Source organism: Rosa rugosa, chromosome 2, assembly GCF_958449725.1.
Source record: "Rosa rugosa chromosome 2, drRosRugo1.1, whole genome shotgun sequence".
Taxonomy (NCBI): Eukaryota; Viridiplantae; Streptophyta; class Magnoliopsida; order Rosales; family Rosaceae; genus Rosa; species Rosa rugosa.
In genome coordinates this window covers 45848219-45919088 of record NC_084821.1, presented here as the reverse complement: position 1 = coordinate 45919088, position 70870 = coordinate 45848219, and the positions used below count along the sequence as shown (strand labels likewise).

Here is a 70870-nt window from a genome sequence, read left to right as displayed (position 1 = left end):
GCAGGTGACACGTGGGGGCTGCTGATATGAATGGCGTGTGCAGCAACGTCGCTGCGCAGCCGTTGTCGCTTCATCATAAATGTTGCATTTATGATTGCGTCATTTCTACCGAGGTGTCGTCTCGGTTAGTGGGGGTACGTGGCGTGATCTTGGCGGACGGTTACTTTTCGGAGACGGCCGAGATTTTCCGCCAGAGTTTGTATTTAAGGGGGAAACGAAATCAAGTTCCCCCACTCTGCCCTATTCTGTTCCATTGCCTTCTTTTTTGAGTGAGAGAATCAGAGAGAGGATCTGCAAACTCTGCGAGAAGAGAAGGGTTTGAAGGAGAGAAAAGAAAGTGGTTGAATTCCTATTGCGGTTGGTTTGTTTCGTCGCTCGTCGGCGTTTGCTCCAGCGAATTTGAGGTATGTTCTGATTTTGGGGTTTATTTTTTTTATTTTTTTGGGTTCTTGTTTTGGTCTGGTTTGTGTGAATGTCTGTACTCTGTACGAGTTTTTTATTTTGTATCTAAGGGTTTGGGAGTTTCTGGCTTTTCTGGGATCTTTTCGGTTTGTTCTGGGATTTTGAGGTGACTGTTCAATAATGAGTTCTTGTTGTTCATGACCTGGGGTAGGTTTAGATCTGACTTGACTGTCGACTTCTAGGTTTAGGTTGTTTTCGTGGTATGTCGGACGTTATCGATATCTCAAGTGGTGAAGAATCGAACGTGTCATCGCTTAATTTGTCGGAGAAGGGTTTTATTGATTCGTTGCGTCGTCCTTCCTTTGTAGGGGATAGCTCTGAAGAACCGCTGGATCTTGTCCCCCTCCAGACCATTTGGCCGTCATCTATGGCAGCGCTTCAGATTGAGGAGCATGAAGTTGTTCGTCGTACCAGGGAGGAGGAGGTATCCGACAGTAGCGAAGAGAGTGTCGGCGCTTCTGGACAAAGTGACGATGGGGTTGAGATTGGGGATGAAGGTCAGAGTTTTGGGCCTACCGGCTTTTCGTGGGTTCTTAGTGATGGTGTTGGAGTAGACGAACCTCCTTCCCTTATGTCGTGGCGAAAGATACAGAAAATGAAAGATAGGTTTCGGTTGCCCCAGATTGTGAAGTTGCCGCCGCTAGAGAAAGGTGAGAGGGCCACTGACTTGTTGGAGGGTTATGCCGCTATTCATGAGGCCATACTGAATCATGGAGTGAGGCTGCCGTTACTTCCAAGCCTTCAGTATCTGCTTCATGAACTGAATGTTGCGGTGGGTCAAGTGTTGATAAACATGTGGAAGATGTTATTGGCTTTGACCGCTTTGTGGGATTTATTGGGGCGTGAATTTCAGACAGTGGCTAAAGTACTATTCTTCTACGAGTTGACCTATAACGAGAGGAAAAAATGTGGCGGGACCGTTAGGTTAACTCGTCGACCTGGAGCCCCGAAACTCTTGGAACATACGCCCGATTCTTCCACAACATGGCGGGCCGTTTTGTCGAGGTTGACGCTGGCGATGTTTGTTGTGGCGTTATGTCCGTCAATCCTAGCCGTAGGTTGGGTTACCTCAATGGGGAGGACTGCTTCTGTGCCAAACATCATGCAGAATGGAGTTTCGCCGTTGGCGGTCGTTGGTGTTGTCCGGATGGCCCAAAGCACTTCCGGGAGTTTCTCAACCCATAAGCCTTTCTTGTCTTCCAGTTTCTTCTTTAGCAGCTTTTTTATAATTTTGTTGGCCGATTCTACCTGGCCATTGGTCTGGGGGTGTGCTACTGAAGCGAAACACATCTTGGTGCCTAGTTTTGCGGTGAAGCTGATGAGTTCTTCGTTGTTGAATTGTGTTCCGTTATCGGTAATGATTGTGTCGGGTACTCCATAACAACAGTAAATATTCTTGAACAAGAAGTGCTGGACTTTAGCGGTTGTGATGGCCGTTAATGGTTCAACCTCGATTCATTTACTATCGTAATCGATGGCTACGATTATGTACTTGAACTGACCTTTGGCGGTTGGGACTTGGGAGTTTTCCGACAATGTCCAGCCCCCACATGGAATGAATCCAGGGCGCGATGATGATGGACAATGGTTCTGCTGGTGCATGCGGAAGGTCTACATATTGCTGACATTTGTGACAAGATCTTGATGTCTCTTTGGCGTCATCTCCCAATGTCGGCCAAAAATATCCTTGGCGCATGGTGCGGTTAGCTAACGATCTAGCTCCAGAATGATTACCGCACTCTCCCGCGTGTATTTTTGCTAGGACTTGTTTTCCCTCCTCTGGCGTTAAACATTTTAAGTTGGGATGTGTGAACCCTTGGCGGTAGACTTTGCCATTTTGGATGTTGTATCGTGTTGCCCTTCTTATCAGTCTGCGTGCCTCGACCTTGTCGGATGGCAATGTGCCGTCACGCTTGTAATTCAATATCTCATCCATCCAATTTGGGCTTATCTCGATGGTGTAGATTTCTACCAGAGTTTTTGTGATGCTGGCCTTTTCAAGGGTTTCCACCTTAGTGTCGGCGAGACTTTGATGTGGTTGGGCTGTTGCCAGGCGTGCCAGGGAATCGGCTTTAGCATTCTTTTCGCGAGGTATTTGCGTGATGTTGAAGAAACTGAACTTGCTGAGCAGTGTCTTGGCGTACCCTAGGTATGCCGCCAGTTGTTTGTCTTTGACTTGAAAAGTGTCGTTGACCTGGTTGACCACTAACTGTGAATCACTGAAGATGTTGACACTTTCTGCTCCACAATCGATGGCTAATAACAACCCTGCGATAAGTGCCTCGTATTCCTCCATATTGTTCGAGGCCTTGAAATTGAACTTTAGAGCGTACTCTGCGTTAAGTCCTCCTAGCCCTGTGAGGATTATACCGGCACCGCAAGCCTTGGAACATGCGGAACCGTCGACATAGAGATCCCACTGTGATTGTTTCTGTGCCATTGTGTCTTTGGAGTGTTGAATGGTGTCCTCCGATACTACGCTGGCAGTATCTTCCGGCTGTAGTTCCGTTAACTCTGCTATGAAATCAGCCACCGCCTGTCCTCTGATGGCAGTTCTGGGCTTGTAATCGATGTCAAATTCACTGAGTTCTATTGCCCATTTGCTAAGGCAACCTGAGTGTTATGGACTTTGGAGAACTTGCTTTAGCTGTTAGTTTGTGAGAACATGGATTGTATGTGCCTGGAAATATTGGCGCAACCTCCGGGCGGCCATTATGAGTGTCAATGCCAGTTGCTCAAGTGGCGGGTACCTTGTTTCTGCTCCGTTCATTCCTCTGCCTGCATAGAATACCATCAATTCTTCTGTTGCCTCCCTGCGGACGATTGCGCAGCTGATGGCGGTCTTGGATACCGCTAGGTAGATGTATAGCGTTTCACTTGGTACCGGGGTTGAGAGTAATGGGACAGAAGCCAAATACTCCTTCAGACTTTGGAAGGCCACCTCGCAATCAGGCGTCCAATCTACCACTTTACAGTGAGACCGCTTCATTGCCTTAAAGAAAGGTAGGCATTTATCGGTTAACCTAGAGATGAACCGTGAAAGAGCAGTTAACTTTCCCTGCAGACTCTGTACTTCAACTTTTTTCTCTGGATATTTCATGTTTATGACTGCCTGCACCTTGTCGGGGTTAGCTTCTATTCCTCATTCGCTAACTATATATCCCAGGAATTTGCTGGCGGTTACGCCAAAGAAACATTTTTCCGGATTTAGGCGCATCCCGTATGCTAGCAAAATAGCGAAGATGATGCGGAGGTTGGCCACATGACCGCTGGCCCTTACGCTTTTTACGAGCATGTCGTCGACATAGACCTCAATGATTTTGCCCAAGTGTTCCGCAAACATTGCGTTCATCAACTGTTGGTATGTGGCTCCGGCGTTCTTGAGGCCGAAAGGCATGACATTGTAGCAATATAGCCCTTTGTCAGTGGTGAATGTTGTGCATTCCTAGTCGTTGGAGTGCATCTTTATCTGGTTGTAGCCAGAAAAGGCATCCATCATGCTGAGGAGTTCGTGCCCTGCGGTTGCGTCAACCAGCTGGTCGATGCGAGGTAGCGGGAAGTTATCCTTGGGACATGCCTTATTCAAAGGTTTGAAGTCGACACACATCCGCCATTTTCCGTTGGGTTTCTTTACCATCACCACGTTGGAGATCCATTGTGGATAATGCACCTGTCGAATGAAATCTATGTCGCGCAACTTGGTGACTTCTTCCCTGATGGCTCGATATCTCTCCTCGTCGAATGCCCGTCGCTTCTGCTTGACGGGGTAAAAGGATGGCTTGAGGCCAAGTGTATGCTGAATTATATCGGGAGAGATCCCTGGCATGTCGGAGTACGACCATGCGAAGACGGCGGCATTTTCTTTGAGGAACTGGGTGAGTTCAGCCGCTATCTCTAGGGAGAGTTGGGCTCCGATACGAACAGTCCTCTCTGGGTGTTCATCAGAGATACTTATGGTGCAGAGTGATGTCTCTGGATTGACGGGCTCTTTTTTGTAATACTTCTTATCTTCTTTATCCCTGGGGGTCGTCGATTTTGTCTGTCAACTGCGGTGTGTTGGCTACCGTTAAAATTTCATGGCGACCTCTTGACCTTGCCACTGTTGTAGAATAGCATTCTTGTGCAATTGACTGACTTCCCCTGACAGATCCGGTTCCGTTTGGTGTCGGGAACTTCATCAGTAGCATGTATCCGGCTATGATGCACTTGAGTTTGTTGAGAGCTGGGCGACCGATAATGGCGTTGTACGAACTGAAGCAGTCTACCACAATGAATTCAATATGTATTTCTGTCGTGCAGGGGATTGCCCGATCGATAAACGCATATAATCCGACCCCAGAGGTTGGGTCACGTCGCCGGAGAAACTGAGTAGCGGCTCGTGGTCTTGCAGAAGTTTGTTGTTGCGCTGTAGTTGCTTGTAACAACCATTGAATATGACGTTTACCGCAGACCCGCTATCCACCAATACCCTTCCTACAGACGATCTGTTGAGGACGGCATCTATCAGAAATGGGTCATCATGAGGTGAATGAATACCTCGCTCCTCCTCCTAGGAAAAAGTGATTGGTCCCCAACCTGTTTTGGCCATTTTGGCTGACCGGTCATAGCGGATGTTGAATACCTCTTTTGGGTGGTTAGCGCGCTCATAACACTTTCTAGCTCTGTGTGATAGGCTGTCTATAAAAGCACCGCCCTCAATGGTGTTGATCCGCCGCATTGGTTCGATTGTGGCGACAACAGGAGGTGGTTGTCGGACCTTGTACTGCTCCAGCCTTCCGTCACGGGATAACGACTCAATTGCTGTCTTGAGAGCGTTGCAGTCGTTGGTGTTGTGACCGCTATCCTCATGGTGCTTGCACCACTTGCCGGTATTTCTGGGTTTTCCTACTCTGGGGTATTTTCTTGGGGGTGGTGGTGGTATTTGATCTTTGCACTGGTCATATATTTCCTCATATGACGCCATCAAGACTGTAAAAACCTCAAATTTTTGAGTATTTGTGGCGGGCTTATTGTGGCGGTTGTCTCGATTGTCGCGGCGATCATTGTGAAAAGATCTGTTGCCCCTATTATGATGCTGTTGATCCTTTTGCCGCTTGTCTTGATAATTACTCTGCTGCCATTCCCTTTTCTTGTCATTGGGTGGTGTGGTTACGTTTGGAATGGTGGTGGTGTTTCCTGGTTGGGATGTGGCGGGTTGGGGGTTTTTTAGTAGAGTTTGCGGTGGTGGTGGTGTGGCGTCATAAGTGCTGTACTCGGCTTGGGCATGCAGGACTGCCTCATTCATGACGTAGTCATATGTGGCATTTGGGCAATTACAATTTAGGTGGTACAAAAAACTTGCCTTGTGGAGTCCTTGCTTGAAGGCCGCCAGCGCCATTGTTTTGTCAAGATCCAGGCATCTTGATGTGGCGGTCCTCCACCTTGTGACAAATGACTTTAACGACTCATCAATGCCTTGGTTGATGCTGAATAGTTGGCTGGAGTTGTGGTATCCGTCTGTCATGAGGATGAATCTTGACAGAAATGCATTTGACAGAGCTGAGAATGAGTCCATGGAACCTGGTGGGCATTCGAAAAACCAACTCATTGCCTCGCCATCCAACGTTTCGCTGAACAGGTGGCAAAGCGTTGCGTCATCGAATCCCTTGTTACCTGTTACCTTCTTGAATGTGTCCATGTGTACGAATGGATCCGTTAAGCCGCCAAATTGGGCTATCTTGGGTGTTTTGGCATATGTGGGTCTGACGGTTTGCAAAATTCTGGCGGTAAATGGACCAGGTCGTGCCGCAAAGAGTGGATTCTGCGCCAATGGTGGGGTGCCAGCTTCAGCTCTGAGCAACCTTTCCTCTAATTCCCGCATTTTTTCCAATATCAAGACGGTGGCGTCCACAGTTGGTCTGGGTATGTGTTGGGTTGGTGTCGCGATCTGTTGTCGTGGTGCCAGCATGTTTCCAATTCCCCTTTGTTGACCGGCACTGAATGAATTATCATATTGCGACTGTGAATCCGCTACCTGCTCTTGTGCTACTTGTATCGGGGGTGTTGGTCCTAATCCCGCTAGTTCAACCGGGTTTAGGGCGACACCCATTGGGATTACTGGTAGCGGTGCTGCTCTTGTCCTTATACTTGGACTGGGCCTTGCGCTTTGAGAGTGTTCACTTTGGCTTGGTCGCGCACTTGTTCCTAGCTAGCGCTTTTTCAGCTCGTCAAATTTTGACAGTAGCGTCGCTACTTGATTTTGAGCTTCCGCCTTCTCCTTTCGTTCCTTTTCTCGCTATCTGTTTGCGTTGTGCAAGTCTGCTAAGGCTATTTCTAACATAGCGGCCAGGTCCCGGCCTTGCGCTTGGTGGCTTGTGCTGGTTTGATTTTCCACGACATATTGTGTTTGGAATGCTTCGGGGGTGTTGAGATTTTGGCCGTCCACGTTAATTGGTATGGTGAACAATTCACGGTTGACGGTTGGTGAGTTGGTAGGGTTGGGCTGAGGGTTGGCGGTTTGATCTGCTTGGTTTCCAGTGCCCTCGCCGCTTCCTCTAGCCATGGTAGGTTGAATGGGAAATGACTCTTAATTCAGTTTCCCACAGACGGCGCCAATGTTAATGTTCAGAATATCGCTGTATGGGGTTGGCTTCCGATAACGTGGACAGGGGTCCAGTCTTCCGATATATGTATGTTTCTGAAACTCTCGCTAATCTGTCAAGAGAAATACAACGGCGTCAACAGGGGAGACCGCGGTTGGCGGTCTTTGCTCCTCCGATGCTAAAGTTAAGCAATGTACTTGTATTGACAAATGTAGCGGTGAATAGCTATTGAATGTATAATTAATGAAGAGAGAGAAGTGGACCTTTTATAGGTGAACTAGTGAGTTACTTCACTTTTGTTTTCGATGTGGGACTGATATACCTCAGTTTTCTGAGTTTCGGTTCTTTCTGCAGAGCCAACTTTGGGTGGCGCGTGTCGGCGCGTCGAAGGATGTTTCGGCCTGGAGTTGGCTTGTCGGTGGAGGTTGTCTTGCTGTGTTTCCGGGGGTTACATCATACAAGTTATTCCGACAGTTTGACATGGTCAAGTCTACTGCTGATTATGGCCGGCAGATGCTATGCATGTACACTCTTGAAACTCATCTATTGCAGAGAAAAAAATGATTAATTAAATGAAGTCTTTGACAAATCATGATAAATTTGATTGATTTTTTGTAATGACCTTAATTTTCGTTATTAATTTCTTGGAATTAATAAAGGAGCGGTTTGTACAATTTATTGTTCTTGTGCCTTGTTCTTATTTTATTTGTGAAAAATATTTTGAACGAATAATTACTCGAACTGTCTCGTTTTCGAGAGCTCAAAGGTTGACTTTTTATTCGTTATGTTTTTCTAAAAACTTTCTTCACGAAAGTCGTCAACCACATTGATACGATTTTGTAGACATGTGGCACGCTAATTTCTGAGATCGTATAAAAGTGCTATGATTAGCAGAAGATTAACTATTTTGGAAAAAATTTCTATAAGTTGAAAACTTTCTTCACAAAAAAATTAGAAAAATCAAAAGCTTCCAAAACCGAAAAGATTTCTCTTCCCATAAACCCTAACCCGACCCAATCTAGATGTATCTTCGTTGTTCAGCGTTGAACGACAGCGCTACCACTGCCTCTCTCTCTCCCTGACACCCTCCCCAACCAATCTCACTGTGGACGGCGCAGCAAGGCTTGAAACTCCGATTGTTTTGGTGACTTTAGGGCACAAAATCGATTGGGTTTTGTAGCTCTCCTCTTCCTCTTTCTATCCATACTAGTCTTAAAGATCGATTCGACCTGTGGAGCTCAGATTTTGGATTTGAAATTCCGGCCACCACAAGCTGCCAAGGGAGATCTAGATCTATCTAAGTCAAACCGACCTTAGTGCTAGGTATAAAAGTTTCTCCTCCTTCTGTCTTCTTCATTTTGAACGGTCGGATCTTGCTAGTTTTGAAGTTCATTGGGTGGCTCGTTTGACCTCTTTTTGGAGTTGTTGGTTGCTTCGTTATCCTCTACTCGTCGATACAAGAATATAGATTTTTTTTGTTTTGTCATAATACAATCGTTTGACCATGTTAGGTTAAACATAGCTTCAGTTTGTTCGGTTTTCTATTCGTGAGGATCTGACCATTAGATCTTTTTTTTTTTGTTAAATCAAATTGACCCTAGAAATGTTTTGGAGACCTTAGTTGTCTCAGATGAAGTTTTGTCTTGATTGGCGTAATCTTTGATTTTTGGTTCAAGTGCACGATTCAAACTTTAAAAGCTTTCACTCTTCGTTGTGTACTAAGTTGAGACCTTAATTGCCTTTAGGTGCTTGATGGAGTTGTGTTCTGTGCTTTATCTCGTTCTGTGTGTGAAGACGCATCAAGATATTGAGGTGAGTAAATCTCACGATGTTCTTTTTCTAAACGGAATTACTTTATTGTTTATTAAAATTAATTGCTAAATTGTGAAATTAGTTATCAAAATAAATATTTGTTTTAAAATATATGAACTTAATCGACTACAGTTCATAGGTAGGTAATATTTAGGTTTTGACTTAAAATGTTTTCGGTTTATATATACTGTCAACTATAGTTGGTATTAGTGGCATTCCTAAGAGGATGACAATGTGTGTGTGTGTGTGTGTGTGTACTTACATAAAATATATATCTTGGTGGAATTGTATTGTGGTGAAAATAATTTGTGTGATGTGGATCATATTATTGTTATGAGACTCGACTTTTTTAGGAAAACAATATATTGTGAAAAAGATTACTTATATTGTTTTGAAACTATTTTGAGTTGTGGAAACAATAGTTGTGAAGAGTACAATAGTGATATTGTTTTTAGGGCTAAATACAAATTACTACCCTGTGGTTTAGGTCCAAAATCAATTCAGTCCTTGAACTTCTAATTTCATCAAAAACACCCCTGCACTTTCAATTTTGATCTAATATGTCCAATTTGTTAGTTTTCCGACAATTGAGTTATTTAACTTGTTAATGTGGCTCATATATAGCCTATGTTTTATGATGTGGTGTCGAGGTGGCCTGCATAGTCAATTTAGGAGTGAGTCCTACTATTAAAAATAAATAGTTTTTCAACAAATAATCCAACTATAACTTGAACCCATAACATAATATTAATGAATTGGACCTATTAGATCAAAATTGAAAGTGCATGGGTGTTTTTGATGAAATTAGAAGTCCAGGGACTGAATTGATTTTGGACCTAAACCACAGGGTACTAACTAGTATTTAGCCCTTGTTTTAATGAGTTGTGTAAAACATTTTTGGGTCTAATGTGACCTCTTTAAATATTTTGGTCTTTGTACAGAGGGTCACAGGTGAAATGCCCGATCTGATTAGAGCTCTAGTCTGTGTGCCATATATTGTATTCATGGGGGTACCTGCGGTTATTACGACTCATGAATACTGTTTTTAAAGAAAGTCTCAAGAGTATTCTTTCTTTTATTGTTCAAGAGGGACATTTTTTTCATATTTAAATTGTTGAGTTAACAAATTATTTGAAATGTCACTGTGGTGACTTGTGCAGTCCTTAAAAGAAAAGGATGTTGAGTTTTTGAAAAGAATCATTGTGTTGTGTTTTCCTTGAGTTGAAAGGGTGATTTTGTTGTGATAGGTGATGTTGCTTTAATTTAATCTTGAGTTGAGATTTTATAAGCATTTGTTTAATTTGGCGATTGTGATTGAGTTTACTCATACAAGCTTAAAAAGTGTACCAGGTTTGTTGTTACATACCGCTGCACTATTCGATGGTCTAGGGGTTAATACTGCAGGTCAGGGTAACCAGGGTTGAAGATGAGGCTTTGTTGTTGTTGTTGTTGCAGTTTTAGGTTTAGAAACCTATTTTGTCATTCAGTACTTGTTAGACTTCAGTTGTGTATTATGCTCTCTGTAAGCATTCACTTATTATTTTGATGTTTCAATTTAATGTGTAAACTCTGTATACTGTAATATGTGACTCTAAAGAATGAGTCAGTATTGACATTAGTGGGCTTGGTGTGTTGTGTTTGCTTAGATTAAAAGAAAAAAAATTCTAAGTGTTTTGGGCGAGTTGCTTGAGCCATCGCATTCCGGATTTGTTCTTTTTATTAATAACTTGTTGGTTATTTTATACTTGAAATTCAGGGCGTGACATTTTCAATATCTTCTCTACCTCTTTCCTCGTCAAGATTCATCACTGTTAGTGCATTTTCTTATTTAAATTTTCATTCATTAGGTGAAGAAGTTCATCAGTATATGTGATTATGAAAAAAGAATAGATAATCGAGGGAATGATTTGATATTTTAAAATGGGGTAGTTATCAAGGATTTTTTTTTTTTGAAAGAATTTAGATGAGAGAGAGAAAATAAAAATATTAATGCATGATTAGCTTATTTGATATTATATACTACATTTATTCAAAAATAAATAATAAATTTTCTAAGAAAATAAAAAAAGGATGGGAACTCGTTTGTTAAAGTTTTGCTTAGCAGTTGTAACCAAAAAAAAAAAAAAGTTTTGCTTAGCAGTCGCTTTCTTTTTCACCGAAGACGACGGCCTCAGGCACAGTTCTTCTCCCTCGTCGCGTTTGTCCCTACTTGGTTCGCACACTTAAGACTCGTTTGGCTATTCCACTGGCAACAAGTTCTCTTTATAGTCAACGGTGTCGTTGGCTCTTAATGTTTCTTGGTTGGGTAGGGATAGATCCTCGTCTCTGCTCGTGGATTTCAACTATGATGGTGTCAGTGGTTTACTGCTCGGGGGCAAGGGTTGGTGGTGATGTTGCTCTAACTGCTCTCCTTGGATTAATGGGTGGGAATTTTCTTGTCTAGTTCCAAATAGTCCCGAAGATCCTCTTCAAAGTGGAATCACATTCCATCGTCAATGTTGGTTTGCAGGATCTGAGTGGTTTTTTTTTTTTGGAATTAATGAAAACTTCATTAATAATACCAAAGGGAGTAAACCCAATGGGAGGAGCCTAAAGCAAGGCCCAATTACAAATAAAGCCAATAAGGAAAATTACACTCAACCATAATCCACATGGATAGGGCAAAACAGTGTAACCCTAAAAATTTAATAAAACATCATCTCCTACAATAATAACACACCCGTCGCCGCCGCCCAAGCTATCTTGCACAGCCGCCGCTGCCGCCGCCGCCACCAGGAGCCAAGAGGAAACAAGAAGTGCCATATCGAAGGGATGAGAACCGATAAGCCGCTACCAATAAAATCCCAAAACACAGATCCATACAAAACCAAAGTTTAAGGGGATGAGAGAATATAACCAATACCAAACATTAACTATCTCTACTCCACCAGAGAGACTCAAACCAGAGAGGAAACGAAACCACCGAAATGGGACAGAAGCCAATAGCAAAGAAAAAATCCAATGGTGAATGGGGGGTGAAACACCCATGCGTGAGCACCCATACTCCTCTAGGTAAGTGTTTCTCACTTTCAAGAGGTAGTCACGACAACCTTCATGGGGCAGGTCTTTGGTAGAAGGAGGGGAGCTGATGTGAGGTACTGGATGGGGGGAATCATATAGGTTCATGGATCTAAAAATGTTTTGAGATGGTCGGCAGAGAAAACAGGAACCAGGTCCTCTTGAACTGAACATATGTCAGCAAAATCACCACAAAATGGGTGTAAATCACCACAAAGGGTGTGAGAGAAGCAAGGGAAAACAATTAAGAACAGGGAAAATAAGAAAAATAGAGGCCAAAGAGAAACCACCCCCAACTCTCAAGCCATCGATCTAGATCTGAAGGGATCAAGATCTGGGCAAGAGAGAAGGGGGAGGGGGAATGGTGTTTTCAGATCTGTTTTCTCTCTCTAGATTTTAGAGAGAGAGGCTCTCAAAGTTTCCCTCTGATAATACCCAGGATCTGAGTGGTTTGCTAATCTAATTTGTGTGATTCCTTGGTTCAAGAAAGGTTGGTGGAGCATATCACTGGAGGATGGCTTTGTTTCTCTCATGCTAGAGTTTCGTGGTTGCTTAGGACTTTGGATCTACTACTTTGCCTTGAGCCTGGGATTGGATATTTCTGGAGCCTGCCTCTACATATCTCTCAAAATCTCCTAGCTTTAGTCCAAAGGGTAAGTAGAAGCTTAATATTTAATTTTCCAAGTTTTTCTGCTTACATACTATGAAGTGTTTGTACACTAAATTGAGAATATTTTAGGAGCACCACAATTGAGTGCATTAGCTAAGGAAACCTTACCTAAAGTTTGATTTTGTGTTCAACTATTTCACATAGTATTGTAAGCTTACTTAAATTAGTGATCTTCAATGTACAATGAGGGGTATTGAGTTTCTTACTTGCTTTGACAAATTATGGGTAGAGGAAACATTTGTAAGTGACATTCTGGCTTCATTGAATGATATGAAAATTTTCCTATTAGACCCTTTTAGTTATTATTTGCATAATTTTTTTTTCTTCTTTCTTATAAAAGAGGATCAAAGGATTTCACTCATACCCCCATGGTGACTCGAACCCAGGACCTAGATCTTAGGTAGTGGGTGCTCTAACCACTGAGCTAACACCACATTGTCAAGCATCATTATTCTCTCTTAAAGCATCTTTAGCATACTCTTTTTTTTTTTAAGAAAGACGACAAACTATATTAAGAGAAATTGAGGAGTACATGGAGTGATGCATAAACCATCAAAAGAAAGCAATAAAACATAACGAGATGCACAAACGCATCTGTAATGAAGAAAAAACAATAAAGCATAATTAGATGCACAATCGCATTGAGAATAAAAGGGAACCAGGTAACCATGTGACTTGATGCCGTAAGGCATCGCTGCCTTGCATATTTCACTGAAGTAGTGTAAATAGAAGAGTAACCGTAACTGTAACCGATGATATTACCACCTAGGAGAGGCGATTCGCTCACCAAGAGATCGAAAGCAACCGAACTCGGATTTAGGCAGACGAACTCTTAAGAACCAGAACCAATACCAGATCAATATGAGCAGCTGTCTCGGATCCAAGATCCGAATTTGTAAGCGACCCAGATCCCAAATACGGATCCAAAACTGGCCGGCCTGAGACCCAAATCAAATCTGCCAAAGCAGACAAAGCAGACTTGACAAGAGCCCAAGCCCATTTGAATCTGATTTGGGCACCCAAGCACATGGGCACCCTAGCATCAATTCCTCTCTGGACACCCGAACGTCTGTGCACCCCAGCCTGCAGCCGGCGAATGTCACCGGTGGAAGAACCCACGGCGCCACCCTTACCAACCACAACCAGCCCCAGCGCTCCTCGTCCAGTTGTGTCGCCACGCCACAGAGAGGAAAACCCCTCGCTGGGAGGACCTCGCACCACCGCCAGCCGTAGCACCCTGATCCTCGACACAACCTGAACCCAAAACGGGATCTGCGGTCCAAACGCGCGGCGCGCCGCAACCTTCAACCACCAAGCAGTAGATCCGGGATCCCAGATTTGGTTCGGGTCCCCCAAACCATAGTGCCACCACCGATCCGACTGCAGCCTTGCCGGAGCCACTCCTAATCCGAATTCTGACCTCCAAGACGACATCGGAGTCCCTAGATCCCTAACCTTCCAGTCGCCCGCAGCCACCAATCTTGGGCGCCGATCCGAAAACAATTCCAAAACCCAGTGCGAAGCAGTCTGGGTAGAAGAGAAAACCATCGCCTCAAGATGGGTCAAGGACCTCGACTTCTGGGAGAAAAATGGAAAAAAGGAAGAGGCGGCAAGGGCCGTGCTCGACAACTGCGACACCAAAGGAGGCGCCGGAAATTTACTCTATCGGAGATGGAGGAAGGTGCAGAATCGCCTACCCATGGGAGGCGTTCTCTATCTTTCGTTTGACTCCTATAAATTAAGTTAGTTTATGCTATCTTTAGCATACTCTTTATCTTGGTTCCTTAGCTATTTTGGAGAGCATATTTGGTTTTTTATCAATTTAAACAGCTGCACTAGACTTCTAAGTGATTCTTAATTTTAAGTTTTAGCTATCTCGCTCCTAAATATAAAGAACGAGATGAGATTCTTTATTATTTTTATTAATTTAAAATATTTCTTTTAATTTGTTGTATGTAATTTATAAATAAACTTAAACTATTTTTTATTCATTAAAAAAATAATATATATATATATATATATATATATATATATATATATATATATATATAATTTAAAACTAGTTAAAATAAAGAGAATTGATGCATACGTATTTTAAAAGCGACTAGCTAAGATACAATTTAACTAAAAAATAACTAAGTTCTTACATCGATATAAAAAGATGTTACATCAATATGAATTGGAAAAGAACTGATTTTGAAGTAATCACTACTACGCCTTGTTAAACCATCTACCATGGTACCCCATAACCCCATATATAGCCTACAAACACCTCCCATGGTAAGGAATTCCACATTTTCCAAAAAAATTTTTTGCTGTATGGCTATCAATAAGTCATATCAATTCAATTTTTATTATTTACTTTTTTGTTCCTCCTGTGCCCCTCTACATTTAACTGACTTTATTTTTATTCCATTCATGTCCTTTATCGGTTTTAGTTATAATTCTTTTTTGTCTTGAAATTTTATGGCTATGAATTTTTTTAATAATAAAAATTATACCATTGCGAAGATCACACTGAGATCTTTCATTTGAGCCTAATATTGAATATATTTGGGTTAAATTATTTTAAGGTCCCTTTATTTTAATACATAATAATGAATTATGTTTTCATAATTATTTTCAATTATGCCTTACCGTGGGAAACCTCTTGTATGAAGGTTAAAGATTTCATAGCATATTCCTTCAACATAAGCTAAATATGGCTATATGTGACAGAGATATTTGTCTCTTACCGTGGCTGATGCTCTTGGCCCATGGAGAGAGGGTCGGGGGGTCCTCACTGTCAAACACATAGTTCATCACTGCCGGAAGTTAGGGACGCAATTCCAAGACAGAAATTGAGGATAAACTTACAGTTGGTCACATCAACAATCCCACGCGGCACATTCACCCGGGCCATGCATCTATGTCTGTGGATAAGTAGGTCTCTCCCATGAATGGAAACTTGTGTTTCACAAGTTTGAACCAATACTTGGTCTCCCAGTAATATCCCCTATCTAAATTTCTGAGATGCTTTCAGTGCAATCATAGTCTTTTTGACTGCCCACCTTACATGAATGATAGAAGATATTTTTTTTCATAGATAATAGGACTTGATGTGAGGTTGGGTTAATGGAAGATATTTTTTTGGATAACCTTAGAGCAAGTCCACCGGTGTTGGATTGCCCGGGCAAAACCATGGAATGATGATGTGGTGACCAGTCAAATGTCAAATCTCCCTTCCACCGGTGTAAATTCAACCAGGCAAACTCTGCCTTTCTTTGACCAAGGGCAAGAATAATTCCATGCCGTTGCCTTTTTTCTTGCCCAGGCTTGGGCTGCTGCAAGGTTGGAGAGAAGCAGCTCGTGGCTGACGTAAGAGGTACTGCGCAGAGACAGACGCGGTGGATTGAGGGCGTGTTCTCCACGGACGAATGGGGGAGCGCAGTTGTTTCTTGCGTGTGAATCAGTTTTTGGTCCTTTGAAATAAAATATAATTTTTTTTTCTCTTTATAGAAAATTTTCAGATTTCAAAAATTCATAATAAATTCATACAAACTCCGATTTTTGCATTCCACATATGTACGAACTCATATCGACGATCTCTATAACTTTCATGAAGGAAGTTTTCCCAAATTATATGTGTAAAAAGTCGATTTTCGAGACCCCCCCTAAAATTATATAATAATGAACAGTGTTGACCGGGCAAGAAAAACAACGGGTGTAAACCCATGTCCAGTGGCAGTGAATAGTAACTTGACCGGTCGAATTCTTGACTTCTCGACTTTGCCTTTTCTTGACTACGGGTGCACTTGCTCTTAGTTTCAAACTTTACTTTGGATCTCATGTATTCCTTAAGATATGATTATCTTCCACACAAAAATAAATATTTATGCATTATTGCATCAACTACTACGTCACTAGTGATTTCATAAAAGTGAAAGCTCAACTACAAGGATTGATAGGTTGATAACTTAGTTTGATTACAAATGTAACCGCCAAAAGTTAGTTGGTAGGACAATTGTAGGATGAGTTGTAAACATCAAATATACATAAATCGGTCAAACTCTAGCCAGCTCTGCAAGTCTTGAATGACAAGCGACATTTGCAGGTGGAGCTGATGCATATGAGTTGTGAGGCCAGTTCGTATGACCAAGGTTTGCCTTCTTTTCTCCAATTTTTTGTATTGTACACCAACTTCATAATTGCGTTGGCGGTGCAAGTGCAGGCTTTGGAGCGATTTATCTTTTTTTTTTCTTTTTTTCTTTTTCAATATTTCATACAGTAAAAATTTTCCTAAATAATTAGGATTAATTTTAGTTTACCCTCCTGAGGTTTGGGGGTGTCATCACTTCACACCCCCCCCCCCCCCCCCCGACTCTCAATTTCACTTTTTTACCCCCTAAGCTTTCCAATTTTTGTCTTCCGTGCCCAATCTCTGATGCTGTTAAATCCGATAATGGGGCCCACTTTGAGGGCTAAAAGGGTCATTTCAAGAAAAAGAAAAAAAAAACTCAACGACAAAAAGAAAATTCATCTTCTTCCTCCTCCTCTGATCCTCCTCACCAAAACCACTCTCCTATACCAACCGGTCCCTAGCTACACATCGCAACTCACCTCTACCATCACCATGCTCGCCAGTCTCTGAAAAATCCTGTCCGGCCTTCTCGTCTTCCGGTGACGCCTGAAACCAGCTCACGCGCCGATCTCATCAATACCCAAAAATGCTCTGGGCACCCATTATTCTGCCATAGCAGCACCTCCTCCGCCGCTGTCGTGGCCCGACACCTCCCCACCCCCAAACTACCGCCCCATCCAAGCCCCCGCCATCAATCTCCCTCCAAAGCAACAAGCCATAATCCTCACCCCCGTCCCTCAAGCCAAGCATGTCCCTCCAATCTCACCCCCCTTCCATTTCCAAACCCCATTCCATTTCCAAACCCCCTGTTTGGCTCCAAAACCAGTTGGCTTGCAAACTGTCTCTTTTGAGCGTGTGATTGCGTAGGCGTGCCAGCACCGTGGGGTGCAGTCGTCGGGGTAGTCCCTTGACCTGACTTCTTCTTCAAGCGACCGTGGACGAGGAGAGCACCAACCTCGTCACGGGGTTCTTCTCTAGCCTTCCGGAGAAGGACTTCTTGCCTTACTGGGTAAGGGCTTTGGTTGTGGTCTCTTGCGTTCACCAAATCGATACTTAGTGTTGTAGACTAAGCAGAGCAATCACTGGGAAGTTGGGAGAAGCACGGGGTTGCGCTAAAGCGTGACTCTAGCTTCGCTGGGTGCGAGGGCGTTACCCTTGCTTCGCTGGAAGTAACAGTGGCGGTTGCGCTTACAGTCGGCTCGCTGGGAGACTGGGACTGGAAGTATGGTCGCCGGGTTGATCTGGTGATGCTAGCAGTCGGCTCGCTGGGAGACTGGGACTGTATCGCGGTCACCGGGGTTCAACGAGGTTGAAGGTTTGCTCCTGGGAGGCTTTGTAATCGCTAGGATTGATTGATATGAGAGAGGTCCTTTATCTGTCCTTGAAACCTGGTATATATACCTAGGGTTTCGACCATTCCTTGTCGTAGAAGGATTATTGACTGGAGTTTCCTAGTCAATCTCTATTACTTGATTCCAATAGGACTTCGCTCTCCTCATGGATTCCGGAATAGGCGGAGTTGTAACCCAAAACCAAGTATGTTTATTTTTGGGCCGCAGGTGTCGGCCCGCTGCGCTAGATCCACTGAAGGATATTGCCAAAATTACTTTTGGGCTCAAACATTGCCCCCCAGGCCTCGAAATCAGGCCCATGAAAGTGTAACTGATTGAAGGGGACTAAAACGACGCGTTCGATGCTCGAAACGATGTCATTAATGAGGGTTGCGTCTTTTCACTCGCGAAACGCCTTTCTGTCGCATCGTTTCCCTCACAAAATCTCTTATTTAAATCCGCAGCCACTTCAGACCTGTCACATCAGAAACTCTCTTAGTCTCCTAAACCCAGAAACCCTCTTTTGCACATATCCTTCTCACAAAAACCCAGAAATGGCTCCCCCGAAAAAGATGGTTATCGACCAAGAAGAAGAACTGAATGAACAGGCTGCACGCTCTTGGGGAACCGGGATTGGCGCCAGCCTGATTCTCCAGACCACCATCCAAAGACCTCTGCTCCTCCGACTTTCGAACCACCATGCCGGACTAGGCCCAACACCGCGAGATGCTTTCCCGGCCGACGCCGTCGCTTTTTATGGTCTACCTGTTCGTCGCCCCATCCCCGTCCTCCGAAGGACTCCTGGGGATTTTACCAGTTGGAGTGCCCCTAACCATCGATCGAAAATAGGGCATTGGCCATCCTCCATCAGTGCGGAAGAGCTTTCTTGGTACCGGGAAGCACACGCTCGAGATCTAGCCCGCTGGAACGCAGCAGGTATCACCCATACTATTGATCTTTGTTTTCGTCTTCCGCGCGGTGGCAATCGTTCGCCACTCGCTGCCTTTCTTTGTTTCTGGAACACTGCTACCAACACCTTTGATTTTCGATTTGGCCAAATGAGTGTCACTTTATTGGATATTCTCACCATTACTGGCCTACCCATTGATGGTGAACCCTATCTGCATGGCCAATTCGACTCTGATACTTTCACCTCCACCATGGCCCAACATGGTCGCGGCGCCCACAGCGGCTCCTATCCGCGGTGGCTGGCCTATTACCGCCAGGAGCACAATGCGACTGGCGGGATTGCATTCTTGGAGTACTGGCTCTGTAAATTTATTTTCTGTACCTCCTCCTGTAAGCCCACTGGTGCCTGGACTTCCCTGGCGACGGCCCTCTACAACGGCCACCGTGTGGGGCTAGGACAACCAGTATTAGGTGCCCTCTACCGTACTTTGTATCAAGCCACAATGCATCCCTTTGAGACTAGCATTTCTGGCCCCTTTTGGATCCTTGACTTCTGGATTCAAATTTACTTTCCATACTTTCGTCGCGACGACATCCCATTACTTCCGCCTACTGACCAACTATTGGGTCGATGGCTCAGTCGCGGCGAAAGGTACACATCTCCTCCTTATTTTGAGTGCTTCACATACTTGTACTTACTGCACGAGATGTCGTACTGCGACTTAGTGCTGAGTAGAGGATTCCCAGCCCCGCTTGAACATGGATTCCTCCCTGGCGCCTCTCGCTACAGTGATCGCGCGCGCTTGGCTTTTCGCCGCGCGATCTCCTGTTCCGACATCAGGATTGCCGCTGACGAACTCAGTTATGAGCTCTACGCTCCCAACCATTTCGCTCGTCAATTTGGTCTTGTTCAATTAGTGCCATTCCCTCTACATGATGCTTGGAACTACAACACTTCTTGGCGTAGAATTGGGCCCCTTTCTGGGCCTCCGCCAGCACAAAGCACGCTCGCGCTGGTTGATCTTCCTGACTGGGCCAAAGAGATTAACTCTGTGGACGCGACTGAGGAAGGATATGATGCATGGTGGGCAGAAGTCTCTGTTAACTGCTGGCGGCAACAACACGATGAGGTATTCGCTGCCATCTTCGGGGAACTGCGATATCCCTACGCCACCGACGTTGATCAACTTGCTCGCATCCCTGAAGACGCTGCACAAGTTCCTCCTCCTGCTGCTGAACCGGCTCCGTGACCCGCGCGAGCCCCACGTCAGGCCCAAGCTGGTATCGTAATCAGCGAACCCCTTCAAGAGGTAACTAATCTTGACTCATGTTTTGTCCCCTTTGTTCTTTTATCCCTTCCCCTTTAAATTCAAACTTTGTTTTTCCAGGGGAGCGCGCCACTCTCTGGTAGTCGCGCAGCCGACGCTTCCCAAGCCGCTGGCCAGTCTGGGAAGCAAAAAGCAGTAATGATAGAGCCTGGGGACAAAGAGTCCTCCTCTGATGATGATGACATGCAAACGGTAAGAGCCCTCTGTTTGTACAAGTCATGCTTTCTTTACGAGTCATACCTAATCCCCTGCCTCTAACAGATCGCTGCTCTCTCGGCTCGGAAGCGCGCTCGTTCTGATCCTCGAACTGACCTGTGGGCAGAAGATGAACCAATCGCTGACCGACTGGTAAGACACAAGCACACTAAGCACTTGTTAGAAATTTCTTTTCATTCTGTGCGACTCTGTAACAATCCTCATTTGCAGGTTCGCCACAGGTCTTCGAGACATGCTGAAGAAGGATCTTCAACTGTTGGTGAAGGCACATCTGCTTCCCAAGCTCCAACGCCAACTGTTGTGAACCACTCTCCAACTCCTGCGGGCGCTGTAGATAACGCACAATTGGCCTTGATACCAGTGCAGATCATAGATGACAGCTCGCCGGAGGCTGAAAATAGAGTACTGCCACCGGACGCCCCTCACGAGAAACCAAGCGACGTTCCTGTCCTGGAACAGATAGCGCCTGACTCGATTCCTGCTCCCAGCGAAGCTAACCCAGAGACAATGCTCGCGATCATTGTGTATGAGCCCCCAATCGACGAGGTATTCCCCCTAAACAACTATCTCATCATTATCTCCTGGTTCAAGTATTCTGATAATGTCTTCTTCCAGGTTCCGAACGTCGTTGGAACTGGGGACGATGTAATCGGAGCAGCAGAAGAAGAAGCTGCTGAGCCTGTTCCTAACGTGGTTGATCGGGAACTTCCTCCACCTGCCCCCAAGTCGCTGAAGCTGAAGAATTGGAAGACCTTCCTGAACCAGCGCCGGAGGTACCTGAACCAGTGCCAGAAGTACCTATCGCTGAACCTCCTGAGGTCCCTGTCGCTGAGCCTCCTACTCCTTCTACTTTGGAAAGGTTAGCTCGTGTTCTTGAAGTGACCCCCCCTGGGGTCGTAGATGAAGTCAGCGAAAGCCTTCGCCGCCTCCTGGGCCCTGATATCTTGATTCCTGGTGCACCTGTGAGGGTCTTAGAATACTTGAGGGTGCTCCTCCGCGAGGGAGCCATCACTGAGGAACAATTCCATGAAATCGATCAACTGTTGCAGGATCTTCCTCAAGGGCTCAACGAGCGGGCAGTCGCGAATGCGCAAGCCAGGCAGACCGAAATGCATTATCGAAACCTTAATCAGCAAACGGAGACCGCGCGCGACGTCTTGGGTGACCAAGCTAACCTCATCAGGGACCTGACGCTTGAGAGGAACCACTTGAGGTCCCAAATTCAGGCCTTTCAAGCCCGGTTAACCGATGTTACTGCTATGCTCGTTCATGCAGAGCCTCAGTTGGAACAACCCCTCGCTGCTCTCGAGACGCTATCCCAAGAACTGGCTCAGGCACGCGTGGCAGCTCAACAAGCCGCACAAGCTGCTGCAGATGCCAGTTTTCGTTTGGATGAACTCTTCCTTCGCCTGACTCATGCAGGCCGAAGACTTTTGGGCCCCTAGAGTTAGGCCCATATTTTGTATGAACAATATTATTATTATTATCTTACTATTTAGCCCACTTTGCTTGGCCCAACCAATAACTTATTCTCTCAAACGGTTCAACGCTTTAGATTGCCTTTATTGCTTTAAAACCGTTTGAAAAGATTGAAAAGATAATCTCGAAATGGAGCAGTTACCTCCTTGGAGACCGCCCCGTCTCCCACGCGTTTTCAATTACCTTCATTTCCGAGATCTTCGCATTTAACCTTGTTGATACGCTCATTGATGACAGTGAGAATATCACAACTGCCCATCGTACGGCTGAGGCTGCTGAGATTGGCGCTATAAATACCTGCATTCTGGGGAGATGGTAGACATAAACGCAACATGGCTTTCCTAGAAATAGTATCGCAATCTCTACTTCTCTTTCTCCAGTTTCTAAAATCTTCTCCTCACGATATCAGCCTTAGCCTCAAACCCCTAGGTCTTATGGCTTAACCTCAATACCTGGGTAGGTCTTATGGCCTAACCTCAGGTCCAACCTCATGTCTTTGGTCTCTGGAAGTCGCGGTGAAACCCACCGGTTTCATTTAGACCAAAGAACATGTGATGCTCCCGTAGCGGCGGAACAAGATTCTGAGGGGTCTCCTCTCTCAAATTGCCCGCGTGGAGCAGGAGGAAGAAGGGCGGAAGACCAATATGGGTCGCCTGTTCTTGCTCCGTCGCCTGCCTCCAGGGTCTGACTACCTGGTTTATGTTTTTCCCCTAGAGGTAGATGTGGTTGTGAGTTGCGCTTCTCTGTGAGGACCATCTCCATCCCGGAGGATAATCCTTCCCAAAAGGTTGCGATGGATTATTTCCTTCCTTTTGGTCCGGTACAGACGGTAGCGGCTGCAACTCAAAGCAGAGGAGGCATGTGGGTGAAGAGAGGGAGAGTAGGAATGCCCGAGCACAGCCCCTTTGCTGCCACAAGATCCAGAAACTCTCAGCAGATCTGTAACTTTATGGTTTTTACTCTAAGCCACTTCTGGCCTTGTAAACCGCAAATGTGATTATTTTGATTTGCACTTTGTAATGCTTTTGGCCGCAAAGCCATTTTATGAATGAAAGTTTTTAACACTTTTCTGCAAATCAAAGTATAAAATAAGGCCTCAGGTATAGGCCGTTACATGCATTCTTAACACCATAATGTCAAAGAAAAGAACATTGAAATTTAAAAAGTATTGAAAATTTTTGAACGAAAAGCCTCAAAAAAGCCTCAAATAAGGCCTGAAATAAGGCCTGAATTGAACCAAAAGCCTCAAATAAGGCCTGAATGTATAGAGTGGTGCCCCCCTAGTAGGCGTAGGTGAAGCAAGTACAGGATACTAAGGCCACAGGAAAGGCCGGAATATGGATGAAGCGAACCTGGGGAGACTAAGGTTGCCCCCCTGTCGGAGAAGAAGGTTGATCCGGTGGATCGTCAAACTCCCAAACACTAGGGTAGTATTTCTTCAGGAAACGCCCGTTAATGGGATTGCGGTGGAGGTCGCCATCCAAATCTTGGAGGTGAAAGGCCCCGCGCTCCAGAATGCGATGAACAACGAAGGGTCCTTCCCATCGCGGAGTCCATTTACCGCGACCGGTCAACTTCTCGCCAAAAGGCAGAACAGCCTTCCAAACCAAATCACCCTCTTTGTAACTACGGCCACGTGTCCTCTTGTCATAGGCGCGAGCAATCCGTTGTTTTTCCATGACTAGGTTATCCAAAGCTGCCAAGCGCTGCTCGCTGAGATCTTCGTGTTCTTGCCACATTGCCTGAACATAATCTTCCCCGATCAAGTGATGCTGATCTTGGACGCGCAAAGATTGGACGTTGAGCTCCAAAGGTAAGACTGCATCATGGCCGAACATTAGCGCATAGGGGGTTGTAGCAGTGGGATTCCTCTTGGAGGTACGATACGCCCATAAGGTTTCATACAACGTATCGTGCCACTGTCTAGGGTTTTCAACAAGCATCTTCTTGAGCAAGGTGATAATGATCTTGTTACTGGCCTCTGCTTGACCATTGGATTGGGCATAATAAGGTGTACTGTGGACGAACTGGATGCCCAAGTCCGCGACAAGTTTCTCTACCTCACCACCCATAAATGCTGCCCCCCTGTCGGAGACCAACACCTCTGGAATGCCGAACCTGCAAATAATATTCTGAAAAATAAACTGGCGAATGGTAGCGCCGGAAGCTTCCTTCAAAGGTTCAGCCTCGACCCACTTCGTGAAGAAGTCAGTGGCTACAATGATGAACTTATGCTGGAGTGAGGAATGAGGGTGAATCATCCCAATCAAGTCCAAAGCCCAGCCTCTGGCAGGCCAAGGTTTAATAATAGGTTGCATGGGAATATTGGGAATGTGCTGCACCGGACCATGCGCCTGGCAGTCTTGGCAACCTTTCGCGAACGCGATACAGTCCTTCAAAATGCTGGGCCAATAATACCCATGTCTTCTGATAAGCCAACGCATCTTGGGGCCGGCCTGATGGGCTCCACAGACTCCTGTGTGCGCTTCGCTCATCAACCTCTTGGCTTCGCGGCCATAGATACAGCGAAAGTCTACGCCATCTTCCCCACGTCGTCGCAGCTCGTCACCCCTGAGAAAATAATTCAAGGAGAGAAAACGAGTCTTCCTGTCTGCTGTAGGGTCTGGGTTCTTTAGGTAGTCAATCAATGGTATGCGCCAATCGACGTCAATAGGCTCGAGAACCGCGACAACTGGATCATCCGGTGGGTCAGGCCGCGCGAGCCACGAAGGCAGTGTGCGGCGCTCGACCTTCAGGATGCGCTCGCGAACTCCATACTTCAGTGTAATGCCTGTAGCCAATTGAGCGAGCTCATTGGCCGCAAAGTTGCGCTCGCGGGGTATGTGCTCCAAATCCGCCTCATCGAATTGATCCAGAAGCTCAATGGCGCGATGTAAATAGGGTGTAAGCAAAAGGCTTTCACACTTATACTTTCCTTGGAGCTGATTGATTATAAGCAAAGAGTCACCGTGTACCTGAACGTCCCTGACTCCCAACTCTAGCAGAACCTCTAGGCCAATGATCAGGGCCTCATACTCGGCTTGATTGTTTGTACATCTGAACTCCAACTGGAAAGAATAAGAAAAACGATCGCCGGCGGGATTCTCCAAGACAATCCCTGCCCCTGCTAACGTTTCTGTTCTTGAACCATCAAAGTACAGTATCCAGGGCTACAAGGAGACTGTGGCTTGACACCGAATAGCGTATTCTGGGATGCGCGCTAAATCTGGCCGAGTTATGGTGACAGCTGCTATTTCTAACTCCTTCACTATAGGGATGTCTAAGGTAGGGTGGTGGGCGAGGAAATCTGCGATAGCCTGTCCCTTTACTGCCCTTTGTGGCACATACTGTAGTGAGAATTCAGATAAAGCTAACACCCATTTGCCAATGCGACGTCTCAAAATAGGTCGCGATAGCATGTACTTGACTAAGTCAGTCTGGGCGATGATGCAAGTGGTAAAGGACAACATGTAGTGGCGCAGCTTGCATGCGGAGAAGTACAATGTGAGACACAATTTTTCCATTGGAGTGTACCTTGTCTCGCAGTCTGTGAGTGTCCTACTAAGATAGAATATAGCATGTTCGACACCAACCTCATCATCTTGGGCGAGCAGGCTGCCAATGGAAGCCTCAGCTGCTGATATATATAGTTTTAATGGGAATCCAGCCCTAGGAGGAACGAGCACTGGTGGGCTCGCCAGGAAGGCCTTGATTTTATCAAAAGCCTCTTGGTGTTTATGCTCCAAGACGAACTCGCTCTGGCCCTGCAGCTTCAGCAGAGGAGAGAAAGGCTGGATCTTACCTGCAGAGTTAGAGATGAAGCGTCTCAGGAAGTTGATTTTACCAAGCAAGCGCTGTAGCTCTTTCTTCATGCGTGGCGGAGATGCGTTGATAACTGCGCTCGCTTTGTCTTCAGGGACCTCAATTCCCCTCTGATGGACAATGAACCCCAGAAAGTCGCCTGCTTGAACTCCAAAAACGCACTTAGCAGGATTCATTTTAAGTTTGTGTTGTCGCATGCGTTCGAACACTTTCCTGAGGTCTGTGATATGATCCCCTCTTTTCTGAGATTTGACAACCACATCATCAATGTAAACCTCCAAAATCTTTCCAAAGATGTCATGGAAGATCAGGTTCATGGCTCGTTGGTAAGTCGCGCCAGCGTTCTTCAGTCCGAAAGGCATAACCACATATTCAAAAACGCCCGCGAACCCAGGGCAGCGGAATGCGGTTTTGTGTCTGTCTTCTTCTGCAAGGGGAATCTGGTGATATCCTGCAGTGCCATCCATGAAGGACAATAGTTCATGTCGCGCAACGGCGTCGACCAACATATCCGCGACCGGCATGGGGTAGACATCCTTAGGCGTAGCAGTATTAAGGTCTCTATAGTCCACGCAGACCCTCATCTTGCCATTTTTCTTGCGGACAGGCACTATGTTAGATAGCCACTGATTGTACTTGGCTACCCTGATAATGCCTGATTTATGCATTTTTTCAACCTCCTCCTTGACGAGGATTTGAGTCTCTGAATTCATTCTTCGCGGCTCTTGTTTCACAGGCCTCTTGTCACGGAGTGTTGGTAGCTGATGGCAGACCAAGTCCGGTGACAGGCCAGGCATATCCTCATACTTTTCCGCAAAGCAGTCCTTGAATTCTAGTAATAAGTCAATAAGCCTCTGTTTCTCGCTAGGCTCTAAGTAAGCGCTGATAGCCACTTCCATAGGCTCATCTGCTGTTCCGAGATTGACTTTCTCGGTAGGATCTCTGACCTTAGGAGGCGTGTCGTCCAACGCTGCCGGAGCGAGCTGGACTTCTACCTCATCCTCATGTTCCTGATCAGAGAGTCCCTCTTCAACGATTTCCAAAGTCGCGATTTGCTCGTAGGCCTCTTTCTCCACTAGATATGATGATAATCTTTCATGCAGCGAGTGGAGGGCCTCTATCCCTTCCTCTGGAAGGTCGTAATCCATTAATCGTTCAAGGGTTTAGGCACAGCGTGGCCAGGCCTTTCTAAGCCTTCTTTTGCGAGCGTAAGCCCCCACTGTGCCAGTTCAGAGGCCGTCACCCCTGTGGGGCGGCCTTTGTTATCGATGCCACTGACTTGCAATGGAGCGATAGGCTCCAAGTAGTACCTGGCATCTACATAGTTTGCGGATACTGGGAAAGGACGAGGGTCCGCTTTGATCACCTCAGCTTTGTCTGTTTCCCTGTTCCACATAATAAGTTCCTGATGGAGGGTTGACGGAACACAGTAGCTCCGGTGAATCCAATCTCGCCCAGGATAGCGCTGTAGGCCGCATAGCAGTCTGTCACAAAGAAAGCATAAGCTCCCTCTGCTGGACCTACCTTGATGCGCAAGAAAAGCAATCCCAAGGTCTTTGTTACAGTCCCCGCGAAGTTCTTGAGAGTGAGGGACGTGGACTGGATTTTCTCCTTCTTGATCCCTAGCAGGTGCATGGTCCTGGTAGTAATGACATTAACGGCAGCTCCGGTATCAACCATGATCTTGCTTACTTTGGTACCGCCAATGTCCGCCGTAATGTATAAAGGTCTCATGTGCTGGACCATAGCAGGCGTTGGCCTAGTGAAGCTCATGAAGAATTCTTTACCGTTAGCATCCTCTGTTTCCAGAAAAACAAACTCTTCTACCGGTGTTGGGACTGCTGACGTGATCTGCAGGGGTTGTGTATTACTTTCCTCAGCTTCTACGCATTCCTGAGCAGCGACCGGCATTGCATATCGCGCTGGAAGCACATAAACCATATTGCAGGACGTTTCGAATTCATCTATGTCGTCCTCCAGGTCAAGCTTGGGTTCGTGGACAGGGATATCCGTGTTGAATTGTCTGACCAACCTGTCTACTAAGGATTCCTCAGCGAGGTCTTTTACTTCACATTGTTCGAGCTCTTGAACCACTGAACCTCGTTCAAGGGACTCTGGCTTTAGTTCCCTAGCAATGTCCGCCTTTGGAGGAGCGACCAACAAACTCTGGACTTTCTTAGGTCTCCACTGTAAAGTGTCGGTAGTCTTGTCTTTGCCCCCCAGTCTCTCGAAAACCGAGGATTTGGCTTCTGGTTCCTCGCGAGACAACCTGCGCCTGACGTGTGGTCGCCTGGACGGCGAGCTCTCCTTTCTGGCTAGTGGAGGTGTTCTCTCCTTGGTAATCCTACAAAAAACAGTGGGCTTAGATGCCCCAGATTCTGAACTCGCCAGCTTTCGCAGACTGCGAGGAGTCACTAATGGCTTGGCAGCGAGCGCTTCCATCTCCTTCTGATACTGCTCAGGAGATTTGACCAACTGTGAAGGTTTGATCAGGCCCTGGTCTAAAGCCTCTAGCGCGCGCTTGGCTTCACCAAATCTGCGCTGCAGTTTTCGCTTCTTGGAAGGACTTATCTCGACTGCCTTCCCCTTCTCCCTGGTGTACCACTTTCCTTCTTTGATGGTAGCGGTTGAAGCAGGTGATATGTAGGGCTTGGTCAGAATGTCTTTGTGCTTGTTCGCGACCTTTTCCTCCATCTTCTGGTCAGCCGTAGCTGCCTTCAGCTTCTTGAACAGATTGGAGTCCTTTGGCGACGTAGGCGACCCCATTCTCTCCTTTTCTCTTGGGCTGGAAGGCTGGTAGTTTCGTGATAGCGAAGCCCACCTAATGGGCGGGAAAGAGCCGAAACGAAATGTCTGCTCGACCTCTTCGTGCGACGCTTGAATGCCACACTCTTCTTTGCACCGCGAGCATAACACTACTGGCGAGGCTTGACCAAATGGTTTAGTCTTCTTCTGGGCAGGAGCCTCTTTAGGCTCTGTTTTTTGTCCTTTCGTGGACAAATCCAAAGTTGGTTTCCTCTGGTTCTGCTTGGTCCAGTTCACATCGACCATGTTAATCCCAGTATCAGGAAAAGGGTTTAGGTCCACAAGCGCTGCTGCAGTTACTGGAGCTTCCACCTGAAGACTACCGTTGTTGAGCCATACCTGAATCTGGTCCTTGAGCTTCACACAATCAGCTGTATTATGGTTCCACAGGTTATGGAATTTGCAGTACTTCTTCCCTTTCAGCTGCTCTGGTCGAGGAAAAGGTCCAAAGTCGGTTTTCACCATCTTCGCGGCGATCATCTCATCTAGAATCTCGTGTGCCTTGTTGGCATCATATGTATATGTCGCGAATTCAGGTTTAGTGAAGGCCATTGATTTGAGCTTGACAGGTTCCTTGGAGATTTTCAACTGCTTTAAGGCTGGGTTCTTTCTCCCTGTCAGCTCATAAGCGGCGATGTCGCTTTCATCTTCCTCCTCGTCCTCCTGAGCCACTTCCTCACTGTGATAGTGGTAGTAAGGATCATACGTAGCCGGCTGGTAGCTCAGGGCCGCTATAGTGCGATGTTTCCCTGGTACGTATGTGCCTCTGAAGGCATTCTTCCTGGCGTCAGTTTCTCTGAGGAGGTGTTCGAAGCTTCCCACCTCTGTGATGAGTTCTCCCATTGACTGGATCATGCTGCCATGCTGCTTCTTTCGCTGGCGAGGCTCCAGGCCCTTGATCGCCAACTTGATCAATTCTTTCTCTGGCAGGATCAGATTCAGCTTGGCCTTCTGAATCTGGAAGCACTGAAGATAGGCCACAGCAGACTCTGTGGGTTGTTGGGCCATCTGGGTGAGAGAAGCCAAGTCTACCTCAGGTTCTGTGGCCCCGAAAGTCTCCCGGAAAAGCTTTTCCATTGCAGGCCAATCTGCTACAGTTCCTGGCCGCAATTTGGAGAACCACCTGAAGGCAGCTCCTGAGAGAGAAGTGCCAAAAATCCTGCACTTGAGGATGTCATCATTCTGGTACTGGCCGCATTGTACCCTGAACCTAGCCAGATGGGTTGCCGCATTCTCGGAGTCTTCCCCTGAAAAGGTAGCAAATATAATGTTCTTATAGCCCCTGGGGAAAGGCGCGAGCATTATATGCGGAGGGAAAGGTCCCTCATAGATCCCATCCATCTGGGCCCTGGGGTTAGCCTGTCTAATCATCTCCTCTACTTCGTCTCGTCTCACATATTCTGGACCCGGAGGAGGAGGAGGTGGTATGGCCGCTGCATGGCGAACAGGCTGCACAGGTATTGCTTGGTTTACAGTCGCTGTCCCTTCTCCTATGTGGACAACGCGGTTTGTAGCGGTTTGTTGAAGAGTCAACGCTGGTATGGGCATCTCCTTTGCCAGCGCTGTTATCCTAACCGGATTGCCAGCCTGGTCAATCCCATAGTAACTCCCCGGCAGCTCTTGATATACATTCTCTGCCCTGTCGCTGTCGTATTGGACGAACGTAGAATCGGACGAGGTTCCAGCGCCCTTTGAGGCCTGGTGCTTCTGCCTGGTAGTCTGCCCACTTGAGGCAGTACCTTTATCTTTGCTGCCGCCGATAACTAGCGCTTGTTCTTTGTTTTTCAGCGGCGTAGCGGTAACAGCTGCGGCAGGTGTAGCAGTATGGCTGCTGACCTTCTCGCGCTGGTTCGGTGGCACGTATTTGCCCGAACCGGATGGCTGGCCAAGAGAACCAAGGATAGCATTGGGATCACCCAAAGTCTGGTTTAATACCTCCTTAGCCTGGTTCAACTCGGCCCTCTGCATGGCAACCTCGGTTGCGAGGATCTCTCCATCTTTACGGAGACCAGCCAAGTCAGCCGTTGTTTGCTTCGTATGGTTCGCAATGGCCTCTATTATTCCTTTCTGGCGCTGGTTCTGCTCTTCTGCGATACCTGAAGCATGGGCCATCAAAGCATTCTCAGTCTGTGAGATTTGCTGCTTAGTTTCCTCCGCCTGTTGGGAAATACGCTGGTTTATTTCGCGTATGACCTGGTCGGCCCTCGCATTATCCCTCTCAAGGTCAGCAGCTATTTTCTTGCTGTGGTTTTCGATGTTCTCCAGGATAATTGCAAACGCGACCTCGGAGGAGGCCCCTTCTGGGATAGGCTTCGGAACGAAAGCCTCTCTTTGCACTCTTGTCACTGCGTTGGAGCTAGCGACAGTGTCAACCGGCTCGTTGGCCTGGTTGTTAGTGAAAGTTTGACCCTTAGCGGCGGTCGGACGATTCTCTCCTTTTTCTGTCGACATCTCGGTTGGACGGGGATGAAGAGCACGGGGATGAAGAGCGAATCTTTGAGTCACTTGTTGCTCAGCAAGACCACGACAATCCGCGCGAGAATGCGGCTTGTAGCTGGAGGTCTTGTGCTTTGGGCAGTTAGCGTAAACCTTTTGGTAGGGGTTTTCGCTTGACTTCCCAATGGCTACGTTCACGAAGAGACACTAGTTTGGTCCCACTGGGCGTGCCAAAATGTTTGGCTCCAAAACCAGTTGGCTTGCAAACTGTCTCTTTTGAGCGTGTGATTGCGCAGGCGTGCCAGCACCGTGGGGTGCAGTCGTCGGGGTAGTCCCTTGACCTGACTTCTTCTTCAAGCGACCGTGGACGAGGAGAGCACCAACCTCGTCACGGGGTTCTTCTCTAGCCTTCCGGAGAAGGACTTCTTGCCTTACTGGGTAAGGGCTTTGGTTGTGGTCTCTTGCGTTCACCAAATCGATACTTAGTGTTGTAGACTAAGCAGAGCAATCACTGGGAAGTTGGGAGAAGCACGGGGTTGCGCTAAAGCGTGACTCTAGCTTCGCTGGGTGCGAGGGCGTTACCCTTGCTTCGCTGGAAGTAACAGTGGCGGTTGCGCTTACAGTCGGCTCGCTGGGAGACTGGGACTGGAAGTACGGTCGCCGGGTTGATCTGGTGATGCTAGCAGTCGGCTCGCTGGGAGACTGGGACTGTATCGCGGTCACCGGGGTTCACCGAGGTTGAAGGTTTGCTCCTGGGAGGCTTTGTAATCGCTAGGATTGATTGATATGAGAGAGGTCCTTTATCTGTCCTTGAAACCTGGTATATATACCTAGGGTTTCGACCATTCCTTGTCGTAGAAGGATTATTGACTGGAGTTTCCTAGTCAATCTCTATTACTTGATTCCAATAGGACTTCGCTCTCCTCATGGATTCCGGAATAGGCGGAGTTGTAACCCAAAACCAAGTATGTTTATTTTTGGGCCGCAGGTGTCGGCCCGCTGCGCTAGATCCACTGAAGGATATTGCCAAAATTACTTTTGGGCTCAAACACCCCCTTCCAAAATCATCCAATCCCCCGGCGACTTCTACCGCTTCCACGACTCCAATCACCCGAAAAAAATTACTAGGCAGGAATAAGTCGAGAACAGCCGGAAATGTCGCCGGTGTCTAAGAACACGGTTGCCCGAGACCAAACCCAGAAACCAAGTCATTAAAACCCAACCAAATTCAAAAACTAATTGCATAGGCTTGTTGGGCATGACGAGGAGATGAGATTTCATACCACAGGTAGCCAAAATGGTGGTCGGAATCGCCGGGAATTGCAGAGCTCGCCGGAGAAGTCTCGGAGCTTCCAATCGTCGTTGCTCCTTCTCCGTTCAATGCATGAGTTATCCAAAGGCACAGGGACGTAGGCGACACAGAGACGAAGGAAATGGTTGCCGTGCGCCGTCGTGGGGTGGCCGGACGTTGTCCCTCCGGTCGGGTTTCTTTCTCGGGTCGCGGCTGGTGTCCGGGTTAGAGAGCTCTCTAATGCTCTGTCGAGTTTTCTGGGAGTAACCCCGATCCTTGATCTGATAGAGAGGGAGAGCAGAAGAGAGAGAGAGAGAGAGAGAGAGATCCTAACGCAGAGAGAGAGAGAGGAAAATCGGGGAGTGAAAAAGAGAGGAAGAAAAAAGAGTTTTTTTTTCTTGAAATGACCCTTTTAGCCCTCAAAGTGGGCCCTATTATCAGATTTAACGTCCAATTTGGACGGAGCATCAGAGATTGGGCACGGAAGACAAAAATTAGAAAGCTTAGGGGGTAAAAAAGTGAAATTGAGAGTCGGGGTGGTGAAGTGATGACACCCCCAAACCTCAGGGGGGTAAACTGAAATTAATCCTAATTAGTAACTATTAAGCTGACAACATAAAACCAACAAATAAACTTGAAATTAAAAAAAAAAAAAGAACCAAAGATTAAAAATTGAATTAAAAGCGAATGAGAATCGATTCGGTTTTGGTTTCAGTTTGTTAAGAACCTAACCTAACTTATACTAATCGAACGACCAAAACTATGTCAATTTTTTTTTTATCAGATAAACAACTCAAATGCTACAACTAGTCTTTCGTGAGTCGAACTCACAACCTCCCACTTACGAAGGGGAGACTATGCCATTAGACCAAATGATATTGGACAAAACTATGTCACTTTTTGTATGGTAATTGTGTGTATGATAGTAAATTTTGTTTTGGTTGAACTAAAAAAGAATTTAGTTTTGTTCATGCTTTACAGCTAATGAGTTCATGGCATGAAATAATAAATTTTTTTTTTTTGAAAGAGCATGAAATAATTAATAAAAATAGGGAGTTTGGTATGCATGTTTGGATGTCCACGGGTATCACCTTCTGAATTTCATGGGTCATTTGAAATTCAATTGTGCCATGAACTTAAATCCATAGAGCAGGACTTTTAAAATATGACTAAATTTGGGGAACAATGAAATATCAAATGGAGATCTTAATAAATTTCTTACTTCTCGACTTGGAAAAATCGTAAAAATATATCTGTAAGAGATTTCGGTACTTCGTCATTGGAACACATTCTAAACATCATGTTTTACAAATGCTGAGATTAAGGGGGGTGTATTGTATTTGGATTTGTGCAGACTTTTTTTAAATGACAGACTTTTTGAAAAGTCCACCGACTCTTTAAAAAGTTGATAGACTGTTATGGATTTCTTAAAACCATTGATTTTAGCAACAGACTTTTATTGATTCATGAAAATCTATATACTGTTGTAGGGAAACTGAAATTGAGAGGAATTTGCTGTCTATTCTCATTGATAATAGGGGCCTCTTTATATAGAGGATTACAATGCATAGAATCTCAATCGTACAAGGAAAGTAATCGTACATTGAATAGGAATCTAGATCCTTCTAATTTAACCCTATTACCACTAGGTCAAGTAACCTAGAGTTTGGGCCAAACACAAATAGAGATATCCTTAAACACTCCCTCTTGTGTTGTCCAAACGCGGTGCTTCTCTCGTTGCCTCGTTAAAAACCTTGCCGAGTAACAAAAACCCAGTGGGACAAAAATAACCTCGGTCGAAGGGGAAAAAGAGCACAACACACCCTTCACGTTTCGAGACCATACATGTAGACATCTCCCCCTGATGTCTGCATCTCCCCCTGATGACTACGGTCATGGGAGTTTGGATAACTTCCGCAAATGATGCTACCAACATGTTTCTCGAAAGTGGAATTTAGGCAATGACTTAGTGAGCAAGTTTGCCACACTGTCCTCAGATTGAACCTAGTTCACTTTGATCTTAAGGAGAGTCTGTTGTTGCTGATTAAGCTTGGTGTTGTCGCTTTGATGTAGCCTTGCTTCATTTGTTCAAAACAAGCTGCATTATCCTAAATGCTCGTAGGCTCATCTATGGTAGACTTCAAACCACAATTGTTCGAACATGCGTAATTATGGATCCAATCCATATACATTCACGAATCTCTTCGTGAAGAGCAATGATCTCTGCATTGTTCGAAGATATAGCGACTATGGTCTATTTCTGTAGACCTCCAAGTTATCACGGTCTTTACCCATGGTGAACACTTAACCAGTTTGGGAAGACTTTTGTGTGGGTCAGAGAGATACCCAACATCAGCAAAACCTTCCAAAACACATGTTGTTTTGGGATGGGGATAGAGGACGCAGGCCAGTGTTGGCGGCGTTCCTGGTGTGTGATGGGACTGAATCCATCATCTCTCTGTAGGGATAGAACAAGCCCATATCAATCGTACATCTTAAGTACTGAAAGATATCTTTTACACCAATCCAATGGCGTCGCGTTGGCGCAAAGCTATATCTTAGTTAACAAGCTTACTGCAAATGAGATGTCCGGTCTTATGCATTTAACTAAGTACAATAATGCGCCTATTGTACTCAAGTAAGGCACTTCTGCCTCTAGCACATCTTCGTCATCATCCTTTTGACGAAGAGGATTCTTTTCAGGATCAAGGCTACGAACGATCATGGGGGTGCTTGAAGGCTTGACCTTGTCAAAATGCCTAAGCATCTATCAACACGATGCTCAAGTTCCAAACCGAGACATAATCGTGTTCTCCCAAAATCCTTCATCTCAAACTCGGATTTCTAGTGTTCAGCGGTTTCCCTTAACTCTTTAAGAGCTTCCAATGAAGATCATGTCCAACATGAACCGCGATAGAATCCGAAACTTGTTATGGAAACGCGTGGGCATATCCCTTCCCAATCAAGTAGTCACTTTAGTGAGTGTTTCAACCTCTTTGTAAACGCGCTCCGTGGTCTAGAGCCACTTGACTTGGGTAAATGAAGTTCACCATGAACCTTCATGTATATTCCGTATCTAGATCCCCATAGAGATACGTAGTGACCACATTTGTAAGCTGCATGTTCAGTTATTCGGAAACTACCAAACTGACAAGGTAGTGGAGTGCAATGACATCCATTACAAGAGAATATGTCTCATCGTAATCGATTCCAGGGCGTTTTGTGAGAAGCCTTGCGCCATAGGGCGAGATTGCCATCTCTTTTTCTCATCACGCTTTCTAACGAAGACCCATTAGTCAATAGGTTTTATGTCAGGAGGTGTTGGTGGAGCCACCAACATGGCCAGAGGCGTTGCCTCCCTCTCTCTTTCCACGTTGACCTCTTCGGTTCCGTGTTCGCCTATTTTGGCGATTGCCTTCCCAAGTAGAGTGATTATATGGACCAGAAAGTCCAGAATTATCCCTAATGTTAGGGTTTTGCTCTTGGCGCCGTCTCTTAGGGGCACGACTATAATTGGATTCCGGAATATGCTGTATTTCCACGGATCTCGAATTATAGTTCTTCACAAGGATGTTGTCATGCTTTTCAGCGACATTCATAGCTCCAATAAGCTCATGAAACCTTGTGATCCATCCTGCAGTAACATCGATTCGATAGTTCTTAGCAACCATCAATGCAGAGACGGGGAAGGTAGAGAGAGTCTTCTCAATCAACATCGCTTATGTGATATCTTTACCACAGAATTCCATTAAGGATTTAATGCGAAGTACTTCCGAGTCATAGTCAAGAACTGACTTGAAATCACAGAAGCGGAGGCTATGCCATCTCACTTCTAGATCAAGAAGCAGGGAGTCACGGACGTTGCCAAATCTTTCTTCGAGTGAGACCCACAGCCTTCTGGGGTCTTCTTCATTCATACACTCGTACTGGAGCGAATCATCCATATGACGAGTCATTAGGATGATGGATTTCGCCTTATTTGCCTCTAAGGCTGCTCTATTTGCTTCCAAAGCTTGAGCTTGCTCAACAGTTAGCACGTCCTGGCTAGGCTCGAGAATCGTATCCATGATTCCATCGGCCTTGAGATGCTGGCGGACATCACGAACCCACCTGTGATATTCAGAGCCAGTTGTTCCCAATGGAGCAAAGTCCAATTTGTTCAGGTTACTCATCCTGAAAGAGAACAAGAAATTAGGGTTAATTTCGGAGCGTGAAAGGCTACCACGAAAACATATAAAATTTCTGAGCGTAGTTGCTTCCAAGAAATTAGAAATTTCCGAGCGTAGTCGCTTCCAAGAAATTTGATTCCAAGAGGGGTTGGATTAGATCGAAACAATGATGTGTGTGGTCGATCGTTTTCTTCTCAACAAACTCTTAAGTTTGGAGGACTCTACAAGCTCCAAGCTTGGAGTGAGCACGAACCCCCACAGTTTGGCTTTTGGTCTCCCCTATGAAGAAGAAATGGGGGTAGAAGAAGGGAGGTTGAAAGTCCCCGAGAAAAGAAGAGAAATTGAATTTAAAAACTCTAAAAAACGGGAACGTTTAGTAAAAAATACCTTGAAATAGGTCGTCGGAAAATTTTGACCGGAAAAAGTGGTCGGAAAAAGTCACCGGAAAAGTCTTCGGAAAGTGACCAGAAAAGTCGCCGGAAAGTGACCGGGAAAGTGGCCGGAAAAGTCGCTGGAAGTTGGCCGGAAAAGTCGTCGGCGGTCGTTGACCGGAGGGTTGACTGGAGTTGACCGGGTAGCTGACGTGGCAGTGCGGCGCTGACGTGGCAGAACGGAGCTGACGTGGTGTGCAAGGATGACGGCCGGTTCGGTGGGTTTCCGGCCAGTTCTTGGGGTGGGGCAGTCGGTTCTGGACTCCTGGGATTGAGTTCTTCAATGTGTGAGGTGGAAGCAGAAAAGGCTTCAAGTTTTTGTATTCGGATTCAAGGTTTTTAGCTTCTTGAATCATGGTTTGGCTATTTGTTTCAGGGTTAGGGCTTCGTGCTGATAACGTGTTGTAGGGAAACTGAAATTGAGAGGAATTTGCTGTGTATTCTCATTGATAATAGGGGCCTCTTTATATAGAGGATTACAATGCATAGAATCTCAATCGTACAAGGAAAGTAATCATACATTGAATAGGAATCTAGATCCTTCTAATTTAACCCTATTACCACTAGGTCAAGTAACCTAGAGTTTGGGCCAAACACAAATAGAGATATCCTTAAACATATACTTTATTATGAATGACTTCAACAGATTTCCTAAGATGTACAAAATATTAAAAAAAAAAAAAACCAAACAAACAAAAACAAAAAACAAACAAAATTAAAACAAATGCAGCTCAAACACAAAACAAAATAATAACTTGTTGTCTCTTCAATGCTCCAGTATCTTCTAATAGAAATTGATTCAAATAAATGATTGTTAGTCTGTCTAGCGAGTTTGTTCTTATTCCTAATCTCCCAACAACATAAATATACAATATAGATCACTTGATGTTTATGGTTAATTATTCTCATCAATTTTTTTTTCGCCGATTAACATATATTGTAGCAATATTGGTCAATGTCTTGATCTATAATCAATCAATTGAAATTCAATTGTTCAACCTTTTTTTGAACCATAATATAAATTCAAATTAATGAGAATAATTAATTAATAAGGTAAAATTTAGTATGGTTCAAGGTCTTAGGGTTAGACCACAATATTTGAGTTTTAGGGTTTCATAAATCATTTTTATTGCTATTAGGGTTCAAAGTACCACAATTGAACAAAAAAAAAAACAAAAATCACATTCAACAACTACAATGAACATGTTGGGTATCAAAAAAGGTTGATATCATGAAAGGGGAAATTCTACAATATGTTAACGTATGACATGCATACAATTGCCTTAAAGTGGTAAAATGAGTCCTCAAAATAGTAATATTAGTCCTCAAAGTAGTAACATGAGTCCTTAAAGTGGTAAATTTTCTTAGTTACCACATGAGTTCTCAAGTGATAAAATGAGTCCTTAAAGTGGTAAAATGAGTTCTCAAAGTAATAAAAAAAGTTGATGTATGAGAAACATTAACATACCATAGCCTTACCCAAAAGATTAGAGAAAAGACAAAAAATTAAGAAAGAGAGATGATGAAGGACAAACTTCTTCGTGCGTGGAGAGAAGAACTTTGATAGACCTTTTTTTTTTTTTTTTTTGAAGAGGAAACTTTATAGACTTTTTGAAATCTTTGGTCTGGAGGCTGGAAAATTATTGGAGTTTGGTATGTATAGTTAACACTACAAAGTCCATGATTATCCATGATTTTCTAATTTCATAAGTATGAATGATATTTTGAATACCTCTGCACTTTTATTCATTTTTAAAAGTCCTAATTGAATACCCCTAGATTTTGGTGGAATTCATGAAGTCTATAAAAATCCTAATTGAATACCTCAAGACTTTCATGGACTGTTAAAAATCTATATCGAATACACCCAGACTTTTAAATTTCATAGATTTCTTTAAAAGTTCCACTAATTCCATATACAATACACCCCCCTAAGAAACATGACAATTTGAATACAAATTGGTTTTGCATGGTTTGGCATGCTGACAGATGTCATGAACACTATAATGGCATGCCAAAACATATTAAACTTCGTTAACATTATTATTTCTTAGTATTGTCATGTATCATAAGGTCACATTTGTAGGGCATGATTTTTATAATATGTTCCAATTGAAGGAACACTAAAATCTCGAACGAATTTTTGTTATGAATAATATTATTTTTTTAATTTGAAACATCGTTAAAAAAAATTATGTCGTAATTTCAGTTCAAGAAGCATTTAAATAGTATTGTTTGAGGGTGGGAAAATTTTTGTAGAAACCATGTTCTTGAAGAAAATTCTTTTTTTTTTTTTTTTAAAGAAAGAAAGTTATCTGGTATAGTTTCCACGGGATTGAAGCAGGAAATGTAGTTAGTTTATGGGTGGTTCTAGTTGAACCTCCAAATTTGATATTTGGACCTCCATTTTTTTTTAATTATCAATAGACTTTGTCAACTCATATAAAAAGACAACTAAAGCCAAAGAGAGAAAAAGAAAAAAAAAATACTCTTCTTTCCTCCGCCATTAATATAACATTCAATAAATTATTATTTTTTACTTCATAATTTCCTTATATTACCTATATAATTTTATAATTTACCTAAAAAATTAAGTAGAACTAATAATTTCTATACATGGCCTCATCATTTAATACAAAAGTAAATTCAAAACAATCTGATTTGAAATTTCCTTAAAATTTATGCATATTTTGGCATAGTTATTACTAATTAAGATCCAAGATCAACTCATTTTAATTAGATTTAATCAATATATGTTATTTATTTGAGAACCAAAGTCTTTTCTAGAACCATCCGTATTGCAAAACAAACAAAAGAACTATGATCTGGAATAGCAAAAAATCTTTGTAATTGTCTACTTGTTCGGCCCCTCCAAGAATCACTTTCTAGTTCCACCAATGAAAGTACACCAAAAATGTAGCCAGCTCTCTCACAAAATTCTTCATGGTTCAATTGATAGAAAAAAATAAAAAAAAGAACAACAAATTGTTGAAAATACAATTGTAATTGTCAAGGATATTTTGGTAAAATTAAGGAGGTGTACTTAGATTTTTTTAGAATTAGAAAAGTGAATTGGAGGTTCAATAAGTAGAAGAGGTCCAAATATCAAATTTAGAGGTTCAACTAGAACCACCCATAGTTTATAGTTTGTCCTTTTTTTTTCCGTGAGAATAATTTCATATTTATTATTATAAATTTTCGGAAAAATTTCAGTTTACTACCCTGTGGTTTGCACTCAACATCATGTTAGTCACTGCTCTTTCAATTTGATCAGCAACACCCCCATGCTTTCAATTTCAATCAGCCGTGGCCAAATTTTTCCGAGACATCCAAATCAGACGTTAAGTGGTGAGCTGGCAGCGACAAAGTCAGCGAGTGGGCCCACAGAAAGGGGTAAACTCGACATTTCACTTAATTTCCACCCAAACTCAAAAAAAAAAAAGGCAAAAAAACCCAAATTTATCTTGGCTCCTCCGCGACAAGCCCTGCCCTGCATCTATCTTCGACCCAGACCGAACTGCAGCTCGGACCTCCGACCCAGATCTGTTGAGCTCCGATCGCCGCCTCGTCGTCTGGTTGTTCCACCTCTTCAATCTCGCCGAACTTCTTCGCTGTCGGCGCCGGCTCGGCTTGCACGCTCGGATTTGAAGAAGAAGACCTCCTTCATTCTATTTGGGTCTGTTTCTAATCTATTAGAGCTCTTTCTAGTGCACTTCGCAATATCCTTTATGCCTCCATAAGAGTCGACTCTTTCAACTTGGTGAGACGTTCCAAAGCCTTATTTGTCAATTGTTGTTGATTTGGGTCAGCAAAGATTGTGTCTTTGATTTCTCTATGGTTCATTCGCCGACTCCGACTCTGACTCCGATGAAGATGACGGAACCGAGAAACTCAGGTTCGAGCGACTCCGACTTCCACTTGGATCATTTTGTTTCTGGTTTTTTCATGGCGGTAATTGCTTGATTTGGGTAATTGTTATTGGGTTATTTTTGTTGGTTGTGAATTGCTATTGAGTTCAAGGATTTCTCTCGATGTGTGTCCTTCAATCGAAAGAAAATTGAACACTTTTATGCTATGTGCTGTTCATTTGGAGTTGGGTTGTTTGAATTTTGTCAGATATAGTCATCTTCTACACCTAATATGGGTTCTTCACCGTATACCTCAATTCAAATTTTTGAAACTCAATTTGTTCCTGGTTGGTTCATGAGAATTGCTTGGTGTATATGCCTCTCACAGTACTTGAAATCTGGGTATTTCTTTCAAAAGAAAGTTACAGGTCTTGTTTCAGAACTCATCAATTGGAGAATATGGGAAGAAGTCTACTATTAGGCAATTCGCTTGGTGTATATGCCTCTCACAGTACTTGAAATCTGGGTATGCTTCATTTGAACACCTCCACTTTTTACCATCTGTTCTTCTGCACCTTCTTGGCTCTAAGTCTTTCTGCCAAAGCCCATATATATCATAGCAATCCCACCCATTTCTCTCTATCTCTTCTTGTTCCAACTATGTTGCATAATTGATCTAATAATAGCTTTTTTGTTTGGTCTGAGATGATTAGCAAGCTTAAATTTATAGTTGTTAATTGTAATTTTTTTTATTTGGTTTGAGTGGAAAACTGGAAATTTCCTGATGTTATGAGTTTGGGTGGAAATTTGGGTTTTTTTGTTTTTTTTTTTTTTTTGAGTTTGGGTGGAAATTAAGTGGAATGTCGAGTTTACCCCTTTCTATGGGCCCACTCGCTGACTTTGTCGCTGCCAGCTCACCACTTAACGTCTGATTTGGATGTCTCGGAAAAATTTGGGCACGGCTGATTGAAATTGAAAGCATGGGGGTGTTGCTGATCAAATTGAAAGAGCAGGGACTAACATGATGTTGAGTGCAAACCACAGGGTAGTAAACTGAAATTTTTCCTAAATTTTTAATTAGAGCCTTTAGTATGACATATAATGGCTAAGATGATGTCATGTAACATGAAACATCAACACATCATGTGCATATTAGGCAGTGTTTGGATAAGGAATTATATTGGGGGAGATGACATTTTACTGGGATTCTAATATCCCTCTCCACATGTCCCCTGTTTGGGAAAATGAGGTGAAGGGATTTAATTTTCTCGGGATTTTAACAGAGGACCTGAACACGGGATTTTATTTAATAGAGTCCCTCCGTCAGGCTCCGCCTCCATAGGCGTATCCTTCAAATCCTCTCGACGGTGCGAACCTCGCGATTTCTTCATGGCTTTTGTCTTCCTCCCTAACTAATCTCTATATTGTATATCCTCTATGGGCTTTCGTTTTCTAATTTTATTATAGGGTTTTGTCCTAGATTCACTCCCAATTTTGATTTTGTCTATGAGCTATCACCTTCTTCATCTTAGCTTCTTCATCGTCTTCATCACATAGAACAACACCAATCGTCTTGGGTTGAAGGATTTCACGAACCCACTGTTCCTCTCTCTTAGATTTGAAAACCCACTATGTTTGTAGTTTGTATTTTTTGAACAATGAAATATCAATCTGTTAATGAAGCAGCTCGTTTCAAGTTTTAACACATAAGACCATGTGAGGCAGAGAGCCACAAGACTGTTAGTAAATTAATCATTGATAGCATCAACTACTATATTTTTTCTAATATGCCTTCAATCTATACTATTCTATACTTAATGGTCGGAGATTATGATTACCCCTGCTTTTATATTGGTTGCTTCTTTAGTTCTTTAACAATTATGTATTGGATTGATTGACGCAAGTCATTACCCCTGCTTTGTTCTTTATGTTTATACATGTCTTGCTTTCTTTAATTATTGCCTGATTGGGATGAACATAGACGAAGCTATTTGAATCGATTAAGTGGATCCGAAGTTGAGTGTATGGAAAACTTAAGAGTTAGCAGGTATGGATTTTCAAAACTTTGCCAAGTCTTATATGACAATGGTGGATTACGAAGAACAAGGCATGTATCTATTGAAGAATCTGTGGCCATGTTTTTAAATATCCTTGGGCATGACGTGAAGTACAGATCCAAAAGTCGGGTCCATTAGTTTCCAATAAGATAAACATGACATTATTACCTTATCGATGCGGGATATACTAATGGACCCGGCTTTTTAGCGCCTTATCGAGGAACTAGATACCACCAGAAGGAATGGTCTGGAAATCGTCCCCAAAATTATAAAAAACTTTTCAATCTTCGGCATTCGAAAGCTAGAAATGTAATTGAAAGTGCATTTGGGGTGTTGAAAAAAAGGTGGAGCATATTAAGAACATCTTCCTTTTTTGACATTAAAACACAAGTAAGAATTATCAATGCTTGTTGTGTGTTACACAACTTCATTCGGATTGAGAAGCACAATGATCCATTGTTAGAAGCTGATCGAAGACTTACACCTTTTACATTTAGTTGATCGTGAGTTGTCAATGAGGCCAATAGAAATCAATGAAGAGGAGATTAGAGCTGTTGAAGCCACTAATGAGTGGACTGTATTTCGTGATCAATTGGCGATGGATATGTTTGCTGACTATCAAAGGCATCGAGCTCAACAAGCGCCGCAAGAACAAGGAGACCCTGCAAATGTTCCATAATTTCAAAATTTTGTTGTGACCGCTTAGGATGTTATCACTATAATGTTATTAGAATGTTGACATTTAAGTCTATGAATTCAAGCAATACCAAAATTGAATTGTGACTGTGATATTTCAGTTGTTGAATTTTTCAAATTTCTAGTGTTTTTCATGGTTTTATTTTATTTTAATGGAAGTTTTGGAATTAATTGGTGAAACACAAATTTTTCTTGTTTTACCATCTATTTGGTTAAAAAAAAATTGGAGTTAACTAAAATAGTTCTATAGCAAAATATAAAAAAAAGTTAATTTTGTCAAAAAATAAATATGTTTACAAAATCCCATAATTAAATTCATTCACTCAAAAAAATTATCCAAACAAGTCATTTAAATAATTCACCACTTATATCCCTTCATTTTAAGATCCCTTCACCTTAAAATCCCTTGGAACCTAGATCAAATAGAGGTCTGCACCCTTAGGGTTGTTCTCTCGTTCTCTCCCAAGGAACAGCCGCCTCTTTTTTTTTTCTTTCTCTCCTTCCGACGGCGCGTCGCTTTGATGTCGTCGTCGGACGGGTCTCCTGTTGATCTGCTCCCCTTTCGGGTTGGGTAGTGAGAGTGGGGGCATATAAGCGCCCTAGATCGGGTCCGATCTGGAGCATCTGGCGGCTTGTGAGATGATGGGTGAGGTCATGCACGCTGGGTTTGAGCGGTGGAGGAGGTGGATGTCGGACTCGTCTGGTTTCGCAGTGGTCTTCTCCTGGTCGTGTGGTCGCTGCTCTTTCCGTTTTGGCTGGAACTTGAAGGACGTTGGTTTCTTCATTCTCTTCTGGATTGGATCGACGTGGTGGATTCAGGTGGCGTTGGTGGACGACGGTCGGCATTCAGGCGGGTTTGGCCGGGTTCATGGTCTGCGGCTGATGTGTTGGGCCTCATCTTGGGTCTCTGTTGCTGGGCTCGGGCAGGGCTGCTTTGTTGGGCTCTGTCTTCTTTAGGGTTTTTAATCTAGATTTTTTAGGTTTCAGCTAGCATTTTATCTTTTTTCTTTGAGCCTTTGCTTTAAGAATAATATTGGGGAAGGGTCTTGGCTGCATTCGGATCCTCCCTAGTAGTGTCAAGGTTACTTGAATCATTGGAGCTTATTCCTATGGATACATTATGTTTGGGTAGTCTAGGGCTTGCTTTACTTTATTCATTCATGACTCTTTCTGTCGTTGCCCGGAGTCCGGGTGAGTCATCTTGTAATGTTTCCTACTTTACTATAATGGACTGACACCCACGCGTTAAAAAAAAAAAAAATCCCTTGGAACCTCCAAATCCCCTACCCAAACACTACCTTAGAGCAGAAATGCGAAATCGACGGATAGTCTAGTTAACACTGGCAGTCTTCACATGGTAAACTCCGGGGTTTTAGTCATCAATCTCTCTTTTGAAACGCCCCCGTTCTCTATGCGAACGTAATCTAGTTGAATCTGTCAATCTGATAATGACAACTTTATCGACATTCTCATCTTATGATGCGCAGGAAGGTCTTGGGTAGTATGTGATAACACCGATAAAGAGTAAGTGAGAGGTTAGGACCTCACTAGTTCAGTAGTTCATGCTTTACCACAGAAGTGACAGAACACACCATTATAAGAATTAACAACAGTCGGGTTTGCAAGCCAAGAGGCCGACTTTGTTTTGCTCGGCCAGCACCTTCTGCATGCACCTTGTTATCCACCTGGGGCTGTTCGCCCAAGTCTGAATTGCATTTAACCCAAAATCTTGATGTATACAACCATGTCTTTATTTCTCTCAGTGAAAATATATGCCTCCAAGAATAAAACATATGGATCAAGTCACCGAGGATATTCAACTAATTTAAAGTGTGCCCAGAAAACTGTAAGTATTTATTTGGGCCAACACAAGAACATACAGTCTTGTTCTAAGTACTAATTACCAAGTGTAGACAACAAAGAAAGGCTCAGAATCAATAAAGCATAAAAGTTGTAGTGACTAACAACGCGAAGTTATCTATTTAATGTTCTACATGGATGTGTACGAAAAAGAGGAAACAACTGTAACATTTGATTTTCAGGGAAAGAAGAGGACCAAATATCATAACTGTGTACATATAGCAAACATATTACTCATCATCTTTGTACGGGTACTCCTCCGGAACTTGCTTCAGGAGTTTAACTTGCAACTCGAATGCATCATCACCTCTAAGCATATCCCGGATCCAGGTGATTTCAGTTTTCATTGATACCTGATAATGGAATACACGTAGCAGAACAACACTATTACGGCAAAAAAGAGCAAGAGATAAAGTACAGTCTATGACCTCAAAGTAACATTTGGCCTTTCCACCAGCCTCTTAACTTTTTCAGTTTTCTAAGAACCTCATCATAAAGTAACCTCCATCCTTAAGAACCATGTAGGTCTTCCCTCAAGCTACAGTATTATTTAAGGTCTTCTTACATGCTACAATAGTTGATAAGAGAATATAAAGTAGATATTATTCCCTCCGCAAAAAAGGAAAAGCTTCCAATCCTTCCAAATATGTTTCTAGTTTTTTTTAGTCTGGGTACCAATTTGATGAAAGTTGAAAGTTGAAAGTTCAAAACAACTAATGAGCTACTTCAAGTACAAGGATTTGTTTCCTATGATATAGACTAACCACCGATTAAAAAGCTCAAGGCAGAAATTAATTTAAAGTGGACATTTGGAAAATCAGTGCAGTAGAAGAGGTTACAAGTACAACTCACCATTTCTAAGGCACCTCTTACGACTCCACTTAAGATGTTACAGTAGTACAGTCCTTGACAAGTATCTGGAAGCTCAACAAAATCAACCAGAGGATTGTCCTCCAGAACAATACTGCAGCATGTTCCATCAGCATCCCAATTTGTAACAGATGCTGTGACCCCCAAGAACATTTTGAAGCCAATCTGAACCAAAGGATCAAGAGAATTATTAAGTAAAGAGGCCTACCTCAAAATTTTGCAGGGAATAAGTAAAAGAATATGCAATAAATAAAAAATATGAAGTTATTTTCTTCTGAACTGAACTGCTTAGCGACCACTACAGAAAATGTTTTAGATCTAGCGCAGCATGAAAGCCATACAGCAAATACCACCTATTGACAAACAAACCAGAGCCAAAATATAGTGAAATTACAACAAGATACTGCAACCATCATAGCAACATGGAAAGGCCCCAATTTCATGTTGATTTCCCCATCAGAACAGAGTATCAAACCCAAACTCCTTCATCAGCACACAGCATCCGTCGGTCAGGTACTAGCACTTTGTGACATCGTCAACTCTCCAGAATTTTTTTTCTTTTTTTTCTTTTTCAATTTAACCACATATCTTTCTATTAGATATGTCTAAGAAAGACCATTCTCGCAAGTATGGAAGGGAAGTTGAAGAGGGAAAGATACGGTGCAAACTTTGTAATCAAGCATTGGTATTTCTCAACTTCAACATCACCTAGTTTACAGTCACTATGGTGTGCAAGTTTGTAAGATGTAATTAATGATATAAATAAGTAAGCCACAAATCTTTTGACCAACAGAAAAGTGCAAGATGAAATGAATGGAGTTGGTTTGGATCATATGAATGCTCTTTCAGCAGTGCTCATTACTGAAACACGTTTTCTGCAACATCTATGCTAGACTTAAAAGTTGAGGTTAGAAATGAACCCTCCTGCCTGCCACACCAAGAAAGTATGGTACCAAAGGAGGGTGAGGTAAGAACTGCATGATATACCAACCACAATGCTTCAACAAGCTCTTTTCTTATTCCCACTAATACACTTTAAGATTTGACTCCTTAACAATATAACTTTGATTTCTATAAACCCAATAATGCGCTTTCTTTCATGATTGGTGGACTACATTGCAGCACCCTGTGTCTTGACACGGAAACTAAACTAGCTACAATTGGAACCTCAAAGCATAATTATTCTATCACTGCATGTATACTCGCTCTACCCTAACCATTAATTACAAATTATCTTGGCCGACAATGCTCCTCTGCCACCCTCCAGCAGAGGAATGACATAAAGAGTATATTAGATATTGATTAATGTTTGAGGAAAGATGATGATATCTATTGGTTGAGATAACTGTTGTTAGTAAATTAGCAATGGGAGCTTCAATAACTACAAGGCACAGTTGATAGACTGGAATGGGATTGTTGTAACAAAGACTGAGCATAAATAAAAAAAGTATGCCCTTTTCAAAAAACAAAAAAAAGTATGCCTGGTTTTAAACACTTGAGCAACAAGATATTTGTTTATGAAATGAACAAGATATATATTAATAACAAACCTTTGCAATTACTTCAGCTGTCTCTTTGAAGTCGACGCATCTAGAAACATTAGATTTTGCTAGAAACTCATCGATTAGACGAATCCCAATATTATAGCCCCTGAAACGCAATGATCACTTTATCAGCCAAACCGAACAACAGGCAAACTATTCAGCCATCAAAGATTGTACACACAAACAAAAAACTGCCATCACTATAATGCATTTTCGGTTCAAATCAAGCAAATGCAAAACTAAACAGCCAACAATTTCCTCTTAAATTTGAATACAGAGAACAAGGAACCAAAAGGAAATTACATTTGATCAAGCTGCTTGTTGACCTCTTCAACCTCCTCAAGATCAGTGAGCAGCTGGCGCACAATGGCACCATAGGTCAAAGTAAACAGCTCCGCATTCTGCAACCAATTCAATTTTCGAAATCAAAAACCCTAATTCAGTCATGAAAAGCAATGTTTGGAGTAGGGGTTAGGCTTACCACGCGTTCGACGTTAGCGAAGATTGCATCACCGGATCGGGGACCAACGGGAGGCATGGCGATCTGAGCTCGACAGTGACAACTTCAAAGGTTTTTCTGCGTAAATAAACAAATTTGACTCCTCAATTTTCAGTCTTTGAGCTTCGAAAGCGAACCCTAACCCCTAAATTATGCAAGATTTGACAGAAGAATTGGATGTGAAGTAAATCACGGCAGTTATGATACAGATGATGCACTATTTACAGTTTTGAAATCAAGAATTACTGAGAGAAGAGAGATGAGCTCACCGGAGATCCAGTCGGAGAAAGAAAGAAATCGGAAATGGAAAAGATTGGGAGAGAAGAAATTTAGAGCCAAGCTTTGTTTAGCGTTCCACTGGAGAAGTTAAAGGGTCTCTGAGAATTGGGATTCCCTATTGGTTTTTCCCTCTCCTTGTTTTTACTTGTTCCAATCATGTCCATCTATTACAAATTCTCAAGTCTTTTCCATTTTTTTTTTTTTTTTGCTAGTTAGATTATTACAGGATTTACCAAACAATTGTGTTTTTGGTGCAATTTTGATGACCAAATAGTGTCACACATGGAAATTTTATAAAGGGACAGCCCTTAATTAAAAGTAGACCGACGAATATAAAGGTTCATCCTGAAGCACTTCATGGTCTCTTCTTATAACCTCTTTAACTTTTGTTTTGAGTTGGAGGCAGTAGCTGAGCACTATCGCTTTGTAAGTTTGTAGTGCTGGAGAAATTGGTCGTCCACTCCACCTCAAGTGCAACAATCATACAAACCTGGTGAGCTAGAAGATACGTCTTTGTTACTAGCAAGACAAGTAAATTTTAAGCTAGCAAAAAACTGTATTCTTTTTACTCTTTCTATATATTCTTTCATTTTTCGTGTCATAAGGAGGTTGAGCATCTTAGACTTTTTTTTTTTTTTTTTTGGTACAACGAAAGCGATTCATCTAAGACATTTAGAAGATGGTCCATCCACACATACCAGATCAAATATCGATGATCAAGCTCAAGATCACCTGCATACATGCACGGACACAATAGTCTCTTCCTTATCCTCCTGCTTGAGCACAAGAGCAAGTTTAGATTAGCGGTGTCCAGGTCAACAATCTTAAGTTGAGATAAGGAAAATAGTTGGCTTTAATTTATTCTGCTTGGTGTACTAGACAAAATGTCTAAACCTTAAGGAAACCAATTGACGAGGACTGCAAATATATATACATATATGCTGTGTCAAAATATCAAAAATTATAAATCCACACACACAATAGTTTGTAGCTATAGAATCACATACATCTCGAATGACCAGTTGAAGAATCACACGTTCTAGACCCTGTTTTTCTCACTTATAATCGCTTCCCCTTCCATCAGATCTAAATTAACATAGACAAATGGATGAGGCGTTCCCTGACAAGAGGTCACTGCCATACAAATCAGGAACTCCGTCCTCTTTCCTAATTGAAGCTGCAACAGTACACATATGCACATAGATTCAATCCAAACTCCATTCAAACAAGCACACAGAAGTAAGTCGAGCACAGAAATAGATCTTATGCTATAAACACATCTTTATTAATAAGCAAAAGGGAACTAGGTTTGAGCCATCCATAGGTATTTAAAGAGTACGAAATTAGAAAAAGTACAGAACCAAACAACTTGACATCAGCCAAGGATGGCAACATAGGCATCATTCAGAATTCAGAAACCACCGCGGAGGCGGAGGACAAGGTGAAGGGTGGACTCCTTCTGGATGTTATAGTCAGCAAGGGTCCTCCCATCCTCAAGCTGCTTTCCAGCAAATATGAGCCTCTGCTGGTCCGGAGGAATGCCCTCCTTGTCCTGAATCTTGGTTTTTACATTGCCAATCGTATCTGAACTCTCTACCTCCAAAGTAATGGTCTTCCCAGTCAGAGTTTTAACAAAGATCTGCATACCACCACGCAGACGAAGCACCAAGTGCAGAGTGGACTCCTTCTGAATATTATAGTCGGCAAGTGTCCTTCCATCCTCAAGCTGCTTACCTGCAAAAATCAATCTCTGCTGGTCTGGGGGAATACCCTCTTTGTCCTGAATTTTAGCTTTCACATTATCAATCGTGTCAGAGCTTTCCACTTCCAGAGTGATGGTTTTGCCGGTGAGGGTCTTGACAAAGATTTGCATGCCACCACGGAGACGCAACACCAAGTGAAGAGTTGATTCTTTCTGGATGTTGTAATCCGCAAGAGTGCGACCATCCTCTAACTGTTTCCCTGCAAAGATGAGCCTCTGCTGGTCTGGAGGAATGCCCTCCTTATCCTGAATCTTTGCCTTGACATTATCTATTGTATCTGAACTTTCGACCTCCAAGGTGATGGTCTTTCCGGTGAGGGTTTTGACAAAGATTTGCATGCCACCACGCAGACGGAGCACTAAATGAAGGGTCGACTCCTTTTGAATATTGTAATCAGCGAGGGTGCGGCCATCCTCAAGTTGCTTTCCAGCAAAGATAAGTCTCTGCTGGTCTGGTGGGATACCCTCTTTGTCTTGGATCTTTGCCTTCACATTGTCAATGGTGTCAGAACTCTCAACCTCCAAGGTTATGGTTTTCCCAGTGAGAGTCTTAACAAAGATTTGCATGCCACCGCGGAGTCTGAGCACCAGGTGAAGAGTGGATTCCTTTTGAATATTGTAGTCAGCGAGGGTGCGTCCATCCTCGAGCTGCTTGCCAGCAAAAATCAGCCTTTGCTGGTCCGGGGGGATGCCTTCCTTGTCTTGGATTTTGGCTTTGACATTATCTATGGTGTCAGAGCTTTCAACCTCAAGGGTTATGGTCTTGCCAGTGAGAGTTTTGACGAAGATCTGCATCTGTTCTCACAGATAGCGAAGAATAAATCAAATGGCATTCCAACTAACAAATTGGAGCTCAACAGAAATCATTCATTAAATCAAGTTTCAAGCAGGGCTAACAATTCTATAGAGATTTGACTACTAACCAAACAATCAAAAGAACACACCCCAAACACCAAACCCAAATCAAGCTTGTATCAGACAAATTTCAGAAACGAAAACACGAAAAAAAAAAAAACCTAGTGTCAATCAACTCAAAACAAAAGGCCAAATTGACTGTGTTGATTCTTGAAATTCACGCAAAGCAAGGATCTTAAAAAACAATTGGTTAAATCAGACAAAGATTACAGTATTTAATCAAGTTACTTATTTCATAACATAAATAATAACTTCAAGGACCAAATTATAAACCACAATAATTTAATTCAAAATTAAACAAACGAAAAAGACATAATGTCATCCCGGAATTGCAGACTACATAACACATCCCCAAATCAAATTTGTTCCCTTGGTGCTAATGAACTGGAAACAAAAATCAAATCGGCCGTAAAAGACAAAGCAATTTTGTTCATACAGATCAACAGAATTGAGTATACACCCCTAAAAAATTAATGATGCCATACACAAGAGACCAATCAAACAAAAACAATTGCAAACTACCTCATACGAACCTAAATCAAATTTCAGTGCAAAAATTCCAGATCAAAATACACACAGTCTCGATGCCCAAACGGAATCGAAATCAAAAAAGGATTCAATAAGATCGATAATCAAGCTCATACAGATCGTAAACTATTAACAACGATAATCTAAAAACTGAATCGAAGAGACGAACCTTGGTTATCGGAGAGACAAGTAAACTATGACAAACTTGAACGAATTGCTTTCTATCTGAGAATTCTGAACGATGAGAGTCGTCGAATGGGAGGGCCTTTATATATAGGGCCAATTGTCCACTTAACCACGGAACGTTACAGTACCGAAGCCAATGGGCGTTCGCCACGTGTTCCCTGCCTTACACACCAAGATTAGGAGTTTTCCAAAGAAAAGGAAAAGGATATCGTGTATCTTGGGCTAATGGGGAGATTCTTGGTTAGAAAATGGATCGAGTGTCTTCAACACAAAGTCTTTACTGATCTGAATCCATGAAATATCACGCTATTGGGTTTTTTGGGACTCCTTCTTGGGGGCGGCTTAACTCAGATTGCATCATTGCGAGTTTGGGTTTGTACTGGAGTTTCTTGGGAGTGATGATCCGGGTGCTATCTTTTGTTGTCTTATAAAATTCTTGTACTAGTCTTTTGAAAAAAATTTATGAACCTGTTAGCTATGCAATTTAGGGTCCACTAACCACTATGAATTAGTTCAGTTGGTATGAGCGTGTTTGTAGTTGAGCCTCAATTCAAGTTTGATCCCCGTTTGTCAGTAGTCTTGTATTGGGTTGCGCGATCTGTAAATCTCCTGCGGAAATCCATATTTGGGGGCTATAGAGACAAGTGTGTGTCCCACGTCAGTCATTTAAGGTCGAGGTTGTAGGTCTGCCTTGGCGCGGAAGTGTAGGATAGTCTTCCTCTCTCTAAACTTTTTGAACAAAAACAAAAAATCTAGGGTCCACTAATGATGGAAGATCGCCCATTGACTGTGACCATGGTAGTTCAACATTGCTCGATTAATGATCTAGTCGAGAACGAAGGGTGGTGCCATTTGATATGGGCGTGAGCTACTTTAATTTGGTCGACTCACTTTGGGTGGACTAACTCAAAATCCATTATATGGATTAAGAGTCATGCTCACCTAAAAGACAATTTTTTAGAGACTGTAAGGACAAGTGAATTTGACAGTTGAGAATAAGAGGTTATAATTCCAGTCTTTAAATTAAGGGGAGTGAAATTCACACTCCCTATTTTACAATTTACACTCCATATTTCCTTTTTTAGTAACTTAAATTTTGTCTTTACTAACTTAAATTTTTTTTTCCTTTTATGAGAATTTTAACCAAATAAAGAATCGGGGAGTAGGACCGCTAATGTTCTCTCTGCCTCTCGTAAGAGACTAAGAGAAGTTTTGCGATGGCGGCTTGTCTTGGCGGGCGGCGGCGTTGCACTTGTGACCGAGAAGGATGCTGCTTCATCTCTTTTGCGTCTATACATCGAAGATGAAGACGGGCTTACTCGATGGGGTCTTTTAGTTCCATGTTGTTTTCTTAGACTGGCTTACTTTTGCAAATAACACTTATTCTATAACTGACATGCACACTTAACCAAGGACTACATACCTAACCAACTAGACCTTAGCCTAATTGAAGATATATGACACAATCAAATAAACTATTACATCCACCTAAAACTATAATTAGTGCCCATGAGGCCTTGGGGCCAGCCAGTGGGTGCATTTTTCCCCATGGCTTTTGGAAGGGATTAGTTCGGCTCTGCTGGGATACCCCCCAAAGGGTGTGTGTGTTGCTATTTGCTAACTTACTAACGCTAACCTCCCCCAATCAAAAAAAAAAAAAAAAACTATAATTAGTGTACATTAATACCAGCCATCAGATTGAGCCTGCCATACATGTATCTAGGGGTGGGCACGGTTCGGGCCGGCTCGGTTTTGGGCCCAAACCGTTTTCGGACCGCCCATTTCGGTTGGGCCAAATCTTAAACCGCAGCCCGATTCATTTTGAGGTGGGCCGACATGTTCGGTTGGGCCGAAATAACGGTTCGGGCCAGTTTGGTTTCAGGTTTTTTTAATGGGCCTAATTAACATATTTTTTTAAACTAGTTGTCCAAATATCCAAGCCCAGTTTATTTTTTTTATTTTTTTTGGTTACAAGTCCAGTCTCATATTTAGTTAACAGATTTAAGTCCATTTCCAATTTAGCAACATATTTAACAGCTTCAGACTTCAACGATAGATTAACACCAATTCTTCAACCTAATTGATATGAACAATAATCAACTTGGGAAAAACTAACAAGAACTAAAGAAAATGATAACTTATTACAGACCAAATAAATCAAAATGCCATAGTTAATTCAAACAAACAACAAAAGATTAAAGGTTCGATGATAGTGTTTCAATTCCCAGCTTCATTTCTCTTGGCTCCAGTAGATGAAGACCATTGCAGATACCTCTGAAAGCCACCGATCCTAGTTTACAAAGATACAGAAGTATTAGAACATCAAATTTCACAATATCTCAATAGTCTAATAATCAAATCCTTAATCGAACACTAAATCAAACACATGCAATAGCCTGATATTCAAACCCAAAATCGAAGACATGCAATACCAAAATCAGAACACTAAATCCATGATTCATTCATTCAATAGCATACAAATCAAACCCAAATCTTTAGAAAAAAAAAAACATAATCATTCAATCAAAGTTCAAGAGAGAGCGAACCCCAGACGGCTAGATCTATAACATAATTTATACAAAAAAGGTAGAAACTTGCCAAGAGAGAGTGGCGAGAGGGAGTCAAAAAGAACTGAGGCCTTACCGAGTCCATATCAGTGACGAGACAAAACGGCGACGGCGGCGTTGTGCAGAACTGCAGATTGAAGGAGGTTTGAAGGTCAGCGTTGTGCAGATCGAAGGCTGAAGGTCGGCGTTGTTGAAGGCGGAAGGCTGAAGGCTCGGGTTGTGCAGATCGAACTCCAGTAGTTCTTCGAATGAGAACGGCTGAGTGAGAGAGAGGTCTTCGAGTGAGAGGCTGAGTGATAGAATGAGAGGTCGAGTACTCTCGCATAGACCTAGGGTTAATTTGTGATCGGGTGCGAGTGAAAGTATGTGGAACCTTATCTAGACCACTAAGAAATTAACACCTAATAAAATTAATAAAAATAAAAATATAATAAATCGGCCGGTTCGGTTATTTCCGGTCGGTCCAAAGAACAAACCCGCTTCCGACCCGGTCTGATCTTGTCCGGTTCGGAAAACTGAACATTTCCCAATGTTTTTTCCGGTTCGGTAACCGCCACTGTTTTTCCGACCCGGTTCGGCCGGTTTTGCTCGTCCGGTTCGGTTTTAGCCCACCCCTACATGTATCCATAAAGACGCTAAGGTATGACCAAGCCGAAACCCTCCACACCCACCCAAAAAGCAAGGCCTTAATGTAAAAAAAACAAACTAAAGAAAGAAAGCAACTAAAGTTAAAAAAAAATATATGTAAGTTAATTGAGAATTCGTTAATCATGGTTTAACCATGGATTAAATTTATGAATGTTCCTTTAGATGTGACGTCATGAACCCAAATATTTAGGAAGACATTGTGTAAGTAATCTCGAAAGTGTTCTTCGACGTCTTTGAAATTTTTGAATCTATAACTGAATTACATAATGCATTAACTCCAATTTCACAACAACATTCCTCCAGTGCCTATATTTTACAAGACATGATTTTTTTTCAATTTCCACGTACTTGGGTGAACTGTCGTTGAGTTGTGGCATGTTGGTCGGTTATTTGATATATAACTGACGTTGTATAGGTCACATGTTCAAATGTCACAAACCAAATTTTTAGAAGAATGAAATTTTCACTCTCTAATTTGTAATACACACTTCTTATTTTATTTTTTGGTTAAATTTTTTTATAAAAATATAAAATTTAAGTTAAGTTACTAAAAAGTGCAAACTCAATAAAGAAGTTCATAGCGGCCTAACCGCCCTGACGTGTTGATAAGAGCAACCCCATGCTAACAAGTCCAACACAAAGCATCTCAACTCTTTTCTTGAATCCACTCAAATTGCATACCTTTTTATCTAAGATCAAAAGAAATCTCTAGTTGCTCAAAGATTCCGCCTCCATGTTGTTCCATCACACTATCCACCTAAAAAGGAATTTGGTTCGGTCAAAATACACCATGACATCAGAATCAAATAGAGAATGATCATCCTCATCCTCATCCATGGTGTTGGAGTTCAATTTCATATTGAGAACAACTAGTCTATGTGTCAAATTCATGTTCGCAACTCCGTTTTTAGGCCCATAAATTGCGTGCTGGGCCCAATTTCTTTAGACATCTGTCCTAGCAAACATAACCAACAGCGTCCACTCGAGCGCGTGAAGTGCGGAACCGAAACCTGACCTAATCCGAAGTCCCCACACCACTATTTTTTTATTTTATATATTTTTTTTTATACATAATATCCTTCTTCTAGAAAATTTCCATTCACTTTCTCTCTTTCCAAGTTCCAAGCTCCCTTCTGCTAAGAGAGAGAGAGAGAGAGAGAGAGTCCGTAGAGCTCAGAATCTGATTTTGGGGGTTTAGACGCTTCACTCCGACTCGCCGATTGCAAAACCCTAATTATCCGATCAGGTGCTCTAATCCGGTCTTTCATTTCTTCAATTTCCTCTTTTCTAGGGTTTTTATGGTTAGATTTCTGCTATGAATTTTAGTACTTTTGTATCTTGATTCGTCGTTTCGTTATTTGATTTGAAATTGTTGTGAAACGCAGTGAACGGAGTTTTCTTATGAGGATGATGATGCACTTGAAATTTTATAAAATCAATCTGACAAAATTGAACTTTTTTCTTTTAGTTTTTTTTTTTTCTCTAATAAATTAATTAAAGAATTTTGCTTGATTTAATATGAAATTGAAAATTAGTGCCTTTCTTGTTTTGTCCTTGGATGATCTATCTGTTTTTTTATTTGAACTACTGAAATATATAATTTGCGGTTTTGTTAATTAAGGCTGTAAATTTAGGGGCCAAAAATCAGGGTGATTTATTGGGCAAGAGTTCTTAGATCATAAGATATCATCTTGAGTTTTCATATGATGATTTACAGTTTTTTTTTTTTTTTTTTGATTTGTTCCAGGTCTGAGCATTCTGGTTAGCAAGCCCGAATCAACCAATTTTCATGTCTGAGCTCGACGACCAGATTCCTACTGCCTTCGGTATGTTTTTCGTGTTACTCTTAAATCATTTGTGTGATTATGCTCTTGCAGGATGGTTGTGAATATGTTTATGAATTTATTATGGGATATTGTTTCATAGCTTTGGTCCTAGTTTGGTCTGAAAATTGGATGCCTAGATGTTTGGTGGATCGCTTTTAGGTGACATTATTCAAGTATGCTGAAAGTTGGTGGATCTGAACTTTGATCAATTGGTTTTTGATGACTATCAATGGACGCAATTGAATTTAAGCCATATACCTACTCTTTTTTTGAAAATCTTGATGACTATCATTTGTTGGAGCATGCATGAAATCAAATGAATCCAACCCTGAACCAATCCATATGATTTATGGAAAATTTACTGGTTGAACACGGTGTGTTTCAAAATTTAAGCATTTAGGTTCTTTCTCACCTGCATATGTTGCTGCTCAGCCACCCTGTTTTTAGTTTACTAGTTTGACATTCTAATTATCATGCCTTTAGGCTTGGAGAGAATACAGTGCTCCTCCACCAAGTTATAAAATTTGGTAGTACATAATTCCCGTATAAATCAGTGGCCTTCGTGTCAAGCATCATTTCGAGCCCAAGCTCTGCTTTTTTCAATCTTAAATTGGACATGGGGGTGAAATTAGTCTCCATCTGACCAACTAAGTCAAACCTACCCAACACCAGGACCCGGGTTTGGTTGGTTCACTTGCAACCTCCTTATTCAGTTGGTACTGCCCTATTGGGTAGTCTCAAACAGGCAAACCCAGTTAAACCTCTTTAGACATGTACTTTCAATTTCTCTTATATTCTTATAGGTTCTTGAGCTGGTTTTGATTAATCTGTTCTCTAAAGTGTACCAATTGGCTTTTCTTTAACTATTGAGTTCTTTTGAACACAAATTCTTGGCATCTATTTATTTTCACTCTTATTTTTCTTCATTATCGCTTGAGTTTCTCATCAGTGGCCAGATGCTTTTAGAAAATTTGCAAATGCTATTGGAGAAACTACTGCTAGTGGATCTGGTTATGCTATAATAGTGCTGGAGTTGGCTTCTGTCTTGACATCCTCGCATCAGATTTGTTTTTCTTCACTATCTGAATCCTAGTCAACTGATTGATAAATGCATACCCCTTATGAGATGCCAGCAGCTAATTTGTCAAAAATTCTTGATAACGTGTTGCAATGTTATACCTATGCTTTCTTGCCTCTCCCATCCTTTTTCCCGCCTCTTACAAATCTAATTGGACATCTATCTTCCATTCAGATCCCTTTGCTGAGGCAAATGCTGAGGACTCAGGTGCTGGGACAAAAGAGTATGTGCACATCCGTGTACAGCAACGGAACGGCAGAAAAAGCCTGACAACTGTGCAGGGACTGAAGAAGGATTTTAGCTACAACAAGATACTCAAGGACCTCAAGAAGGAGTTTTGCTGCAATGGTACTGTCGTCCAGGACCCCGAACTAGGGCAGGTGTGTGTTCAATGCTAAAAGTTCATAGTTTGATTTCTATTAGTAATTCTCTAGTATTCATGTATATTTTGTTTTCTGTCTATAGGTCATTCAACTTCAAGGCGATCAGCGAAAGAATGTATCTTCCTTCCTAGTCCAGGTATGGATGCACTTTCTTTGATTGTTTCAACGTTTTGAACATCATAATTCTATTAGATGGTCTTAATCTAGATCCTTATTCTTATATTTTTCTACAGGCTGGCATCGTGAAGAAAGACAACATCAAAATTCATGGTTTCTGAGGTCTGCTCCAGCTACTGAAGCATCTGAATATTACGTCTACTTGTACCTGGGTGCAGGACATGTTATGTGATTAGTTATCTGAATAGTATATCATCTATAAGTCTGCTATGTGTATTGGGTTTGTGGTGTGTATTTGATGTTTTAAGCAACTTTGTAATGTGGGATGACTATCGGACGTATGGAAACAACTTGTGTTTGTTTTAAGTTCATCTGCAATTTCAATTACAATAAAGATGTTATACAGATTTCCCTTGCACGGCTTGTTCTGAGAGTTATATTTTTTTGTTTTATTTTTTATATTTTTATTTCTATTATTCTTATTAATAGTATAACACAAAGGATATGATGGGGGTAGACCATCTTGTAGTAGTCTGTCTAGATTAGTCGATTGTGGCTGCAACAGAAAGCATGACAGTTCACTATGCCACTTCCTTTGAGCTCACAAACAATCATGGCATCACTGATTGAGACACGCTCCTCCATCGAAAGTGAGCAAAAGGAAACGGCATGGACCGGTATGACTACTACATGCAGCTTCTGCCAGGGAGTGAATTCCCTATACCAGATTACACAGTTTCCATCCCTATACAACAGGGGGGATAGAAAGTTATATAGTTGTATCCGTCCTGCTCTTCCCGCTAGGCAGTTGCTGAGTATCGTTCTTGAAGAGCTTTTCTTGACTTTTCACTGGCTTATGTATCGATGCTCCACACAATTTTGGATCAAGCTCAAAACTCATGTTTTCTGACGAGTTCAAATTCGGAGCGACAAGATTTGACACCATTTTTTTTATAAAATTCCTCGATTTGGAATTTTCACGTAGACGTTTGATTAGATTTGGAATTGGGCCGTATGGGCAGAAAAGGCCAACGGAAAAGACAGTGGTTTCGGGTCCAGACAGGCTGGGATTTTAGACCCGAAAAACCGAGGAACCGGTCCAAACCGATCCAAATTGATCGGTTTTCTCTTTTTATTTAGTTGTTTTTATTCGATTCGGTTTTTTTTGTGTTCGGTTTCGGTTCCTATATGCCACCGAGCCACCGAGGTGGTGTTATTTGTATAATTCTTCTTTGAATTTCCGGTATCAGTTTTTAAGTGGGAAACCACCTCTGATGTGCCCATGTGCTGCTACGATTTCTTTACCTTGCGTACTCACCCCATCCATATGTGCCATGTGCTATGATTTCTCTAAAACCTACCTCCTCATGATATATGTCCCCCATCCACACGTACAACTCTTTCTTTTTTCTCTGCCACACAAACCCACTTTCTTCTTTAATTAAACAGCTCAAACTCATCCTCCATTCCTCCCATTCCAGATTCCACCAACCTCCTGCTCCTCTTCGTCTCTCGAAGCAAGGACTGTGAGGAGCTCACCCTTTTCTTCCTCCTTGTTCTGTCTCAACTTGTTTTCCTTGCAATTCCAATCCCAATTCCCAAACTCACTTGATCATTTTTATTCCTCTTCGGCTCTTTCTAGCTCATACTGGTACCTCAGCCTCACCGAGACCAACAACCAATTCTCCATTTTTTTCATCGCTCCTCGGCGGACTTTCTGATACGCTCAAAGCAAGCGCATAATTTAACCCTGAAAAGATCGTTAGTAGTATAAGCAAATAGGGATCGTTCTATTCCGGGGATTGAGGGTACACCTGTCATTGTCAAACAAATTAAACAATTAAAATTAAACAAAGTATATTATTTACAAAAATAAAATAAAGTATATACATAATTACGAAATTAAGGGGGGAATTAGGTTTTGGTTTCTCGAAAATAAACTAAGTTAAGAAAACAAATAAAACACATAAACATAATTATACGAATGGAATGAGAGAACAAAGATCAAAACCGAAATCTATGATTAAAATCGATTCAAACCCTAATATTGTTCATCTAAGTCATGAGAAAGGAGTTGATCATGTGAAACATTCGAAAGCAAATGAATTCCCATTTTTTACTTTTCAATGCTAATTAACCTAAGCGAAAGCACCTAGATTAATCCTATCAAACATGCAATCAAACCCTAGAAAGCTAGTCAATCATGTCATGTTTAACGCATTACACATAGAGAAAGGCTATCAACTCAAGTGTACAACTTAGTATGGAAAAGTCCACCTAATTGCAATTCTCTTTAATTAAATTCGATCTTTGTACAAAACCTTTACTACTTTGATTCAAGTTTACACAAAACGAAAAGTCGATTTCATGTTCTTAAACCTAGCACCAATTATATCGAAACCCTAAGTGTTTGCAACCACATAAGATTAAAATACAAAAGTTATCTATAACGCAAATTTAATTAAACAAACCCACATAAGCAACTCTCGAAGAACAATAATATGAATCTGAAAATTTCATTCAATCATATAAAATTCCAGAAATTAATATTCATTCAAACATATATGTCAACTAAAACAAACCAACGAAATTCAAACAAAGGTTACAAAGTAGAGGTCGAATTACACCGTGGATGGAAGATGAGGATGAATGATTTTCGTTGTGATCCTTGAAGCTTGAAAGCAAGTCTTCAATGGTGGATGGTGGAGGAATAGTCACGGCTTCTTCTTCTCCCTTCGGCCTTGCTTGAACTCCGTGGCTTGCTTTAGAGGATGGAGAGAAAATGGAAGAAGCTCACGGCAACAATATAATTTTTCTGAATTTTTCTAAGGGATGTGGAACCCTTTTCAACGTCAAAGAGGTGGGTATATATAGGAGCACGGCTAGGGTTCACAAAGCAATCACAAATTTCCACATAGCTTCCACCAATGAGAATTCGCCAAGTAAGCTTTGTGATGTAGTCCAACCAATCATAGAATGCCAAGTAATCCGTGTGATGTGTTCCAACCAATCAAAATTCTCTAAAATACCTCCCTAATATTTAATTGCCGAATTTCCTTGAAATTATTCTGATTTTCTTCATGAATTTCGGCTAATATTCCTTTAGGGAATTTAGGGATGCACCTAGACACGTTTTCAGCTTTTCTTGGTCTCCACCTTTTTCTCTTTCCTTTTATTTCTCCCTTGAATCTCTCTTGGCATCATCTCCTTGATTATTTCTGATTTTCACGTTGGCAATCACACCAAATTATTCCTCCAACAATATTTCCTTCCCATAAAAGTCTCCCAAGAAAATCTCTCCTTGAAATCCTCAATCAATCATCTTTAATTCCCATGTTGTCACCTTGTTTTTCCTTAAGTATTACACGGCAAATTTAATCCCCAAGGAAAATATATTTTCCTTTTTAAAAACTCTTCCTTGATTTCCTCTTGGCATTATATTTTCTGATTTTCCACGTCATTTCCTTGCCATGTCATCTTCATGAAGCTTCTCTTTCCATTTATGAACTCAATTCAGCTTATTTATTCCAAAGACCTGAAAATAGAAGCTTTCTAAAATAAGAAATGGAAACTTTCCTAAACTAAAATGGAAACTTTCTAAAAATGGAAAATAGAAACTACAAAACGGAAACTTTCTACAATTAGGAACTTTCCCAATCAAAGAATGGAAACTTTCCTAAACAGAGTTTTATTAAGGAAATAACGCAGGAAATGTAGGGAAATAGCAGTTAAAATGTAGCATTAAAATGCTCCTATCACTTTCCCACCCTTTCTCCCACCTCCTTAATTTCTATATAATCAAATCCCTTCCTACCTTTCTCCGTCTAAACCCTCCTCCCTTTCAAACCCAAACTGTAGTTGAATTTGTTTTCTGGTACTGGTGGAGCTGCTTCTCTACTTTTGTATATGTACTGCTTTATTGCTTTTGTATATTTGCTGGAGTGTGGAATTAGGCTTGAAAAACTGGGGCTTTGACATGCTGTGTATAGGAACCGAAAACGATGCATAACTGAACCGACAAAAACGGTTCCGGCAATGAAAACTCAAGTAACCGAACCGGTAAAAACAACACGGTTTCGGTTTCGGTTCCGGCAAAAAATGCCAAAATGAGAACCGATCCCAGCCCTTGAGTGAGAAAATCATGGGCAGATCCGCCCCAGGCAAAGATATTCTGATGTCGATGTGAGCCGGTGACTTGCAAATCTCATGGTTATTCTTATATCCCATAATAAGACCCCTAGGCAAAGATATTATTTCTTCAAAAAGTCGAGCTTTCTTATCAATAAGGTGGAGGAAATAGATATTATCAAAATCAACCGTTGGATGTTATCATGATAAGAAGAAATGGTTATGGTTAAACTTTTAGCTATTTTTGTCGTCGTTTGGGTCTCAATCTAATAGGTCAACCCTAAACCCTAAATACCACATAAAACTATTGTGCTCATAACCGCTCACTCGCAATTTATTTTTTCAATCTGTCAACACTCACACTCTCGTGGCTATGAGTTTTATCAACTAATGTAAAAAATTTGGGAAGTTTATTTTCTCGTGGTTCAGCTCCCCTTAGGGAAATATAAGTGTATAAATGGTTAACCGTTTTGTTTGATGTCGAAATGACGGCGAATCGGATTAATTTTTTTACATAATACCTATTAATACACTATAAATAGATAGGTAATGTCAAATTTATCGATTTCCAGTTTTTATTTTTTGGATCACACAAAATCCTTATATACTTATTAATGTGGTCTAACTTGTTTATTAGTTGTATAAAAAAATGGACTAAATACTCGTTACTCCTCATACTTTTGCATGAAAAACAGTTTAGTCCAAAATTTTAAAATTAAACAGTTTAGTCCTTATTTTTTCTAATTCTCACACAACAGGTCCTAAAATGACTATTATACCCCTCACTTTTTATTTTTTCTGCCTCTCTCTCTCTCTCTCTCTCTCTCTCTCTCTCTCTCTCTCTCTCTCTCTCTCTCCCTCTATATATATCTCTATACACACACACACATATATATATGTGTGTGTGTGTGTGTGTGTGGAGAGAGAGAGAGAGAGAGAGAGAGGGGTATAATAGTCATTTTAGGACATGTTGTGTGAGAATTGGAAAGAATAATGACTAAACTGTTTAATTTTAAAATTTTGGACTAAACTGTTTTTCATGCAAAAGTATGAGGAGTAACGAGTATTTAATCCTAAAAAAATTATACCTTCTGTAAGCAACAAGGTGGAGGAAACAGATTTTTTCAAAATCGACCGTTAGATGTTATCATGATAAGAAGAAATAGTTATGGTCAAAATTTTAGTTGTTTTCGTTGTCGCTTGGGTCTCAATCTCGTAGGTCAATCGAATAAGCATTTATAACCCTATTTTTATTATCTCCATCATTCAAGGGGCAATACCATCAACATAAATAAAACTCGGGACACCAACCGTTGGATGTGAGAATTACATTATTTCAAACTTCTGGTTCAAAATTGATCCAATTTCATCTATATTTTGACCCCGATCTTCTAGGTCAAACCAGCCTAATTTAATTAACACATGTTACAAACCATTACTTTTTTTCCCACCCTTTTGCCAGGGAGTAGGATCCTCTCTCCTCATAAATTAGTGCCTCATGTTTCCTAATGTTGCAATCCTGGACGTTCATTTTAAGTTTGTGGTCGGGATTCATTTACTTTTTTATTTTTTTTCATTTCTCTTCCCCTAGATCCAAAGGCTCTCTCTCCCTCTCTCTCCCTCTCCAACTCGTTTGCAGCAGCAACAAAATCAAACTATATCTCTTCATATGACCACACAGAAACATGAACGAACTCAAAATTCATAACCAACTAACCAAGTCTTTCCTTCCCAATAACTTCCTGTTTCGTATACGATCCGGTCATATTGAAAATCATACATAGATACGGAGGCAAGAAATTGAAAACCCAATATGCAAATAAATCTCCACTAGAAGAACCAATTCACAGGGCCGCTCAAGCTTCCATCAAACCCAATACCCAGATACAGTTAATAAAGAGTTGAAGACAAAATGAAGGATTTAATTTCCTATTTCTATCTTGCCTTGGATTCGATGGAACTCTATTTCATGATCAAACTAGCAAAGAATTCTCAAATTGATTAAACATAAATCTGCAATTTGTATTAGATATTTTTATATTTGAGAGGTAAAGAAAGAGAAGCAGGAGGGAAGAACTGAAGAAGACAAAGTACAGAAAGAAATAAAGGGACCTTGAAAAGCTAAATGTGGGACCAAGGCTTCTTTGTCTAACTTTAACAACAGGTCAACCGGTATGCCTTAATGAGCGACTAGGATTGAAGCATAGATTTGTGCGGCCAGGATTGTACTGATGTGGCCGAGCACTCCATTCTCTCGAGCTTTCTTATTATTTCTCTCAGTGATAGTGACAAAAAGCTCCACAGAAAACGTCATCAAGAGTGGGGCCCACGGATGAAAAGATCCGCGCAACTCGTGAGTGACTCTGAGCGCTAATTCCTATGAAGTCACGTGACAAGAGCCGTATATAGAATTGGACTAATTCAAATTGAGAAAACTAAGACAACTTTTTCTGGTTTTAATATTAAGACAACTTTAAAGTTCATAATTTTCAGTCCCAAAAAAAAAAACAAAATTTCATAATTTAAATTCTTCATTTTACTGAGTAATAAAGTTAGATTTTGTAAATCATAAATAAGAAAGAGTCTAAATGAACTAATTTCAACAGTAAACTTCGTGGGCTGAAGTTCTTTTAAGTTTAGTAGATAATTGTCATGAGACTGTTAACTTTCTCCATAAATGTTCATTTATTTGATGTAATCGAATGAGTACACGATTTTTGTTTATAATAAATTTTTACAGAGAGATGATCTTTAATAATTTTACCAAACTTTTAAATGATTAAATTATGAATTTATATCGCTGAATATATGTAAATAAAAGAAAATTTGAATGTATGTAGTTCGGATGCAGTATTTTTTTTGAATGAAAAGGAATTGATACACGATTTTTGTTTATAATAAATTTTTACAGAGAGATGATCTTTAATAATTTTACCAAACTTTTAAATGATTAAATTATGAATTTATATCGCTGAATGTATGTAAATAAAAGAAAATTTGAATGTATGTAGTTCGGATGCAGTATTTTTTTTGAATGAAAAGGAATTGATCCAAAGAAAAAAATGGTAAAGATTCTTGGGATAATTTTTTCGTCACAAAAGTCACGTGACCCCAGGGCCATATACGGATACACGAGAAAAGTAACACAAAAAGTTGTTGTACAAATTGTAGATCCTTCATATCCTATCCTCTCCTTCTCCATAAATACACACTCTCTCCAACTCTCCTCACTCTCATCTTCTTCCTCAACCAAAAACCTGATCTCCAAATCTTCCAACTCTATCTCTCTCTCTCTCTCTCTCTCTCCAAAAATGGCATCCATGGCTTCCACACTCGCCGCCTCATCGCTCTCCGCCAAGCTCCTCCAGAAGCCATCTCTCCTCGACTCCTCCTTCCACGGCGCTCCCGTCGCCCGCGTCCAGCCACTCAAGGCCGCCTCATCCAACGGCCACGGCCTCTCCGTCTCCATGTCCGCCGGCGCCTCCACCAACTCCTATGATCTCAGCAACTTCAAGTTCCAGCCGATCAAGGAGTCCATCGTCTCCAGGGAGATGACCAGGCGCTACATGACTGACATGATCACCTACGCCGATACCGACGTCGTCGTCGTCGGTGCTGGCTCCGCCGGACTCTCCTGCGCCTACGAGCTCAGCAAGAACCCCGATGTGCAGGTTGCTATTATTGAGCAGTCCGTCAGCCCCGGCGGCGGCGCGTGGCTCGGTGGCCAGCTCTTCTCCGCCATGGTATTGTAACTCTTTCCTTCTAATTCGGATTCTGGCAGTTTCATCTGAAAGCCTTGACGTGACACGTGTTTGCATGCCTGATATTGTTTGCATAAATAGTAATTTCCATATATACCTGATGGTATTGTCTTTGGACTTTGGTTCCATATTTTGGGATAGTTATACATAATTAAAGAAACTATTTGTTAGAAATTTCAAATTTTTTTTTTTTGAAGCCATTGTTATAGGATTTATTTGTATAGCTTGATAAATATGGAGTATATGGTAGTCGATCTGTAATTAAACTTTGGTTTTGAATTGTTGTGTTTGGATTTTGTTTCCAAAAGACTTATGAAGATCCATCTTCTGATCGGATCCATGCAAAAACCAACCGTCCTTAACAAAACTTGGTGTTATATTCAAATTGATTGGTATTGTTAGCGTAGAGAAATACAAGTTCTTAATTTTTTTTCTTCACAGAAAACAAAGTTATTATTTCAGTTCTTTAGTTGAAATTAGTTAAAATTGTTTCCACATTCCAGAGTAATTTTTTTTTTCTAGCTTTACTTGCAAGAGGTTAAGCACTTGTCTTCAATAAATATTCATTATGTAATTGGTTATTTGCTCTGAAAATACTTTGTAAGTTGTAACTACACTAACATTCAGTACAACTTATTTCAAACAGGTTGTGAGGAAACCAGCACATCACTTCCTTAACGAGTTGGGCATTGCCTACGACGAGGCGGATGACTATGTAGTCATCAAACATGCTGCTCTATTCACCTCAACTATTATGAGCAAGCTCCTTGCTCGGCCCAATGTGAAACTCTTCAACGCCGTAGCAGCTGAGGATTTGATCATCAAGGGTGGGAGAGTTGGTGGTGTTGTCACCAACTGGGCCTTGGTCTCCATGAACCATGACACACAGTCGTGCATGGACCCCAACGTTATGGAAGCCAAGGTGGTGGTTAGCTCATGTGGTCACGATGGCCCAATGGGAGCCACCGGCGTGAAGAGGTTGAGGAGCGTTGGGATGATTGACAGCGTGCCTGGGATGAAGGCCTTGGACATGAATGCAGCTGAAGACGCCATTGTGAAGCTAACCAGGGAAATCGTGCCTGGAATGATTGTTACTGGCATGGAAGTTGCTGAGATTGATGGATCTCCAAGAATGGTAAATTTCTTCTCATGGATTTTTTATCTTTTATTTATTTGGTTCTTTTTTGTTTTTTTCCTTTCTGTTTCCTCTTTTGCGAAAAATTTGGTTATCTTTCAAGAAGAGTTAGAACCAAAATTAGGAAATAAGGAGGAATGTTTGCATGAATTGTTGGTTTAGGGTCATTCAGCAAGTTGCTGTGTATGACATTAAGTTCATATATTTTGGGTAATAGGTGCTTTTAGCAATGCAGAAGGTTCTCTTTGTATGATACAAATATCATAATACTGCTATATAGTGTAATTTTGACCATGTGCACTAATTAAACGAGTGTGAATTCGCTCCTACACTGAATCCCCCTGTAGTGGATACTGCTGCGAGTGCTTTGAGAAAGTGCCAATAATGCTCCCACTATAATTGTGTTACCATGGAAATATATGTCCTTCCAATCATGAGGGGTAGAGTAGACCCACCCTAGTATCACACCCTCAATAATAGAGGCTAGGGTCCCAAAACCATTTCATTTGCTTACCTATCCTAATAATTAATTATGTATAATCTCATTATTGGAGAGAGTACCTTTCCCACTCTGTTTTGTTTCCTTGTTGTATTATGCACTTGGTTACACTTGATTACAAGACAAAGACATAGGAGGCCGGCAATTACTGTCGGGTCTATTCACAAATTAGCTTAATGGAATAGCGGTCCAAAAGTTTTGTTTTGTTTTTGCCCTCTTTGCTTTTGAAAGGGTTCGATTACTTTACTTGATTATGATTGTGGTCCTTTTGTGGGTAATGGGATTGACTACCACTAATACAAATTGCATTTTGTGCATTATTGGTGGTGCAGGGACCTACATTTGGAGCTATGATGATCTCAGGGCAAAAGGCAGCCCACTTGGCATTGAAGGCGCTAGGACTTCCCAACGCTCTTGATGGATCATATGTTGGAGGCATCCACCCAGAGCTGATCTTAGCTGCTGCAGAATCTGCTTCTGAGATCGCAGACGCTTAATTGTGTCGTTGTAGTAGATGATGATGTTTCAATAAAACTGGGAAAACAAAATTGAGCAGGAACTAGTAGCGGTTAGAAGCGAGTACATGGTGGCTAGTGATGATGGTGTGTGGATGTGACTGATAAATTTTGTTAATAATGTTGTTGCGATCAGACTCTGTTGGATATGAACATCATAGCATTGCTTGCTTTCTATGTCTCTGTATCCTGTTTGTTTCTTCTTTGGATTTGAATTCCTAGTGTTTGAATGAGAAAAGTCCCATTTGCCCCGGTTACATTTCCTGAACTCGTTGGCTCTGTTTGGTTTGTCTAGTTATTGGCTGGCGTACCATTTAACTTATTATCAGCTGGTGTGATATTCTACACCTATGAAGTTCATAGTATGAACCCGCAGTGCTTGCATGCCTCTGTAGCTGCTGATTTCAATTTCTGTTTTCAGTTTGGTGTCTATCAGTGTTGCAATGACTAATGAGAATAGGCATGACCAATGATTGTCGATTCCATTGCAGGTTGTTCTAACAATTAAGAGATGCCAATGTGTCATGTTATGAAAGAAGAAAACACAAGAAGACTACTACAACAAAATCCAGCAAAGAAAAAAAAAACTTCCAAGGTAGGAAGATTTTAATGAAGATTGCAATGGCGTAGTAATCCACGAGAGTTGTAACCGCCCGTAAATGTGAAAAATTCTAAAGTGGCTTATTTTAAGACAAGGAGTTGAGCCAAGATCAAGCACAAGCTATGCAATCGCTCTACCCTGAGCTGCATAATGTACTCTTATTTGTATTTAGATCTTACCATCATCACCTATTAAATATTTTAAGTGGAGACAAAAGGAGTCGTACCAAAGATCTAATACATGCTTTGTAATCACTCTATCAATTGAGCTACATCTCCAAGCTGATATTTCAATGTACTCGCTTTTGTATTTAAGGGGTGTGCATCATGCATCGGAAATGCGGTACCGCACCGTTTTGCACCGAAAAAAAAGGGGTTGGAAACCGAACCAAAACAAAATGGTGACGTTTTGATACCAAACTGCATTGATCCGCATGAATACGGTGCAGATTTGGTTTCTTATCTTGACCCGCCAGATTTAAACCGCACTGACCCACATTTTATTTTATTTTTTGAATCCTCCCTTCTCATTTTTCTTTATTCCCTGCTTTGAATCATTATTACGTCATAAGAACAGTTATGAAAGATTGATCTCTCCTTTTGCTGTGAGTTTCTCTTACGAGTAGCTTCTTAGTAGAAAGTTATGTGTATATGAGGCTCTTGTGCTTGCACTTTAGTAGGCAGTTGTTGCATAATGTATTAGGTGTTTGGACAAATAAAAAATGCTTGAAACTTTGAAATGTGCAACCGAATTAATTGGTCTAGCCCATTTGAAATGTGGTTGTGGTTTGAAATATGGCCCAACCGGAAGAAGTGGTTTGGTTGCGGTTTGGGCCGCAAATCGCACTGTCCCGAATTGAATTTATTTTTATTTTTATTTTTATTTTTATTTTTATTCAACAATTAATGACAATAAAATTTAAATACAAATAAGAGTACATTGATCTAATACATGCTCTGTAATCACTCTACCAATTGAGCTACATCCCCGAGTAGATATTTCAATGTACTCTTATTTGTATTAAAATTTTATTGTAATTACTTGTTGGATAGAAATAAAAATAAAAATAAATATAGGCTTTATAATCACTCTACAAATTGAGCTACATCCCTGAGTTGATATTTCAATGTATTCGCATTTGTATTTAAAATTTATTGTCATCACTTGTTAAATAAAAATAAAAATAAATTCAATGGAGACGCGGAGTTGAACCAAGATCTAATACACGCTTTGTAATCGCTCTACCAATTGAGCTACATCCCCAAGTTGATATTTCAATGTACTCCCATTTGTATTTAAATTTTATTGTCATCACTTGTTAAATAAAAAAATAAAAAAAATAAATCTTATGGAGACGAAAGGAGTCGAACCAAGATCTAATACACGCTTTGTAATCGCTCTACCAATTGAGCTACATCCCCAAGTTGATATTTCAGTGTACTTCCATTTGTATTTAAATTTTATTGTCATCACTTGTTAAATAAATATAAAAAAATTAATTTGATGGAGACACAAGGAGTTGAACCAAGATCTAATACATGCTTTGTAATCGCTCTACCAATTGAGCTACATCCCCAAGTTGATATTTCAATGTACTCCCATTCATATTTAAAATTTATTGTCTTCACTTGTTAAATAAAAAAAAATAT

The 70870-nt window shown here is 41.8% G+C and overlaps 4 protein-coding genes and 1 long non-coding RNA gene across 6 annotated transcripts; 2 read left to right on the top strand and 3 right to left on the bottom strand.

Annotated features, from left to right (window-relative positions):
• Positions 1-45430: 45430 nt before the first annotated feature.
• Positions 45431-48721, bottom strand: LOC133734597 (uncharacterized). Of its 2 annotated transcripts, none has more exons than XM_062162216.1 (6): positions 48563-48721; positions 48276-48371; positions 48098-48195; positions 47801-47900; positions 46233-46415; positions 45431-45733 (listed from the first exon to the last, which is right to left on the bottom strand). In XM_062162216.1, exons 2-6 carry the CDS (start codon positions 48330-48332, stop codon positions 45611-45613), a joined length of 561 nt encoding a protein of 186 aa, XP_062018200.1. In that variant the 5' UTR covers positions 48333-48371; positions 48563-48721; the 3' UTR covers positions 45431-45610. The 2 variants fall into 2 exon arrangements, with proteins under 2 accessions (XP_062018200.1, XP_062018201.1); XM_062162217.1 differs by having other exon boundaries at positions 48276-48438; positions 48563-48719.
• A 1091-nt stretch (positions 48722-49812) lies between these two features.
• On the bottom strand, positions 49813-52097 carry LOC133734596 (polyubiquitin-like). Its single transcript, XM_062162215.1, has 2 exons — positions 51947-52097; positions 49813-51129 (listed from the first exon to the last, which is right to left on the bottom strand). Exon 2 carries the CDS (start codon positions 51127-51129, stop codon positions 49984-49986), a length of 1146 nt encoding a protein of 381 aa, XP_062018199.1. The 5' UTR covers positions 51947-52097; the 3' UTR covers positions 49813-49983.
• A 4164-nt stretch (positions 52098-56261) lies between these two features.
• Positions 56262-59000, top strand: LOC133734593 (protein translation factor SUI1 homolog). The gene is made up of 5 exons (XM_062162214.1): positions 56262-56424; positions 56926-57004; positions 58257-58462; positions 58548-58601; positions 58699-59000. Exons 2-5 carry the CDS (start codon positions 56968-56970, stop codon positions 58741-58743), a joined length of 342 nt encoding a protein of 113 aa, XP_062018198.1. The 5' UTR covers positions 56262-56424; positions 56926-56967; the 3' UTR covers positions 58744-59000.
• LOC133734595 (uncharacterized) lies at positions 58922-62304 on the bottom strand. Its single transcript, XR_009858422.1, has 2 exons — positions 61208-62304; positions 58922-60396 (listed from the first exon to the last, which is right to left on the bottom strand). It is a non-coding gene; the product is annotated as an uncharacterized LOC133734595 (long non-coding RNA).
• A 3600-nt stretch (positions 62305-65904) lies between these two features.
• Positions 65905-68877, top strand: LOC133734590 (thiamine thiazole synthase, chloroplastic). The gene is made up of 3 exons (XM_062162211.1): positions 65905-66453; positions 67118-67606; positions 68438-68877. Exons 1-3 carry the CDS (start codon positions 66022-66024, stop codon positions 68600-68602), a joined length of 1086 nt encoding a protein of 361 aa, XP_062018195.1. The 5' UTR covers positions 65905-66021; the 3' UTR covers positions 68603-68877.
• Positions 68878-70870: the final 1993 nt, after the last annotated feature.

What these genes read in the sequence shown, in the direction of transcription:
- LOC133734596 (XM_062162215.1), bottom strand. Translation starts at nt 51,129, where the DNA reads ATGCAGATCTTCGTCAAAACTCTCACTGGCAAGACCATAACCCTTGAG.
- LOC133734597 (XM_062162216.1), bottom strand. Translation starts at nt 48,332, where the DNA reads ATGCCTCCCGTTGGTCCCCGATCCGGTGATGCAATCTTCGCTAACGTC. An exon ending in TCGCTAACGTCGAACGCGTG is followed by an intron (nt 48,196 to 48,275) that starts GTAAGCCTAACC and finishes AATTGGTTGCAG; the next exon opens with AATGCGGAGCTGTTTACTTT. An exon ending in AACAAGCAGCTTGATCAAAT is followed by an intron (nt 47,901 to 48,097) that starts GTAATTTCCTTT and finishes ATTGCGTTTCAG; the next exon opens with GGGCTATAATATTGGGATTC.
- LOC133734590 (XM_062162211.1), top strand. Translation starts at nt 66,022, where the DNA reads ATGGCATCCATGGCTTCCACACTCGCCGCCTCATCGCTCTCCGCCAAG. An exon ending in GCCAGCTCTTCTCCGCCATG is followed by an intron (nt 66,454 to 67,117) that starts GTATTGTAACTC and finishes TATTTCAAACAG; the next exon opens with GTTGTGAGGAAACCAGCACA. An exon ending in TTGATGGATCTCCAAGAATG is followed by an intron (nt 67,607 to 68,437) that starts GTAAATTTCTTC and finishes TTGGTGGTGCAG; the next exon opens with GGACCTACATTTGGAGCTAT.
- LOC133734593 (XM_062162214.1), top strand. Translation starts at nt 56,968, where the DNA reads ATGTCTGAGCTCGACGACCAGATTCCTACTGCCTTCG. An exon ending in CCAGATTCCTACTGCCTTCG is followed by an intron (nt 57,005 to 58,256) that starts GTATGTTTTTCG and finishes TCTTCCATTCAG; the next exon opens with ATCCCTTTGCTGAGGCAAAT. An exon ending in AGGACCCCGAACTAGGGCAG is followed by an intron (nt 58,463 to 58,547) that starts GTGTGTGTTCAA and finishes TTCTGTCTATAG; the next exon opens with GTCATTCAACTTCAAGGCGA.